This window comes from Cupressus sempervirens, chromosome 11, assembly GCF_028749045.1.
Source record: "Cupressus sempervirens isolate cs-2001-9-10 chromosome 11, ASM2874904v1, whole genome shotgun sequence".
NCBI classification, from domain to species: domain Eukaryota; kingdom Viridiplantae; phylum Streptophyta; class Pinopsida; order Cupressales; family Cupressaceae; genus Cupressus; species Cupressus sempervirens.
The window spans coordinates 614,484,173-614,556,261 of record NC_143128.1 but is presented as its reverse complement, the minus strand read 5'-3'; the positions used below and the strand labels follow the sequence as shown (position 1 = coordinate 614,556,261).

Genomic DNA, 72,089 nt, shown 5'->3' with positions numbered 1-72,089 from the left:
CTCCCCCTCCTTATCTATTTGTATTCTTTGACATTTCTCTCCCCTCTCTCCCCCTCCTTCTATTTGTATTCTTTGACATTTCTCTCCCCTCTCTCCCCCTCCTTATCTATATCTTACCCTTCAACATTTCTCTCCCCCCCTTATCCTTATCTATATGTACCTTACCCTTCTACATTTCTCTCCTCTTCCTTATACTTACACCCCTCTCTGCCATTTCTCTTTCCCCCACCCCACCTTTTCTACTCTCTTCCTCCCCTTTCCCTTTATTTCCCCTTCCCTATCGTCATTGTCCATCTCTATCTCCATCACCCTTCTCTCCCTCATCCTCTTCCATATCATTTATCACTTCCCCCTCCCCCTCCCCCTCCCCCTCCCATGTATTTCCCCATTTATCATTTCCCCTACCCATCTCTTTCCCCTACTCATCTCTCTCCCCATGTATTTCCCCATTTATCATTTATCATTTGAACCTGCCCTCCCCCTTCCCATCTCATTTCTCTCCCATGTCCGAGTCTCTCTCTCCCATTTTTGTCAACATTCTCCCTAATTTTCTCACCCTCCCTAATTTTCACACCCAAGGTGGGAAGTAAGGTGGTAAGTAAGATGGGATTGATATAATTTAACTTAAGAAACATCCTTCCCTTTCAATTTCTTTTGGAAGAAAAAAATTAAAATACAAGAATGTTCCTAAAAAAATCTCTTAGGGTGCAGTCCCATGAGAGGGACTAGAAGATCCATTTTGAGTGAGTGATCCTATCAAACCAAAAACATTAATTGGAATCTTCTTCTCAAATGAAGCAGCAGCCCCCCTACTTTTTAGGGTGCAAAGCAGCAGCCCCTACTTTTTAGGGTGCAAATTTAAACGGGTAGAAAAGATGAGGGCTAGATAGAAATTGCCCGACCTTCTTGTGCCACTTGTCAATCATACCAATTTTCAATTTTTATCAATAAAATTTGTGAACATATTTATTTATTTAGTAAGTAAACTGAACTTGAACTTAAACTTTTTAAGGATAATTCCAATACAAAATTCATGGACCTCCCACTTTAAATTATTCCTAAAAAAAAATCTTTAGAGTACCCGCTCGGCTGAATATTTTTAAGAAGCCCCCGCTCATGGGGCCACACCCTTAGTTGCTTCACAAATTTAGCTAGCCCACCCCCATGTGGTCATAAACTAATTGCTCTGAAACTTTGTTGATCACCGGATAAAAACTCAGACACTCCTCCGACAAAAAGCAGAAATTAGAGGCTTATAAATTATATATAAATACAAGTATCAATCAAAAACACTTCTGATGAAGTGTGAGCCTTGCAAAATCCATACATATTCGACCTTAGTTACAACCCTAGTAGTGACGACTTTTTGCCTATACAAACAATTTTAAACATCATCGTTCGCCAAAACGCCTATTTATACAACTGTATCCTTGAGATAGAACGAGAGATGGACAAGATGCCAAGACAAACTCATCAATGTTAGTATATTGACAAGGGATGAAAGCCTGTGAAGTAGCTTCAACTTCCTGTTCAGTCGCACAATTCTGCTTTTCAAAACATTATCTTCACTTGTGCCGTCTGTATGATAAGCTATACCTGCCACATCAGTGCCTCTTCCTTCCTCCTTTTCAACCCTCAGCTTCTCAAACACCACCTGCACACAAACAAAGCATATAAATCCTCAAGGAAATATAAATACAAGTACATCAATTTCATAGTTGTATTCATGACGAATGATGCATACCTTGGTTGTTCTGGGCTCCAAGATGAGCAAGTTGGCAAGTGTGAAAAGAAGAGAAAAAAGGAGATTATAATCCACTGATCTCTGAATATCGGTGTCAGACTTGGAGGGATGTACGGCATGATGAGTGAGAAGACAGATTGACAAGCCAAAGGCCATGGTGTTGAAGTAAAGAGGGTACATTTTACTCTGGATCAAAGCAAACTGCTGCCTTGGAATTGTGGATGCCAGGACGTGCCCTGCCAACAGATTCACCCACACGGAGCTCCCAAATATTGTAGAAAACGCTAGCAAATGAAGTATCCTTGTTCCTACATTCATTGACTCCCGGGAGGGCAGCCGTTCGAACCTTGAGGGCAACCAACGCGACTGCTTAGAAGGACCATCGGTGAGATTTATAACAGCGTCTCTCAAGAGGTTTGCGGTTCGAGTCTCAACATCCTTGGCATTTTCAGGTAACAAAGAACCATTACTGGACTTGCGATAGGCTTCGTCCATGGCCTGCCTGAACTTTTCAATGGCGACTTCTCCGGCATGTCTCAAAGCCCGCTGGATTCGAAGGTTTCTTTCACGATTCTCAGCATCATCAAATTCCTTGCCGTTCTTTCCTCCGGATGTGAGATCCTTTGCAGAATCTTTGCCCTTTGTTGCATCATAAGTCTGCTTCGCGCCATTTTTAATTTTCTCGCCTACCCCTGCAACTCTGCGCTTCACAGAATCAAAAGCCTGTTCTGCACTCTCCTTAATTTTGTGCCCGGTGCCGGAAACTCTACCTTTGGTAGAGTCGTAGGCCTGACCAGTACTTTCTTTAAAGATCTCGCCGGTGTCGGAAACTTTCCCCTTTGCGGAATCGTAAGTTTGCTCTGTACCTTCTTTGATTTTCTCGCCCGTATCAGAAACTTTGCCTTTGGCGGAATCAAAAGTTTGCTCTGCACCTTCTTTGATTTTCTGCCCCGTGCCGGAAATTTTGCCTTTAGCAGAATCGTAAGCCTCCTCAGCACTTCCTTTGATTTTTTCGCCGGTGCCTTTGGCAGAATCATATGCATCATTCACTTTTTCCTTCACCGCCTGGGAGCTTCTGGTTAAACCTTGTTCCGCTTTCTCAAAGGCTGTGTCTCTGGTTAGCTTGGCCGACTCTAGATTTTCTCTGTATCTCTCTTGAGCTTCATCTTTTAAAGTATTCATTTTCTCCCGTTTCTCTGCAGCTGCTTCTCTCAATCTTTGACTGGCATCTTTTAGGCTTTCCCCTGCCTTGTTGATATGTTCTCCAAAAGTTCTCGCATTAGCGTCCTCCCTGGTAGATTCAGGGTTAGAATCTCCGTAAAGGCCATATAACGCTGTATTTTCCTCAATCATTAGACCTTGCCCTACTTTAGGAAGATGGAAAGAGGCTTCATGGTACCTGTCTTTCAAATGCTCTTTCGCACCGACCGCTGCATCTTTAACGGAATTCACCGCTTCAGAAATCTTATCCTTTCCAGCAGTGTACATTTCTTCAGATTTATTCTTAACATTCCCTTCCGCCGTCTCATCTGTACTTGTGTCTTTCTCACTCCCTGCCAAGAAGTGATGTCAAATTACAGGATATGATCCAAGTGTTCTCAAAGATATGAATTTCTTCAACGGCAATATACAATATTGATATGAAATTGTAAAATTTACGGAAAAATTTATACGAAATGCATAACCTAATTTCTTCAACAGCAAAATACAATATAGATATGAAATTATAAAATTTACAAAATGTTTATACGAAATGCATAACCTAACTGATCTTGAAGATATGAATTTCTTCAACAGAAAAATACAATATTGATATGAAGTTATAAAATTTATAAAATGTTTGTACTAAATGCATAACCTAACTGATCTTAAAGATATTAATTTCTTCAACAGAAAAATGCAATATTGATATGAAGCTATAAAATTTATAAAATGTTTGTACGAAATGCGTAGCATAACTGATCTTGAAGATATGAATTTCTTCAACAGAAAAATGCAATATTGATATGAAGTTATAAAATTTATAAAATATTTGTACGAAATGCATAACCTGACTCGTCTATATAAATCTCTTCAACAGAAAAATACAATATTGATATGAAATTATACAAATTCACAACAATCGAGAAGAAGAATTTTAACAGTAATTTTATTTTCAAGTTTTTCTGATATACTTATGGAATAAGATGATAATATACAAATTGTTCGTACAGTAAGAGAAGATTGAAAATACGAATAAAAACATCACAGTTTCTTACGAACACAAAATAATTGCAAGAACAAAAAGTTTAAAGGAAAAAAATTACAATGACAATTTATTCGTTTCTACAAAAAATTGAAAATAGCTTTTAATTTTCCTTAATCCTCAAATACTTCGGAAATTAGGGGACAACGAACAATTTGTTTCTACATTATATAAAAGACTTGAGAACCTTTCCAACACAAAATAACTGAAAAAAAATTCAAGCGAAAAATACGATAAAGATTCATTCATTTCAAAAACAAATTCAAGGCTTATTTCATTTCTTTTCTGAATCGTCAAATACTTCTGGAATTAGACGACGAGAAACAAATTGTGTGAACAGTACACAGAAGACTGAAAATAGAAATACATTCTTTCGAACACAATTATACGAAAAGATTAAGGAAATAAGAACAAAGACGATTCAAGGAGGGACATGACATACCGGGATGATGCAGCACAGAAGAAGCTTTGTCCTTCACCTTTCCCGCGGTAGATTTAACAGTATCCTTGGTCTTGTCAGCACCGCTTTTGATAACATGGACAACTTGCTCACCGGCATTCTCAACCTTGTGAGCGCCTCTTCCGACTACATTGGCAGCCTTTTCAGCAGCCTCCTCCACTTGAGAAGCCGCGTTGCGAATATTGTGTCCTGTCAGCTCGGCATAATCCGCAGCAGTGTGAATGGCGTCTTGAGTGCCCTTCTTTGCAGCGTCCAGAACTCCTTTTCTTTCATATTCCACAACAATAACTCTGTGCCCTTCACTCACTAAAACCTTCGGTTCCTCTGGCTTTACACTGCCCTGATGAACAGGCTCTGGCGACCACACTCCAGCAGTCACCAACGACAGCAGCACCAAACTCAAAGCCGCCGCATTCAGCATCTCAAATATTTGCGTTAACCTATTTGCTCAGAATATCAGTCTAAAGATTTCTTCTAATCTCAAACATTCTCATTGTTCAATGTTTTCTTCTTCTGGCTTCTGGATCTGTGTAATGACATGGTTGTTCGATCTAAAGCTTCCATATTTCTTCATTCTTCTGGTTACTGTTGCTCATGGTGCTGTGTTCTCTGAAACTCGACACGTTTGTTGACATTTGACAAGTGTCCATGGTTTCGTCCTTATCGAACAAGTGGAAAACCGGATAAACCACTACTTTTCCACGGCTTCCAAGATTGAGCTTATACGTGTTAGGGAGGGCGGCCATGTAATTATGGAAAATATTTTATGGCTCTTATTATATATATTAAAAAAAAAAAGGAAATATTAGGCCTAATTCATTTTTTTTGTGATGTTGCTATCAGGATTTAACTGTGTTCATTGACCCATGTTTCATGAGGGAGTGGCTTAAACATCACACACTAAGCTTAATTCCTAGACCAAAAGTGTTAAATAGTCAAAGTTGACTTATTTTTCCCAAGCTTAATCCTTCCCTTAGTGTGTTTCATGAGTAGTGATTCAACATAAATCCAAATAAATGGAACACTTAGCACTCATTGGATCTAGGTGACTTATCATTTTTTTATTACTAGCACTTGTACTCGGAGGTTCAAGTGTGAGGCCGATTTTTTATGCTACACTCTTCATTTTGATTTTTGATTTAAATTTATTGTCAATTTATAATGAATTGAAGCTTAAGTAAAAAAAAGAAAATTTCAAGATAAAGACATAAATGTTAGCATTCATATTTGTCTTTGTATTGTATCAGTAAATGATATGTGAACACAACAAGTTAGGAGAATAGTGATAACTTGAAATTTGTACCTATTCAAGTTGTTAATCCACGTCATAATTTATAGTCAATTTTGATTTTCCCACTTGAAAAAATCCCCATTCTTCCCATGCCATGCCAAGTTTGTATATTAACTATGGGAAATGTCCATTTTATGAGGAGGGAAGTCAATTCGGTGCTCTTTTTGTGATCTGGCACCCCTTTGCAGAAGATTGTGAAGGTTCTAAAATGTCAAAGTTTGATTTGGATTTAGAAAATGGTAAAAACTAACCATATTAAAAAAAAAACGTATGTTTGTTAATTGATATTTTTTACCATAAGAGTAGTGCTCTACTTGCAAAATGGAACTACAACTATGCAAAATAGTACAAGAAATAAAACAAGTTCTTTTTCTAGATTCAATCATGTGTTTCTTTTTCTAGATTTGATTGTGTGTGTTTTTTAATGTCACTATTTTTTATCACACTATGTCATAATCAACGTGGGCATGCATTTATTTAGTACAAAAATATATTAAAAAATAGTTGGTTACATAATATGTTCGAACGTCTGAACTAGGAAAAAGTAGTTACTAAGAAGCCAGGATTTAGATCCAAAATTTACAGTGTCTATGTTTTACATGAGAGAGGAGTACCTAATGACTGATTTCTTTACAAGAAATAAATTTATACACTAGTTTGGTTAGTCTATAAAGATTTTGTTCCATACAAGTTCCAACAAATTCTAGAATGTACGTCGGAGTACATGAGAACTTCCCATGTTGAAGTGTTTGTTGTATCTTATTTTACATTCAAGGATGCAATATTTATCTAGTGCCTGATATGCGATGTCAAGTCGTTGCATAACTATTTCAATTTCCTCTATCTCATTGTCCAATAGGCTTTGTGTAGAGGCATTTTCTTGTTTGAGTCCCCTTAATATTTCTTGGCGATTAGTACTAATATTTTTGGTGAGTTGTTTGATATGTTTTTCATGTGATCCCATACAATTTATGGTAGTAGAACCCATTGTGGAGGCCTCTTCTTGAAGTGAAATAGTGCTCAAATGGAAGTGATATTGCAAGGTACATATCTGTCTACCATGTTGGGTAACCTACATGCACCCATTGATATAGTTATATTGCATAATCAATACAATATTAATTGAAATTACTACTTCAATGTAAGGTACATAATCAGCAAGAATATATTTCTGAAAATGTAAAGAAGTTCATTATTTGGATAATGTTATTGGACAGAAATCAACAAATTGAAAACTTGTAGCATTTCTTTTCTACACTAAAATAATCTTTACTTCCCCAAGAGGGCATCTATTGAGTAGTAATTTACCTTTCTTGGCATGTAATCTTCAACAAGTTCATTTGTTATTAAACATATTATTGAATGTATATTGGCTTATCTGTAAAATGTTGGAATGTACTAAATGTCGAATGTGGCTAATCCAATTCTATGAACAAAGTCAATCGTTGAGGCAAAAAATTGATAATCCACAACAAGTGTAGAGGCTTACTCCACATTTATTAGAATAAAACTATATCATTGTGTACACCATCAGAAGAAAAGAATGAAACTTAATTTCGACATTGCTAATAATCATTTTGTCAAAATGGAGAACATATTCATAGTGAAATCTATAAAATAAAATCAAATTTTAAGCTTTCTTTTGTAAAAAATGAGAACTTGATGGCTATATTGGTGTCATTAACAGTGGTTGTGGGTCCCTTAGTGCATAGTTTTCATTGATTAAATCTAAAGCTACAATAATATTATTTTCTAATTTTTACCTTGTTTAATAAATAGAATGTATTTTCCAATCAGGTGTGTTCTGTCTCAAACATATGCATGTGGCTAAACTCAGCCTAAATAAAAATAACAAATTAATGGACCAACATACCTCAAGAAACCTGCCCCCTAAATTTGCTGCCTAATCAAGACAAATTGGAAAATATATTTGATATGATAAAAATGTCATTTGTATGATGGTATTAGATGAAAATCAACTCAACCTTTAAATAGAAATGGCAAATGAATGGACCAACATACCTTCTCAGAAAACCTACTGCCTAATTAGGACAAAATGATAAAAACATTTGATATGATAGAAATATCATTTTGTATGATGGTGTTAGCTGAAAATAAACTTAGCCTAAATAGAAATGACAAATGAATGGACCAACATACCTTCTTAGAAAATTTGTTGCCTAATCAAAACAAAACAATAAAAACAATTATTAATAGAGGAAAATGGTGGTAGCAAAGGTGATTTTGTGAATAATGTATACTGAACAAGAACATTGCAATTGATTGGTGTTGTGTGTTTAAGAGTTGAATCTTTCCAGTAAATATAATTTTCTTTGAAAGGAAGAGAACTCTAATTTTTATATTTAATTTGTCTTGCTATACATGCACTTGTGTTGTTTGCCACTATTTTAATTTACAAGTTGGTGGTAGAAATAGAACCAAAGCCACTTATAGATTTTGTGCCCTTCAGTACGAGGAACTTGAAATGTTATTGTAAATCTACAACAATCAGATTTGCTTCAGTTTTAGTTTAATCCTCAATATACAACTATTGGATTTTCTTTAAGTTTTAATTTAATCCTATATCTACAAAAATTAGATAGTGAAATAGAAAATAATTAGTAACAGGATTTGAGAGATTTAATTTAATGTTAGATATCAAGTCCAATGGAAGTTGGGCTGAGATCATTTTTATACTATTTGGCTTTTAGAAGGATTTAAATCTTAATAATTAGCTTGCATAAATGGAAGTTAGCTACAAGATGATTTTGATGATTTCATCTTGTTTATTTTGATGGATTTAGTTTGCTTTGAAAGGTCTATGCATAAAGACTTTGTATGTTAGATCAATAAGGGTCATCTTAGTTTTTTTGGGATAAATATGAACACTATTTAGGTGGATTACAATAGATGGAAATAATAAAAAATGATTGTGGAATCAAAAATGAAAAATACTCAAATTGTAAGCCATACATTTTTGCAATATTACAAATAACAAATAAATAACTCTAAACAACATAAGTTCTATTTTATTTGGAAATTTGTTCCATTACAAACCACAATGCCCTCACCTTTATTCGAGGGCTAAGTTGTAAGCATTGTACAAGATTTTTCTCTAAAAATAGAATAGCTATAATTTATTTGTGAAATAAAACAAAGTCAATGTAGAACCAACTATAGCAATTCTAGAAGATTGGTTGTAAATGACAACATATTGAAGAAGCCTATTTTCTCTCCAAATTGTGGAAGGCATTGCTAGAACTACTGTTTCAAATCATATGCAGCTATTATTGATGTTCATGTATCTCCCGCAATGCTGAAACATAGATGATCACTGACATGAACACATTGACAAAGCTAGCTTGTTGTGTAGCTTATTTTGAAATAATGTAGCATGCAACTAGTAGGAATTGTTGCAAAGATTCTCCATTTCCAAAATAATAGACCTTTATCATCTTGAAGCAACTACAGGATAACTATATTCTCATCCTCAATTACTAAGAATACTACCAAAATAGAGCAACCATATTCAACTGTAAAAGATCGATAATTCTTGTTTGTGACTATGGTTCAAAATGGGAACTCATCTATTCACACTTGAGTAAAACTCTTATCATGGATTTTAAAACCCAGTACAACAATTGGTCACCTACTCCAAAAAAGAACTTTGCATTGAACCATGTCATTGTAATACATAAAAATTTTCAGATCTATTGAAGATTGGAACTTTGGTTGCCACTAGCCTTGGAAATAGTGATAAATTTGTATAGAAACATTAGACGCCCACCTCCAATTGTTGGTTTTTTTTAGTACTAGGTAAGGCTCTCCATTTCTTCCTTTACAATTCCTATGAGCTTGGAATGTAGATCTAGTTGTACCTCGATATAAATCCTCCTAAGTCAGTTGTAGATGTATAAATGTGAAGGGAATCTTACAAGTAATCTTCCTAGAGAAGCTAATAATATAAACAATAGGGAATTTTGATTGCCTAATAAAGAGAAAGGTATTATAATCCACTTTTGCATAGAAAAAAAATAGGGAGTACATAATCCTTCAACATTAATGAGAAGCAAGCATGGGCTAGAGTGAGAAAGTGAAGAAAGGAAGGTATGGGATGACATAATTGTGTTCCATTCTATAGATACTAAATGAGATGAGCAGATCAAATGTAAATCTAGAAGCTTTCTAAATATGTGTTCTTGTAAATGCACTGTTAAAAGAGGTAGATGAATTTTGTATTTTTCATGTTCTCTTATTTGAAGCTCAACTATCAAAATGTTTATGTCATCCATTTTGTTGACTTAATTATATTTTGGAGAATTAACTGAAAATATCAATTAAGAACTAATTAGACACATAAATTACAAAAATATTTTTTGTTGCATAATAATGTACAATTGAATGCAAATAGAGACTTTGTACCCCACTTATACAATCCATATGCATAAACTTGCCTTGAAAATAAAAGCCTAGTTTTCAAAATTTGTGGAAAATTAGAAGAATAAGAATAGTATAAGCTCATCAATATTAACTAAAGAGCTAATATGTGAAAGATATTAGTAGATTCTCCTAACTACACAAAATATAAATGCTAACATGAAATAAACTAGATGGGAAAGGTAGAATAACAATATACAATTACTAAGTAATAATGGTGCAATGTTAGCTTATAGTCTTTGTTGAGAAGATGAGTGTAAATGCTCACTGAGTAAAGTAGGACTAAGTGCACTCTCCAACATCTATCATGGCATATAAATTTTTTGGATAAAAGAGTGTGCATAATTAAAGGGAAGTATATTAACTTTTAGAGAATGCGACTTTTAATTTATGTCATTTAGGGCCATAGAACTGTACATGTAACACAACAGGGTTGCTAGGAAAATATATACATTCAACTATATTTCTTCTGCTAGGTGATTCAAAATTACATTAGAAAAATTTGGGTTTTGATTATTTACATCAAAAGAGTGTTTAATGTAGACTATCGTAGCAACTAAAGGGTTATAGAGAAAGACTCGCAACAAAATAATTGATGGCACATGTAGACATTGTGGGCATCCATATAATTACTTGATTGTCAAAGGATACCTATTGAAAAAGGAAGAATTTGTAAGATATTATTGATTATGGCAGTAGTTCGAAAGGAACAAAATCATTTAATTGACTTGAAAACAAATTTATGAGAAGCATATTGATAATATTAATGAACTCTACTCAATAGATCTAGCATATTTACTAAAGAACAAAGGTTGTTGAGTTTATTGTCCATTGACACAACTTTTGTACAATTGCACAACTAACTTTCAAGAAAGAGACATGCTTTGAAGTCGCGCTTCTTTATTTATTCATAGTATTGTGTATGGATGGTTTTGCATTCTAACAAGCCTCTGAAAGATGAATACTAGTTGGAGATGAAGGTTATCTGAACTCTTAACTCTAGATAGGGTTGTGAATGTTAAACCTTGCCTTTGTTTCCTACCAGTGTCGATCATAGCTTTTTATAGGGTTAGTCCCTAAGATTTGTGTATTGTCATTTCCCATGCATTCTAATTGGTAGTTTCCTTCATCTATCTGGAGATATAGGTGTTATTGGTACCAATGTGGGTTCTGCAACATTTCATAGTGGCCCAACATATTTATCCATTTTTGCCACTACATATAATGGGAGATTAGGTGGCTTAACCTCGACACTATAAACAATGTGTACTACCTTACCTAGTGCTCCATTTACAATTCTTACCTGGGTGCATATATTCATTGTTAACATGATTTTTCAACCTTTACAAAGTAACACTTGTGTCTCTAGTTGTTCATCCTGTGGACTAGTATTAATTGTAGGCCTTGTTTTTGTTGCCAAGCTCAATGCCACTAGGAGGTTTAGTTGTTTTAGCATCTTTTTGTTGTGGAATTTGACCAAGTCATTAGTAGCAAATAAGTGTGTTGTACTTTCAAATTCCTCCCTTTTAGTTAATGAAATTTTCATATAGCCACATGTAATTAGGAGCTCCCAATCTATTTGTGTTGCAGTTGCATTCTGTATGTCTTTTATTGTCTTACAAAATTGCTTTTTTTGATCTGAATCTCCTTGCTAATGATACAACATTTTTAAGGTGAAAACTATCATAAAATTTTCCCATAATAATCATGCTCTTGCATGAGCAATGTAAATATGCCTATCCATTACAAGTGGTAATTATGCAAGGTCTCCAAACAAGACTATGGAGACACCACCAAGATATAGGTGACTCTTGTATGGAAATGCTTGACGCAACTTGTTATCGATCTTTAGTAACAACTTTGGGCCAATAAAACTCATCTCATCAATGAGGATGTATCTTATGCTCTTCAACTCCTCTTGAAAGATTGTCAATGCTTGGCCCTATAATGGTTGCATCTCCTTGATAGGAACACATAGTATAGAGTGTATTGTTGTTGCATGTATGTTGAATGTGGCTACTCTAGTTGGAGCAAGTGTGAGAAGTTGGATTGTTTGTTGTCGTGTGTTCCCATTTAGTACAAATCTTATATAAATAATCAAGTATGATTTCCCTATACCTGTTGTTCCTCTTTTGATCATGTATAATAGTATGATAGGGGTACATTTACTATGGCTAACAATTATGTCCAGAGCTTATATCTGCTGATTGGATAATGCATGTACATGGTTGTCACTACACAATAGCATGTCTATGGTCGATGAACCCTTTTTTGTAATCTCTATAAACTTTCTTTCTATTTGGTGAAGGTGGGGAGGCACTATGTTTTGGTCTCATCGATTATTGTTATCAAAATCATGCCTACCAAGCATGTCAATGTCATTGTAGTGATTATTTGATGTTGGTCCCATTTGTGATAGCATTTCCCATTCATTGATCTCAAGAGTGTCATTGTTGGTAGTATCGTTATCTTCTTCAGCTTCTACATCCACATTTGTCATTACCTCTAAAGCAAGATGTTAGATGTGCCAAATAGTGTAGTTCATTACATTCATTTCTTGCCAATTTCTTTCAATCTCATCCTTTACGAGGCCCACATCATGCTCAGTGTAGCAGAAATGTTTGTATAGGAGCAATTCTGTCCAACAAAATATTTTGAATTGGTCTGAGTCTTTCCTTGGAATGCTATAAAATTTGGGGTGTACACAAATGATAGCTTCAACTGGTATTTTTCTCCGTTGGCTTTGTTTGTGCTTTGTAGAGTAGGTAAATAACCTTGCAAAATCAAGCAGTGTCAATGTCTTTAACTTGGATGGTCATTTCATCTAGCTCTATATGTAGTTATTCTCTACTATTGTGGTATTTGTTGTCCTTGTTATTTTCTGGAGTACTTTTCTACCCATATTTAGGGAGGCAAAAGGGTGACTGCATTCTATAAGCAACAATTTCTATAGCATGTCGCATGTTTCTTGTGCTCCCACATCACACTCTACAATTATCTCTACCATGAATTTTCTATATGTGGTTAGTGATGGAGTATCTAAATGTTGGCTTGCTCACATCCTTGATAGCATATTTGTGCATGTTTTTGACATCCTCTCTTCTTTTGCGACATACTTGGTTATGTATTTGAGGACTAACTCTCTTGAAATAATAGGCTGGCAATCTATGATGGGCCTCTAGATTTGAAGCATTTGTTGGTTATAGATGTTTAATCTTTCATCATTTCTTACAGGTTTATACTTCTTATTTCTTGTGCTATCACATGTTAGTGTTGATGTAGGTTGCTCATTCCAAGGAACCTTATAATGATATTCCACTCTTTTTTCTTTCTTACGAAGACATGCTCCATCAGTGCACTTTGTATGCCTTTGGACATGATTCACAAGCTCTTCATAGCCTTTGGAAGGGTCCACACACAATATTTCCACTATGTCTAGCAAACATGGATTGTCATGTGGCGATCAAAATATTGTATTACTTTTTTGATTTGCCTTCTAGAGATTCCATGTTGATACAAATGTATCAAAGAATTTTCTTTCCCTATCCATCTCTGTGTTGTTATCCCAATTGAGTTTATCAACAACTGGTGCATTAGGAAGCCAAATAAACCTATGCACATGTCATGTACCTCTACTCTATCATTCAGTCCTATACTAGCAGTCCTTTATGTCTAGCAATTTTTGGATAACCTCTTCTCGAAAGATCCAAAACTATTGATGCAAGTAAAGTGATGTGGTGTGAGGATTATTGATAATATTTTCTAAGCATTGACTATTGTATAATGTGGTTGTTGGTGTTCCAGTAGCGAAGATTCATTTGAGATATGGCCATTTGTATCAGCTGCACTTAATGTGAAGAATAGGGAAGGTGGGCCCAACTGATGGATTAGGTCTTTCAACTATAAATGTCCTATATTCCAATATGGTCTAGTTCATCTAATTGAGGAGCCAAAGTGCATAAGCTCATTTGCAATTTGTGTATCTAGTACATCCTGTAGGTGTGTCCAAAGGTCTTCAATAGTAGTTGGTATATTCTCCTCTACATTCCAATTTTTAAAAATAGTTGCAATGCCTTGTGTATAGTGATGTAACATGAGATTATATATCAAGTATCAAAATCAAGGATGCCTTCCAAATCTTTGGTTGTGAAATCACAATAGGTGTACAACATACTCATGGAGTTCTACATGGCTCAATTGTGCCTCTATGAATTGGGCAACTCTAGTTAGAAAGAGCGTTAGAAATAACATATCAAGTAAACCTTCCATGTTGTATTCATTTATCGAGCATGATCCATATTAGGCCAACGTATTGTATCATCTTTGGGATCATCAAGATGTAAGGTGTGATGTATCGTCTCAAGGTTGCGATGTGCATTTGGCATTTTGTTGATGAATAATGATGTGTGGGTTTTATTAATTGTACTTTGGTCTTCATCTGCATCTATCTCATTTCCAAGAATGAGAAGATCATATTTAGTTTCAATGGTGGTCAACATGGCTAATACATCTATTCTTCGTTCTAGTAAGGCAAGTAAACATAGTGCATCTACAGTTACATAAGAGTAGTATGGATCATATTCTATCTTATATAGGAGTGCATCTTTGACATGGCTTCTACTCACAAAGTAGTCATAACATTTTGTTTGACTATGTTGTTTCCATACGATGAGCACATTAAACTCTATAATTCTACGTGGCAAGGCATTTACTACACTTCTAATGTCTTGTGTAAAGTTAATGGTATGTCCGTGGTATTTATATTGTCTTCCAAACACTTGTTCCTTTTATGATTAGGCTAATTCTAGCAATTAGAATTTCTTCAACCTGTGTTAATATGCCTAGAACAATGGGTTTCTCACCTAGGTCCATGTTGTTCAATGCAAAGAACTATTGCATGCCTGCTTGTTTGGAACATCTTCTACAAGTAGGTCACAAGGTAGATGTTTGGAGGGCCATACTTGAGTAAGTTTCATTGCATACCATGCATCTTCGTAAGATTGATAGTTCATTGATCCTTTTCCTAAACCTCCATGCTATAGATGTATGGTTTATATAGTCACTTTGAGTTGGTTAGAACATTGGTAGCACTTGTAAAGTAGCATGTGGTTGGGGAGGACTTGATGGAAAACTTGAATGGTTTTTCATGTTATCAATAACCTATGCACTAATTTCATGTTCTTTGCAACATACATGATAGCATTGCTTTCTTGTAGAGTCTTTGAGGCACTACATCTAGATTAGTTCTGGGTGGTTCTGAATGTGCTCTACTCTCTTTTCATGCCTATGAGCTAGTATCTCATCTTTGTGGAGAGCATAATATTGTTGATCCCTACTTCGTTGATCCTCTCTAGTGAGCTTTATTTGTTGATTATATGTTTCTCGTTCACATGTCCATTTGTTCCCTATTGTAAATAGTAATCTTGAATTATATCCCCAACTCTAATAATGATACTAAACATCATGAAGAGCATAGCACCAATAAATATTATAATCCTTCAATCTAAACCTAATGCTCAGCGTAATATTAATATAGGACAAAATATTGATACAAAAATTATACTTGTCCTAAATAAAATATTAGAAAAAGACTATAGCAATAGGAAAGATAATTTAGAATAAAGTAAGAAAGACAACTCAAACGAAATTAAAATCAATATGTTATGTATATGATATACTAAAATACACATGAAATTTTAAAGGCTTTCGGATTTTTGCATGTTAATCATGCCTAGTATTATACCTAATCATGCCTAATATTACCACTTTGATATAAGTGGTTCCCTAAAACTAGGGTTTAACCAACTTAGAAATATAGATTATTTTATAAATATTAAGATTAATAAATAAATATTTTCCTATATTATACTTGAACGTATGACAACTTTTTCAAAAAATACAACACTAGTATTTTGTAAGTTGTCCATATCAACTTGAAAGGTAAATGACAACTTTTAAAAAAAATTAGCGAACATTGAAATAGAAATTATGCATTGAAATGGAAGGGAAGCGAAACATTTATATTGTATTTAGTACATAAGGCATAACAATCCAATTGGAGATATCAAAATGGAGTTTGCTAAGATACAAAATTATAGTAATACATAGCTTTTGCCTATGTTTACAATTATAGTCTCTAAGTCCTATAATGTTAGGTCACCAAATTACAAGAAGGAAATGGAATAATTACATAGACATGTTGTCGTGGGAATAACAATGTTATGAATCCAATTATTGCATAGATTCTTTTGTCTCTGGGTGTAGAACGTCAAACCAATAAAGAAGCTCAAATATGCATCGTTTTAGCGTAGAGTTGCCTGTAGTAGGATTGACTATTGGATAAAATATGTGATCTATCTATGTCCATGTTGGCATTTACTCCATAGAAATTATTCTGATTCTCTCATCAAGTAGTAAGGATAGATAGACCCCCTATGGGGCCCTTCTTTGTATGATATGAACTGAACCCAAACTGCAATCTAAATAATTTTCCATGGTAGTGTAAGCATCATATACCCAAAGTACTCAGTTCGAGCACTCGCAGCATTTGTTCCAACCATATTTATCCATTCCTAACCAATATATAGGCATTCTCTAGTTCAAATGCTATGGATGTTGGTTGGAACCATATCTCACCCAAAGCATAATGTGTGCATATTAGATTACAGGTATTGTACCTAATCATTTTTTACATGTCTAGATCCATAAACATATGGTCCAAATTCCATTGTAATGGTGATTGGTATATGATTAAACCCCTTTCAGTCAATAGGCACTGTGCAGTCATGTGTGCACATATTTCTTCATTGTGAATTATGTACAGATCTACATGATCGAAGAAGTCATCTATCACAATTGTCCTGCACCTCAGCATATCTGGGCAATAGATTATTATAAGTTCAATTCTCTTTGAGATTTTGTACATCAGAAATATTTTATGTTTACCATTACTTTCACTGAGTATTGAAGTGCAAAATAATTTTAATAGTCAATCATTTATACATGCTTGGTAGGAAACTACGAGTACTATGTATCTAAAATTTTGTAGATATCGTTTCTCTTTTATGTCCTATTACTTTCTATAAGCACCGAGATAACAAATAGTTGCTATACTTATTCATTATTATTTTATAAACGCAATGTACTGTAACTTCCAAAGACTGTCATTTAGTCTAATTTCACCAGTAAAATAATAGTGACATATAATAAGGCATGGTAGAATAGTTACATAAAAAAAAACCATGATGACTAAGGAGGAATTGGATTTATGAGTACAATCGTTAACTGAGACTTTGTTTAAAGCATCGAGATACAATAAGCTCCAAAGATTATCCTTTAGTGTTATTTCCTCACAGCAATATCGGAGCCATATGAAATAAAACATTAAAAAATGAATTCAATTTATAAGTGTAGTTTATAAGGTATGATTTTCTCAAGATTTGAAGCAAAATGAACATGTTAACAAGACATTATTTATTCTGTACAATCATGGATATCGAAGATGGAATAGCCTATGTTTGGCTACTATATAGTTGTGGAAATAGAAGATGGAATAGAGTGTGTTTCAGTAATGTATAATTGTGGATATACAAAATAGGATGCATCATTCTTGAGTACTATACAACTGTCAATATATATTATTGGGTAGCTTACACCTCGTGATGGCTATTTGTACACATGTCACTAATAGCTTTCAGAAGTTTGTCACTCTCACCCACAAAATATACAAGTTTGATGTGATTGGCTATTAATTTAATTCAATCTATGTTATTATATGTGTCCTTGCAAATTAGATTGAACACATAGTATTTGTTCAAGGCATGTCTTATAATGCATTGAGAGAAGTGCTCATCCTATTGCAAAGACTCGATAGAGCATAGTTCTTTCACGGGGATACCAAGCAACTGAGTGGGAACCTCATCAAATGAAATGACACATAATGCATCAGTATGGTCTTGGATATTCATTTGAAGAAGGTATCTATAGTCAGAATGACTCAAATTGCACTTTGAACAGAGCCACTTACCATCTTCATCTTTGGTGAGCTTCTTGTTACACAAATGTTCCCTAGTTTTGGTTGGGCAAGATGGATAATAGAGGTCATCTTGCTTGATAGTTAGTATAGTGGCCTTTATGGTGCAGTAAAGAGGTTTAGTGATATTTTCCATCTTTTTTCAAATTTTTAAGATTGACATCCTTTCTATATGCATCCCTAAAGTTGCACTAGTGGTAGCAACTATTTCTAGGCCTGCTCCAATTTCACTATACCGACTTTAGATTACCCAAGCCTCTTTAATGTCTTAAGCCTCTTAAATGTCTAGGTCTATCATTAAATTTCTAGCAGCTAATGTTGACACAACTTTTCCATGATAGTAACCAACACGACCATTCTTTAGTGCAATGACAGTTTCTTGATCTTGCTAATACTATAGATAGATTTGGTTGCCCTCCTTGCCTACTAGTTGCCCCCAAAGAGTGAGATCTATAGTGGTGGCATACTTATCCAAGAGTCTTATAGCATGATGTTGATGATGACCCTACAAATGTAATAACTCCATTTATGTCAATATTTGCATTATCACTCATATCTGCAATGTGAGTGATATGTGTAAAAAGGAATTGGTGGCTTGGGATGGTATGGTCATCTTGACAGGGGCATACCTTTGATTCCTTTAATAAGATTATCTCTAGTCCACTATTTATCTTGTTATATATTTTATTGGTTTTCTTTACATCTCCACTTGAGATTGTTTACATCGTAGCCTTCTCTATATTTGAGAAGTGTAGGTCTACAACCTCATTGAAGCTTGTGACATGGGTTTCTAATCCCTCACTATCTATTATATCAAAGCTAGACACCTATACAAGGCCTCTTTGGTTTGTGTGTTGCCTCTTCTCTCCCTTACTTGTAACACACAATTTTATCATCCACCTAGTTTGTTATGGATTTAAGTTCCTTATGGGTGTAGGTATATTTCCTCTTTGAGCTACTATTGTTAGAGTTGATATACCAAAACATATCCTTTGACAACTTGTGGGGGAAATTGTTGTTTGGACCATTGGGCCTTGTACATCTTCTTTTAGAGACTTGGGATGGCCAATGAGTTCATGGTTGGTTTCTACAATCTCAATGTCCCTATCACCACCCACCTATATAGTTAGCATATATTAGAATATGTGTATTATAGGGTGTCATACTTCAAAGTGTACAGAGTGCACTATTTTTATAAGGAGGTCCATTTGCACTTATTGTGACCTAGTTGTTGATAATTTGTTATACTTCTTTAGTTGTAATATTGTGCCAATTTACAATTTGTGCTCTGATATATGCTCATTGTACTTTGTTGGCAATGAAGCCCTTTGCTTGTGTTCACCATCTAATATATCCAATTGAAATCATTTTGTCTTTTCTTAGCCAAGCCTAAAATTAGAGATTGCAATCACATGTACATTTGGGTTTAGGGTCAATTCTCCATTATGAATAAGCTTGATTGCATCCTTTGTTAGTAGTGAATCCATGCTATAAAAAATGTGACAATTCCTACAAAACCATTTTCCAAATGGAGTTGTAATGCATGAATAGCTTAAATTAGTGACAAAAGGCCTTACTTGACAAACTTAACATTAGAAGCATGAACATCCTGATTTAGAAACTAAAGGTCTCACTATACAACCTTAATATTAAAAGGTTTAGTTGTATTATCATGCGAGTCACATATTGTGTATGTACTATGTATATATGTAGAATAAGGTTTGTAAATATTAATATCCTTTCTAAGTAAGGGAATTTACTTGGATACTAGACCATATCTAACTTTCATATAAGAGAGGATGTTGTTGGTGTATTGATATAATGTATGCCCTACTGCTACTATAATATGAACTATATCATATATAGAAGTAATAATGAGAAGATAGTTATATTTTACTCCAATTCTAACAATATCATTAATATAACCATCCCTTTATACTCTCAGCTCATTTCTATTGTCCAACATGTCATCTACAATTACCTACCACATACATTATTTGTGATCCAAATCATCTACTTTTCTTTGTAACATTGGCAAAACCCAATATGAGCTAGTTTTAGAGATTGGAAAATCTTTTCTAATGCTGATAAAGATGAGAAATCTTTGAAATAGAAAAACCTATGTCTCTTAGTTTCTTAACATTGCATAGGTCTACCAAAGTTTAGGCCAAACAATTTTTCCAAACATTCTTCTTATCTTTTCCTAACCTACTTTGGTTTATGAACAAGAATTTTTTGTAGTGTTGTAGATTATTATATGCTTTCTTTAATCAAGGGCTGCAAAGGTGATTCTAATTTTTTTTATGTGTCTTTACTCTTTGATACTATAAAGCTTTTGAATCAACCTTGGTCTTGGAGTGACCTAAAAGACCTGTGGCTTCTCAATCACCCAAATCCTGCCAATGGCATTGCATTGTAGATTGAAGCCTTGACTCCACCTATAGATTTGTGTCCCTTGAGCTGATCGATTACCAAATTAATACTTTTCTTGGAAGGCCTTTATAAATGATACCAATTTCTCCACTCCTACAAATGGAATTGTGTTTTATCTTGAAGCCTTGACTCCACCTACAAATTTGTGTCCCTTGAGTTGCACCATGGGCTCATTGACTGCCTGTTTGAAAAACTTACTCTCAACCTCACTCTTTTCAAGTGTAAATGGTACATTCATTAGGGACTGTATAGACTTCTCCATTGAGAACCTATAGAATCCATTACTCTCGTCAATTATATCATACAAGAGATTGGCCTTATGGATATTCTTCTTTTCAATTTATTTTAGACCTCCCTAAGCAAGGAGATCCTCAAACACCAAACCACACATGTAGATTGTAAAGCAAGGAGGAGTATTTTACAATGAATTGTTTTCAACTTGGATCTTTTAGTCAAGCATGAGGTGAGTAGTGGCTTGGGCCTTACCAATAAGGTCATTTTTTGTTATAACAATCATCACACCACCTGACCCTACATTTTTCTTGGCTCCAACATAGATGGCTTCAAAGTTAGAAAAATCCATAGGCTTGGAGAAAAAATTGGATGACATGTCAGAAATTAGAATGGTATTGTTCCCCTTGGTCTTAGGGAAGTCCTTAAACTCCACACCACGAATCACCAATGGAATATCTTGGAAAGATAAAGACAAGACAACTTTGCAAAAAAAAAATTTTCTCATATATCTTGCAAAGATAATAACATATATAATACCCTTTCAAATTTCCTCATTACGTTAGGTTTGGGTGTTAGTAGCTAACCATTGTTACTCTCTATGCCTACCTTGAGTTCTTAAATATATTATTAGTCCAACCCAAAAAATAATAGTTTTATTTCTAATATTAAAAATTATATACCTTATAATTATTATTTAGGTTTTTGGATAGTTACCATGAATGACAGGGGATTTCTGATGCATATAAATGTCAAAATAGTAGTCTTTTTGAAAACAATTGATTAATTGTCTATTATCTTTGATGTTACACAAAATGTCATATCATTGTCATTTAGTGTATGCTGAGATCACTCAGACATTGTAGATAGTTTCCTGTGCCTACCGAGCATTCTAGAGTTTGCCAAGTTTAGAAGACACTATCTACCAAGTTTACTTGGTTAACAAAGAGAAGTTTGTAGAAGTTGAGTGTTAACCGAGCTCACTCAATTAATGAAGGAAATTTTAATTGTGCTCACTTGATTACCAAAGGAACTTTGTGAATATGCACTATTAACCAAATTCACTTGGTTAACATAAGAAAATTATTTTTGAGTTAGTGTCTACTAAGCAGGGTCAACTAACAAAGGATTTTCTTGATTTGGCATATTGAGTTCAATTAATTTGTTTGTTGGTTCTAGCCGACTGAAGATATGAATATTAAGTATTCTAAGTTGTATTCAAGCTGACTAGAAATTGTGTAAGATATAAATATAAGGTTAAGTTGAGGATTGAAGATGTGGAAAATAATAGAAGATTTGAAGATGCTTAGAGGAAGAGAGTTAGAAGGATAAGCAGAATATCCTTGTTGAGCTGCAAAGATACATTCGATCAGGAAGGATCAAGCATACAAGCCAAAATTGAGATCTGTAATCAGCAATTTAGTTGCATTAAAAATTAGGTCATCTCATTATTACTTTCTAGCCATTGTAATATTGATCTCAATCTCTTAATAGAGTTGGCTTAATGACTATTTGTAAATCCTCTAACAAGGTGGCATTTATAGATTGAATTGTCCAAATACCTCTAACAAGGCTACTCCTAATAGGGTGATCAAATCCTCTAATAGCATCACACCTAACAATGTGTTTTGTAACCTTTAACAGGGTTGGCTCCTAACAAGGCTCACTTTAAAAGAGTAAAAATTGAATTCACTTTGTTTTTTGAGTTAGTGTCTACTGTGCAGGGTTGGCTAATGAAGGATTTTCTTGTTTTGGCATATTGGATTTAGTTAATTTGTATATTGGTTCTAGCCAATTGAGGAGATGAATATTAAGTATTCTAAGTTGTATTTAAGCTAACTTGACATTGTGGAAGATATAAACATAAGGTCAAGTTGAGGATTGAAGATGTGGAATTAAAAAAAGATTTGAATATGCTTCAAGGAAGAAAATTAGAAGGATAATTAGAACATCCGTATTTAGTTGTAAAGATACATTCAATTAGGAAGGATCATGTATACAAGCTAGAATTGAGATCTATAATCAGAAATTCAATTGCATCAAAAATTAGGTCATCTCATTGTTACTTTCTAACCATTGTAGTAGTGGTCTAAATCTCTTAATAGAGTTCACTTAATAGCTATTTGTAAATCCTCTAACAAGGTGACATTGTTATATTAAATTTTCTAAACACCTCTAACAAGGCTACTCCTAATAGGGTGATCAAGTCCTCTAATAGGGTCACACCTAGCAATGTGTTTTTAACCTTAAACAATGTTGGCTCCTAACAGGGCTCTCTTTAGAAGAGTGAAAATCAGTAACTAGTTGCAATTGGTAGTTTTTCCCAAATTGGATTTCCATGTTAAATCTTGGTGTCAATTGCGTGTTATTTCTTGTATGTGTTTGAAACTAAGTTGAATAAGGCTAATCATAGATAATATCTTAAGAGTTTTATGTTAAGCAGTTGTCAAGTTATTTTAGTGTTTTCTAAGTTATAGCATTTGCTAGTGTAAACTGAGTGTATGCGTGTTTGTTGAGTTACAACATAGTAAATTTTAATTAGAGTTTTGATTTTTATTAACATCTAAGGGATCTAAGATTTATTTTTGTAGTAACTGATTCAACCCTCCCCTCTTAGTTACTCCTCTTATATTTCCAACAATTGGTATCCAAGCATTTGGTGCTTGTAGAAAATATTTCAAGGACCTAAGCTAAAGATTAGGATGTCTTATAGAAGAGAGATTCCCAAGTTGAACAAACACAACTTTGCAGCATGGAAAGACCTTATGAAGTTGCATCTGGAAACCATTGGGGATTCAGGTTCAAAATAATTAAACACTACTGATAAAGCTCCTACTGGTACAATGACTGCAGAAGAAATTTTTTGAAATGAAAAATCATAATATCATGATGATTGACATAGTATCAGCTCTTAACTATGTTGAATTTGATGAAGTCAAAGAATGTGTTGTTGCTCATGATATGTGGACCAAACTAAAGGATATCTATGGAGGTGATTCTAATGTAAAAAGAGCCAAGGCAAAAATTTTAAGAGGCCAGTTTGATAAGATGAAAATGAGAGAGGATGAAAGCATTGCAAAATATGTTGAGAGAATCAAAGCCAGTGTCAGTGCTATCAAATCCTTTTGAGGAGAAATTGAAGATGTAACAATGGTAAGAAAGGTACTCAGAACCCTTCTTCCTATCTATGCAATCAGAGTGTCTATTATTCAAGAGATGAGATGTGATCCAAATAACAAGATAAATTTGGATGCTCTAGTTGGAAGGTTGACAACATTTGAGCTAGATAACTATGATCATTATATACCTAGTTATAGCAATCTTGAGTTTGCATTTGAAGCCAAGATATCACTCAAGAAGAAAGCTAAAAGTCTAAAAGAAAAAAATTTGAAAGTGAAGAGGAAGATAGTTTTGACAGTGATCTTGAAGCCATTGAAACATTACTTGCAAGAAGGTATCCCAAAGGCAAAGGAAAATATAAAGGTAAAATTCCTTTTATCTGTTTCTCTTGTGATGAAGTTGGACACATTGTTGCAAGATGTCCAAACAAGGAAGACAAAGAGGAAAATAAGCACAAAAAGTAAAAAGGAAAGAAGGATTTCAAGAATTTGAAGGACTACAAGGACAAAGGTAAAAAATCTTGTTTTACAACTAAATATTCAAATAGTAGCAAAGATGATGAAATGGTATATATTGTTATAAAAGATGAATCTGATGATGAAGGAGATAAAATGGCACTTATCTCTCATGTTAGCAAGAATGATACATGGATTATTGATAGCGGCTACTCACATCATATGACTAGTGATAAAATAAAGTTGGAAAACATGGAACATTATGATGGTGGTAGTGTGAGATTTGGAAACAATGAACCTTGTTGCATAAAGGGAACATGTTGTATCTCACTAACCAATGAACATAGATGTGATAATGCTTATTGGGTTGAAGAACTAAAGCATATTCTACTAAGTGTGGCACAATTAATAATATTGGATGAAAGGTAGAATTCATGAATGGGAAGGCCAAACTATTCGATGGAAAAGGAAATTTGGGTGGGTCTAGAAAACAAATAAAAGGTAATCTATTCTATCTAGATCTTAGTGAAAGTTCATGTTTTATTGCTCAAGTATAAGAAAGATGGTTGTGGCATAAAAAGTTATGTCATGTAAAATTTGATAATCTAATCAAGATAACCAAGAAGAAAGAGTAAGAGGTATTCCTAGCTTGAGGAAACCTGATGTGGGCCTATACAAAAATTGTCAAATTGGTAACATGAGAAAGACAAGTTTCAAAAGCAAAGACTATCGTTTAGAAGAATTATTGGAGCTAGTTCATACAGACTTCTGTGGACCTATTGGAATAGAAAGTTATAATGGAGATAAGTAATTAATTCTTTTTGTTGATGATTATTCTAGAATGATGACTATAATGTATCTAAAGGAACAGTTTGAAGTATTTCAAAAATTTAAGTGGTGTATGGAAAGAATAGAGAAAGAAATTGGAAAGAAGCTAAAAAGTTAAGATTAGATAGAGGTGGTGAATTCATTTCCAATGAATTCTACATTGAAAATAGAATTAAGAGACAAGTATCAACTCCTAGTACACCTTAGCAGAATGGTATAGCAGAAAGAAGGAAAAGATCCATCATGGACTGTGCAAGAACCTTGATGATAGAGAAGAATGTTGCAATCAAATAATGGAAGGAAGCAATCAATACTACAATGCATACCTTGAACAGAGTACAGTTGAAGAAAGACTCAAATCAAACTCCTAATGAACTATGGTATGGCTACAAACCTAATGTAAGTTACTTGAAAGTATTTGGTAGAAAATGTTATATCTTGAAGGAATATAGGAAAGGTAAATTTGATATCAAAGTTGATGAAGGCATATTCCTAGAATACTCCTACAGAAAAGTAAAGCATACAAATTTTTGAATTTATCCACTCATAAAATTATAGAAACTACACATGCAAGAATTGATGAGTTTGCAGAAATGAACCAGAGGATTGCAAAATATTTGTTTATTATGATCCTGATACATTGTCAAATCTATTTGGAAGTCAAGAGACCTCACCTCCCAAGCCCCAAAAATCTCCAAATGCTAACAAATTACAACCAGTGCAACTCGAGTCATAGTTTGAAGGACTTGAGTCACAGTCAAAAGCTATTGTGTTGTTCCCAGAGAAAATCAAGTTTGATGGACCCAAGACACAGATAGTGGGATCCAAACTTGATAGAGAAGATCATGAAGAGGTTAGAGGAAAAAATTCTAAATCCAAAGTACCCATGTTAGCAAGATATGTCAGAAGGCACCATGCACCTGATCAGATCATTGGAGACAAGTTAGATGGAACAATGACAAGAAACAAATTAAAAGGTACATGTTTGCTTGCTAAATTTGAACTTAGATTAGTGAAAGATGCTCTAGATAATGAAAGTTGGATTGAAGCTATGAATGAAGAAATTGAACAGATAGAAAGGTATAAGACTTAAACTCTTGTTCCTAGACCCAAGTATACAAATGTAATTGGCACAAAATGGGTTTTCAAAGATAAGCTAAATGAAGATGGAGAAGTCTCCAAAAATGAAGCAAGGTTAGTTTGTAAAGGTTATTCTCAAGAAGAAGGTATTGATTATGGTGATACTTTTTCTCCTGTTTCAAGATTAGAAGGTGTTAGAACTTTACTAGCATATGTAGTACATAAAGGATTTAAAGTTTATCAAATGGATGTAAAATTTGCATTCTTGAATAGAATTCTTGAAGAGAAAATTTACATAGAACAGCCTAAAGGTTTTGTGGATCCTAGCAAAAAGGATATGGTCTATAAATTACACAAAGCATTGTATGGTCTCAAGAAAGTTCCCATAGCTTGGTATGATAGGCTTCATAACTACTTGATAAAAATTGGTTTTCGAAAAAAAAATGATAACAGTAGTCTATATATCAAAGAAGAACCAAAAAAAAAGATTGTATTGGGATAAATCTTTGTGGATGAAACTTTATTTACAATAAATTATGACTTATGCAAGGCATTTTTAGAAGATATGAGTAAAGAATTTGAGATGTCCATGTTTGGTTAGATTGAGATTCAGTAGAAGAAAGATGGTATCTACATTACTTAATCGAAATATATCAAAAAGATACTAAAGAAGTTTGGAATGGAAGATTCAAGACCAGTTGGAACACCTATGTCTACTAGACATAAACTTTCCAAAAATGATGATTCTAATGAGGTAGATCAAACCACATATAGATCAATGATTTGAAAATTGTAATATGTAGTGCACACAAGGCCTAATATTGCATTAGCAATTGGTATGGTGGCAAGATTCTTAGCAAATTCCAAAGAAAATCATATGATGGCAATCAAGAGAACCATGAGGTATCTGAAAGGTATTGAAGAATATGGATTATGGTACAAAAAAGGAGGCAATTTGGATTTGAAAGCATTCATAGATGTTGATTGGTTAGGAGGTGTTGATGATAGAAAGAGCACCAGTGGTGGAACATTCTTTTTTGGTAAAATACTAGTGTGTTGGATAAGAAAGACGCATAATTGTATTTCTCAATCCATAGCAGGGGCATAATATGTGGCAGCAATAGTTAATTGTTCAAATATTGTTTGGTTCAAGTAACTGTTGGTAGGTATGAAGATAGAAATCTAGGATCCAGTGGTTATATTCTTGAATAACACTAGTTAGTGCAATTAATATATCAAATAATCCTATGATGCATATCAAAACCAAGCACATTGCTATAAAATATCATTTTTTAACAGAATCAGTACAAGATAAAGAGTTAAGATCAGAATATGCGAATACTAAAGAATAAATTGTAGATATATTCACTAAGCCATTGCCTAAGGATGCATTTTTGTATCTAAGAGGTAAGTTAGGGGTCATTCCCCTATTTGAAGCTCAATAAAATGAAGTTTAGTGATGTATCAACCAAGGCATTTTGAAGATCAGTCAATTGATCTAGTATTGGAAAGGGCACATTGCATATGAATCGGTACATGATGTACAATGATATTCACTGAATATTGTCTTTGGCATGAGATGTCAAAGAGGGACAAGTTTGATTTCATATCTCATTGAAATTTTATAAAGATGGAGAGTATATATTTCTAGAGATGTTAAAGAGGGAGAACTTGGTCTAATATCAAAGAAGAAAAGTATTCTATTAGAAGATGTTGAAGACAGAGTTTTGTTGATAGAGGGAGAAACTGAAGGCAAAGGGAGTTCACATTGATAGAGGGAGTTCTCATGGATGAGAATCTAAATAAAACTAAGGATATATTCCTTACTTTATTCTTGCTCTAAATTTTTTATTTTATTATGACATGTTGTGTTTCCATCATTGCTAAAGAGGGAAATTGTTGGAAACAATTGATTAATTATGTATTGTCTTTGATGTTACACAAAATGTCATGTCATTGCTAGTCAGTGTATGCTAAGCTCACTCAAGATTTGAAGATAGTAATTTCCTATGTCTGTCGAGCATTCTAGAGTTTTTAAAATTTAGAAGATAGTTTCCACTGAGTTCACTCAAGTGATAAAAATAATTTTGTAGAAGTTGAGTGTTAACTAAGCTCACTCGGGTTAATAAAGGAAATGTTGGATTGAACTAATGTTAACTGAGCTCACTCAATTGCCAAAGGAACTTTGTGAATATACAATGTTAACTGAATTCACTTGGTTAACATAAGAAATTCATTTCTAAGTTAGTGTCTACTGAGCAAGGTTAGCTAACAAAGGATTTTTATGTTTTGGCATATTGAATTTAATTAATTATTTTGTTAGTTCTAGAAAACTAAGGAGATGAATATTAAGTATTCTAAGTTGTATTCAAGCTGACTTGACATTGTGTAAGATATAAATATAAGGTCAAGTTGAGGATTGAAGATGTGGAATATAACAAAAGATGTGAAGATTCTTAGAGGAAGTGAATTAGAAGGACAAGTAGAATATCCTTGTTAAGTTGCAAAGATACATTTGATCAGGAACGATCAAGTATACAAGCTAGAATTGAGATTTGTAATCAGCAATTTACTTGCATTAGAAATTAGGTCATCTCACTGTTACTTTCTAACCATTATAGCAATGATCTAAATCTCTTAATAGAGTTGGCTTAATAGCTATTTGTAAATCCTTGAACAAGGTGGCATTTTTAGATTGAATTTTCTAAAGAGCTCTAACAAGACCACTCCTAATAGGGTGATCAAATCCTCTAATAGGGTCACACCTAACAGTGTGTTTTTTAACCTTTAACAGGGTTGGCTCCTAACAAGGCTCATTTAAAAAGAGTGAAAATCAGTAACTAGTTGCAATTGGTGGTTTTTCCCAAATTGGGTTTCCACATTAAATCTTGGTGTCAATTGTATTCATGTTATTTCTTTTATGTGTTTTCAACCAAGTTAAATAAGGATAATCATAGATAATATCTTAATATTTTCATGTTAAGTAGTTGTTGAGTTATTTCAGTGTTTTTTGAGTTACAACATTTGCTAGCCAAGTGCATGTGTGTTTGTCGAGTTCCAACAGAATATAGTTTAATCAGAGTTTTGATTTGTATTGACATCTAAGAGATCTAGGAATTATTTTTGTAGTAACTTATTCACCCCTCCCCTCTTAGTTACTCCTCTTATATTTCCAATATTTTTAATCTGACATGTATTACATAATCTATATTATTTTATTAGTTGTTTGCATTGAATTTTCAAAACTACATGAATAGTTATTGCTACTATAAATGGCATGATCAATAACTATGAAAAAATCTTATAGTCATGGTATCTACTATAAAATTTCTATATGAATGAAAAACTATTAAGACCTATAAAGAGATTTAATAGACCTTATTAGTTTTTTATTAAGTGACAAAACATCATCTGAATAGTTTTTAAGAGGTCTATAAGATCTAGGATTTCAATAACCAATCTTATTTCTTAGTTTGGAATTAGTTATTTGTGTGCTATTACACGTTGAGAAAATAAAAGGAAATGTATTTATCTCATCTCTACTAAAGGGAGTGCATACACACCTCACAGTTTCATGGTTGTAAGATATTAAATTGATTGCTCATTGTGTGTGTGTTGGAATTGAAACTGATAACTTTTCTTATATTACAAAAATCTATATTGCCTACTACAAATATTTAGATTAGCTCACTTTCTATAAGTTATATATTACAACTATTAGATAATTGTCTTAAAATCACCATGTGATTAGATGACCATCATGTACCATGTACTTTTTCTACCTAAGTTCAGTTATTTTATTATCGACTTATATTAAGCAACATACCCCTACTATTTAACTAAATTTGCAATATATTATTACCCTGATATAACTCAAATCATTAGTAGTTTAGTAGGATTGGTCTATTATATTGTTTTGTAAATTATTTTTTTTGAGATGGTGCAGGTTTGTGGTTCACAACCTTGAAATTATACCCCTTGAACAAGCTACATTGATGTTATGTGTTGGAGTTATAACCTATAGTCCAATGAGATAGTCTATGATGATAGAGTCTGGCAAGAGATATGGATTAATAGGGTTTTAGGGTATAGGCCACATTGGTGTGAAGATGGCCAAGGCCCTTGAGCATCACTTGACTCTTGTATGTTCCTCTGATAACAAGATCAACTTGTCAATCTTTACGTAGACACAAAAAATCCCAAAGAGGAAATTGGTCATATTTGTAATCTCTCTTCAGGGGAAGACCATTTTTAGTTAGTCTTGCTCAACTTAGGATTTAAAAACTCAAACCTAATTGCAAGATCTCATCTAACTAAAATTTTGTGGAAAAATTGAGGTTGGTTTCTAACCCTACCATTTGTGTTCATTGGCCTAAGGGTTATTGAGTTCAAAGTTGGGTAATATTAAATGTTTGTGTTGAATTTGCAAAACTACATCAATAGATATTCTTATTATAAATGTCTTGATCAATATCTATGAAAAATTGTCATAGTGATGGTATCCATTAATAAAAATTCTATATAAATGGACAACTATTAAGACCTATAAAGAAATTGAATAGACCTTATTAGTTTTTTATTAAGCGATAAAACATCACTTGGATAGATATTAAGAGGTATGTGAGATCCATGATTTCAACAATTAATCTTATTTGTTAGTCTAAAATTACCTATTTCTGTGTTACTATATGTTGGGAAAATAAAAGGAAATTTATTTATCTCATCTTTACTAAAGGGAGTGCATACAAACCTCACAGTTTCTTTCACCATGGTTAGATATTAAATTGGCTACTCATTGTGTGTGTTTGTGTCTTAGAATTGAAACTAATAACTTTTCTTATATTACAAAATCTATATTGCCTAATACAAATATTTAGAATGGCTAAATTTCTATAAGTATGTTGCAACTATTAGATAACTATCTCAAAATCACCATGTAATCAGATGATCATCCTATAACATGTACTTTTTTCTTCCTAAGTTTAGTTTTTTTTATTACTTACGAACCATTTAGTTGAGGCTAATGTGGCATTTCATATTTTTAAACTAGTCCTTGCTTCTAGTATTGACAACCTCTGGCTGGAGGGAGATTCATTAAATATTATTAATTGTTTAACAGGTCAATCTTTGCCATCATTGACTATAGCAAATGTCGTGGAGGAGATAAAATCTAAACTAGGTAAATTTTAAAAGATCCATATAAGCCACGCATATAGGGAGGCCAACTCAGCCACGGATTGGTTTGCAAATGAAACAGTAATAAAAAAATATGATGATGATGTGGCTTGACAGCGAAAGATTTTTTAAGGGTTATGAAAGAATTAATACTACTGGAACAAATCCAGGGAAGTACAAAGACAATCCAAATATAATTATGGAAAGATTTGTAAGAATACACATCGGACAAGGAATAAATGAGAATCACACGAAGTTATTATTTTTCCATCATATCAAGTACACGTGGCATGTTTTTTGGATCAATTTACCTTCTACCATTTTTTCTGCCATATGTAAAACCTTTTTTGGGTTTCGAAAATAGAAGGAAGTTGAACTTCATAAGAGAATAGGAAATAGGTTTAGTTTTTGCGAACCAGAGGAAATAATGGTCGATGAAAGAAGCAGGAAGGAGCCAATGGGGGAGGTAGATAACTAGAGAAACAACCTGAAGGTATGGCATAAATTGAAGAAGGGTGACATTACTAAATTCATGGAAAAACTCCATGGTTTCGATAATGAGGTCACCGATACAATGGTGAAATTGTGGAAGGATGGTCGAGTTAAAATTGATGGGGTTACACACTAGGTTGATGTGGACTTGATTGCCCAGGTTGCAGAGCTCTCCTTGGAGGGAATAAATTTCTTCAAAGACAAGAAAATGTCAGCCAATGCAATCAAGGACTTTGTGAAGGATGAGAATGAAAAGAGGAAACTATGAAGACTGAGACATATTATGAAATGGAGTCCATTAAAAAGCTTTGGAGGTATGTCTTAAGAGTTATTATCAAATATATATCCCTAGATACTAGATTCGATAGGGTCAGGACTCATCATTTTGTGCTTTTAAATCACTTTAGGCATGGGATAAAGATTTCTTTTCCTTTTTATCTTTTCACATCCATGAGCAAGAGCATTGAGGGTTTTAAAAAGAAACCCAATGCTAATCCTACTCTTCATGAGGGGTTGCTCCTTCTGGTATATGAGTAATTAAAGGCTCAGACTAGGGGAAAATCCCTTGGTGAAGCTAGAAATGCTTCAGAGGAAACTGAAAGATTAGACTGTAAGGATTTTTAGAGCATTAATTTAGAAGATGAGGAAAATTCCCCCTCTAAAGGTAAAAAACCTAAGGAAGGGGAGAAATTTTTGCCCTCTACCAACATTGCTCCCAGAAGAAAAATCCCTAGGGGTTTAACCCCTAATCTCCCCAAGATTGAGGATAAAAATGAGGAGGAGCACAACATTGAAGAAGAGGATATAGAATCTTAGGAAGAGTTGAAGGAGGATGACAGTGAGAAGGTTGAGGAGGATATGGCAGTTACTCTAGGGAACCCCAAGAAAATGAAGGCTAAGGAGGCTTCGCTTCTGGAAGAAACAAAAGACTAGACTCCTTTGATCTCAGGCCCTATCCTTACCTTTCCTTTGCTACAAGTGAAGATATTTTCTCTGGTAGAAGACAATGGGGAGGTGGTTTTGAAAGACAGGAAGGGATCGTGGAGAAATTTTAAATCTAAAATGATGAAGATTAGGATAGTTAGAGAGACTATGAACCCCCAGGTGATGGAGGAAAAAGATGGTAAAGTCCATTTTGACAAACTTCTTGACTTGATTCTATTGCAATCTCTGACAATGTGAGAGAATATGGGCTCAACCTACTCAAAAATGCTAAAAATAGCATGATAGATAATTTTTGATCTATCAAATGGCTATTTCATGAGATAGAAGAACTCTAGGAGAAAGCAAGCCAGAAGGATAGCCACATGAGAAGCAGTGACTAGGGACACCATGTTGACCAGGAGGATCACATCTCAACGATTGAAAAAAGAGTTTTAAGGATGGAGAATTCTAATCAGAATCTGGCTAACTAGGTGATTGCAACTTTGAATACTCTGAATGAAAACATCAATAGTTTGGGAGATTCTCTGAAGGCAGCTGGTTCTGGTGGGGAAAAAGAAGATAAAGATAGTATGGACTATGGGAAAACCAAGGAAGAAAAGAAAGAGACTAGGGGACCGACAAATGATCAAATCCAGGATCAAGTGGGTGCAAACAACCAAAAGGCCAATGAAGCTACAGAGACTCTACAGGTTCTAGCTAGGGAGAACTAATAGTTCTAGTTTACATTTTTTGTTTTGCCGTTATCTAATGTTACTAGTTTTTACATCCTAGCTACGAGCCTGTCATTTGGTTTTGGCTTTTTTTAAGTAGATGCATACTAGCTAGACTAGACTTTTTATTTATATTTCTGTTATTATGTAAAACCTTTGGGTTTCGAGATCCCTATAAAACCTGTTTTACTTAATAAAAAACAAACCCCTACTATTTAACTAAATTTGCAGTATGATGTTGCCCTAATATAACCTAGATCATCAACAATTTAGTAGGACTAGTCTGTTATATTGTTGTGTAAAACCAAAAACTTCTAAGATGGTGCAAGTTTGTAGTCCATATCCTTGAAATTCCAACCCCCTGAACAAGTTGCATCATTGTTACGTATTAGAGTTGTTGATGTTTTTACACTACTAAGTAAAAAAATACTTAATACCAAGATGATGTAGATCACAATACCTAAGGATTAGCTACTTCCTATAAACAACTATATGCTCTTCATATTTGGACCCAACTTCAACAAAATCATGAAAGATTTTCTACTCTTTTGGCTCTACAAAACCAAGGCAGGTGCACCTGAGGGATAAAAGATTCACAACCTAATACTACATTCATATTTCATTCATTCCATAACATTTTATAATAATATACATCCCTTATATCAGATTGGTCATAATTCTTCTTAGATCTGTAGATAATTTTGGGCAATAACAACTAACTAAGACTTAGAGGTTAAATGTAAACAAGTGTTGACTGGCTTTGACATTCTTTAAACATTAAAAGTAAAATATATATTGATTTTTAGATATTTTATTGACACCTATCTAAGATCCTTCATGTGCTAACTGAAATAATTGATCAGTACCTCATCAATTAGGATTCAGAGTCTATCCAATTTCTTGACCTAATTGACTACATTACAAGCAATATAATTAGCAATTCTCTCTACAACTCATTCTTACATAAATCCTTCCTAATTCCTAAAGATCCTATCACATTCATTGAAGCATTTAGTCAATTCATTGAATCAAAAACAATAACAAATTGACATACAACTTATCCTAGTTGCATTAAACCAAACAGGCTTTGCTCATACAACCTCAAAATAACTAGCCATGGAAAATGGAGACAAGATTTAGAGAGAAAAGATAATGGGGATAGTTCATCTTTGCATTAATCTTCTTTGAAAATTATACAACATTGAACAATACTCAAAACAACTCAAAATAAGACATCATGATCATGGACAATTAATGTATTCTCAGAATTTGTAGAGAAAATACATCAAAGAGTTGATATCAAGGAAGACTAGACCAAAAAAATCTTAGCAAAACTAAAATATGCAATGAATCAGACCTTTTCTATAGCCTTGGAATCTCACTTATATAGTGTGAGATGCAACAAGCTTTAGGCATAGAGAAACTAACGGTTGTCCTTAAGACATAAAGATATTTACATCATTACTATCACAAAAAGACAAAATTTGGTGCAATAGAATGGTTTACATCCTGAATATTCTTCTGTGGGGACCACTTCTACTTCACCTTTTGTGTTAAGAGGTTCATGATTGGTTTTAAAGTTTTTGGCATTCCTTAGATGGTGTGACCAATGAATTTGCATGTGATGGACCTAATTTAGATGTTTGTAGAGTTACCTCAACTTGACAGTGTCCATCCACATCATCATGTACAGTTAAAACAACAATTACATCTATTTTTTTCTATGGCCATGTCATCAGTTTGGACCATTGTGTTTGTTACTGTAGTTAAGTGCTCTTCTTTGTCTTCTTCTGCATGAACAAATGTATCAGTTGTTTGTATCTCATCTTGGCCTATTTTCTCATCATTAGTTTCCTCAACTACTAACTGCTTTGAATGTACAAAATCCTCCATCCATTTATTGAAAATTGTATCATCTGGCCAATCAAAATTTAGAACCTCTCATTGTTTCTTAATCACAAAATCTCCTAGCTTATCAATTTTAGAACAATCTTATCTGATGGAGTTATAAAATAGTTTCTACCTTAACAACTTCCTCAGTTGTCATTTCCCATAGAAAATCCCTTTTTCATTTATAACTCCATTTATTCTATGACATAACAGATCATCTAATTCTTTGCCCCATTCTTCCTTTTCTTTCAATTTATCTATCTTTTTAAATGCATGGGGAAAGAGTTCAAAATTCTTAGCAAGATATTTTGAGAAACAAATTATTATTTTCTTTTGAACTGCAACTCTTTTTTCATCAAAATAAAATAAGTCACTAGCCACATCAAAAGTGTTTTCTATATATGGGCAAGATGAACTAATAACTAAAATCATCAAAAGGATAATATCTTCATTCCTATTGCCCCACTTACTCATGATGGGTTTTAAAGCATTTTCACCACCTTTTATTTTTTACCACATGTCAATTATTCTCACCAATTGCTTATAAAATGTTGGCCAATTAATCTGATCTACTAAATATAAGATTGTTTTCCCAATTTTATCTTCATACAAATGATTCAGCTCAACATGTAAGGTCTAGAGTTTATTCTTTTCTTCCTCAAATTCTTTAGCATTATAGAATTTTGGCCTTTGTGGAGTGTTAGGTAACTCTACCAAGGGAGTTGACTTGAATGGTTCAATTGGGGGTGAGGATAGGTAATTTGGGGCTGACTTGACTCTCCCACTTTTCTCTTTCCTAGTTTCTTGTGCATATGGGCTACCTAAGTTTCCAGCTAATGTATCTTGTTCCCTCTCTCCTCATACGCTTTCAATATTTCTTCAAACTTGGTGTTTAGCTCTAGGAATTTACCTTTATCTTTTTCAGTAGCTACCACCCCAAAGTCCATCATCTCCCTAGTCATTTTAGATACTTTTTCACTGTCTACCTCATTTGCTCTATAAATAATGAGACTATTTGTATGCTTAGCACTTGAAATTTCATGTAACCTAGTTTTGTCTCTCTTTTCAATAGACCATATCACTAATTCTTGGTGATCATTGTTGTATTTTAATCCTCTATGTTCCTATAGTATTTCTTCCTTAGTTTTAAATTGAGTATCTTTTTCCTTCCTAATAGAATCAAAGATCATAGCATTGGCTATGTCCCATTTAGGCAAGATTAAGACTCATGAGTCTTTCAATAATTGCCTCTCCCCTTCAAGGGTTAATTGTGCAAATTCCTCCATGAAGTTAGCTTTAACCTCTTCTTCAATTTTAGAGTCCAACTTATTAGGTTTCTCTACTTTTATTAATTTGCACTTACTTTCAAATTTACCTATATTTCTTCTCCATAAGAACTGGGAAAAGGCCCTAGTTTTTACAAAATTTTCATCATCAGTGAAATTTTGGGAAGCCTGTGCAATCACAGGGTCTATTTCCTTACCTCTATAATATGCAATAGTAAGATCAATAGATGGCACATGAGACTCTTCAAGTGCTCCTCCTTCAATGTCACCAGTTGTGAACACAATGTCCCCTTCCCCTCTAATTTGCCTCAACTATTCTCTCCGAGATGCTTCATCATTTATTTTGAGTGGAGTCTAGGTGGGTGAATATTCTTATGCATGAGAAGATGATCCTTACTCTAGTCTCTGCTTCTTAGGAGCATGTGTGTCAGGAGGTCTTTTAGATCCTCGCCTCTTGTATTGGAGGAACATACTATATATTTTGGGCCACTATAGACCTAGCCTTTTTCTGCAATATATATTGCCCTAGGGTCACAATCATTTTATTGGAGAGCCTCTTCTCCAACTCAATAGCCTTGTCAAGGTATACTTTTTTTATGATCTCTTTCTTCTCATTTAGTATTTGCATTATCCTATCAAATTTTTCCATTAGCATATCTATTTTCATTCCCCAATATTTTTTACCTACTAAGGGATCGTATTTTGGCTCAAAATCATTTATAAAATCTAAGACTTTACTTTAAACTACCCATTTTTCTTTTCTAAGCTCTTGTTCTTGTAATAAGAACCTATTTTTGATTATGTCCTCATGAAAATATATAGTTTGCATCTAAACCTTAGTCTCACTCCTTTGTTAGAGGAGGTCATAAAATCCTTCTGAATCAACAAAACGGGCATGGGATTGGGCCATCTGATATCTATCTAAGAATTTTCCCAAGTTCCTCCATCCCTTTTTTACAAAAAAAAAATTGTGAATAATAGTAATCATTGGAAAGGAAGTACCTTTGGATTTATGAAGTAAATCTCTCCCTAAACTGGTCTAATTTTCCATGACCATACAACATTCCCTACCTTCAAGGGCACTTGGTATGGCAACACATGGGGCTTTCCCAAAAAAACCATAGACTCTAAAAATAGTGGAAATAACATATGGAATAATATCGCCCTAGTTGTGACTTACCAACAATCCTTTGGCATGATCTTCAAGTCTAATTAGTTGTAATAGAGATTGTAGTATGCTAGGGCTATCCCCTACCAACAACATTCTGAGCCTAGAGGTAAATTATATGTCAAACCTGACAAAATTGGCATTAGTTACCTCCCATTTCATGTCTGCACTCCATAATTGAAAGGGATTTTTTCTCCATCTCTTTCTAATTCTAGTTTCATCTCCTTAGAGAAAAAGGTAGCTCCTTTGTATAAACAGATATACATCAACATTGAATACCAGCATAAGGGCTTGTTAACTTTAGCCTTTGCTATTCTAATCAAACCATTATGAATTTGTTTAGCCAAGAAAGTAGCAAAATCAAGGATTGAACTCATTCCATATTAAAGATTTTAAGCAATAATAAGAACAATAGAACCTAGGAGGTGATCTTTTTCATCCATATAAAAAATCTTACAAAGAGAATAAGGCATGTGCCCTAGGGTTAAAATATTTCTTCAACAAGGGCTCGGGGGTATTTTGTGTAACTAAGTGCAATGATCCAATTTTTAAAAAATGTTGTTGTAATTGCCCTCCCCTTAAATACACCCTTTGCACATCATATTTGGCTTGCCGGTCTTCCATGTCAATTTCTCATGTACAACATTATTGGGGTTCAGCTTGAAAACCTCTCTAATTAGTTTAGGGGAAACCCTTAAAAGTTTATCCCCTACATGGTTCTTTATAACCCTAGTGATTGGATCATACTTCTTGGCCATGTCTACCAGTAGATCATCATTGAAGAAGACTCCAAGGACAATCAATTTACCTATGTCAAATTCCTAGACATTTGTTATTGGAGTATCCAATTTCCTTTCTGCAAACTATTTCTTAAAAAGTTCTAAGCCTCCCATAGACACCTCTACATCCCTCAACTAGTTCACTTTGTCATAGAAACCCTCACTAACCAGTAACCTAGGGATTTTTGGAATCAATTCTCTACCCCTAGCTAATCCACTCGTTGATAGCAACATTTGCTTCAAAAAATCATTGTGAACTACCCTTTTTAAGTAATCTACTTTTCCTAAGAAATCCTTGCGTGGAGGAATTTTTGTGGTTTACCCAAGTGCAATTATAACTTCTTAACTTTTAGATGTTCAGATGAATTACCCTCTTTTTTTTGCTTCATCTTCTTTGTAAATCACTTTGCAAATTGCTAAAAACTTTGAAAACTCTTGCCCTTAGCTCTGGAAATACTTGCACTGTGATAATTCTATGAACTTGTGGTTTAATAATGGAGAAATAGGAAATTTACTACAACATTTAGATTGCACAAAGTGGCATTGATCATAATTAATGCTCTAATAGTCAAATTTTGTGTCGTACATGAAGTTTGAATTTCAACCATTGGTCATGGAGAATCAAATGGCTTGCTTTAAAATAAAAAAAAGTAGAACTAATATTTTTTGGACATTTCCATGGTTCAATAGGTCACATTCCCTCATTTCATAATGTTGGAGCATTTTCATGAAGTGGTGAAGCATTGATTGTCAATCTTCCAAAGATCAGCGGTTGTGAAAAATCCTTCTTAGTTTGCAATTCTAGCTTCAAAATTATGAGTCCACCACTACACTCACTATCCAACTTGGCACACACATGGAATGTCTTGCCAATCATTTTGTTCTATATCACCATGCTCTTCTACTGTGGCATGACTAGGCAACCTTCTAAATAACTAGCCCCACTTGTCCACATGGCAAGTAGACGCTTTACCACATTAGTTAAAAATCTATCATTTTCATATTGTGGTGAAGCACTTACTATTGATCTTTAAAATATCAATGGTGTCATACATCATACCTTTTTACAACCCAGTTAGCAGAGTCAACCAATGAAATGCATTGCCTTTTCCAACATGTTTTGACAATTGCAAATTACTGATCATACTATCATCTTTTTTTGATCGAGGTGTATGACCTCATCCTTGCACAAGTAGCATGGAGGCACTTTTCCACTTCAACTAAACTTTGAGCATGTTCATATTGCGGGCAAGTGTTGTCCATTGATCTTCCCAAGATCAATGATGCATATATCTTGTGCCTTTTGAACTACTTGAACATCTTGTATGACATCACTGAAAACACATGTCACTATGGCACTTTACTACATTAGGTAAACTTTTCACATCTTCATGAAGCGATGATACACCCACCATAGATCTTCGCAAGATCAACAACTCAATAATATAACACCAAAAGATGACCCCACTACTCAATTCAACCAATGAAATTGCTTGAAGACTTTCACATGCTTTGACAATTCTGAGAACGTTCTGACACCTCCACTTTTTACAGTGCACCAAAGGCTATCATCACCAAATGCTATGTGGTAGATAGGTACAATTCTGCATTTGCTAAAGGTCAAGCAAATTCTCAATGTATGCATGTGCTCACCATCAATCTTTCCAAGATCAACAATTGATGAGAGTAAGCCACAGTGGTTAAAACATGTCGTAGAGTATAAAGGAAATAAAAAAGGTGAAAAGCATAGTTAAGGCAAGGTTTATAATGAATGCTTTTTGAATTTTGGAAAAAGTTACTTAAAATAAATATGAGAAAAGGGTAAAAATAAAACCTTAGGGTCACAATCTTTCCATGAGATTTTTATAAAACTTATTTTCCAATTTTTTTTATAAAGCTAGGGCACATAACAAGAGTTTGATGAAAATTTAATAATCCTACATAGGGTTTTGAAACATTTTTCAATTTCAAACACATGGGACTAATGATTTTTTCACTAAAGAGTGTAGCAAGATAACCTAGTGAAAAACTAGGCCAACATGAGTTACAACCTATAGTCTAATGAGGCAATAATAATTGAGGTTGGTTTCTAACCCTAACATTTGTGTCCATTATCTTGAAGGGTTACTAAGCCAAACTTAACTCCAACAGCTGGCTCTTCTTACAGTTTGAATGAGAGATAGAAGATATATAGATAAAGAGATGAAGATGGGAGAATAGATAAGAAAAGAGTGGAAGACAAAGATGTCGATTGAGACTAGTTATAGATGAATAAAGAGGTGGAGATATACATAGTGATTAGATATTTGTTTAGAAATAGAAGAAAATACATGATCAAGTGTTGGTGCACTTTATCTTCCATTAATCATTTTTTTCTAATTAGAAATTCTAGAAAAAGCTTTATTCTGACTATGGTGGTTCATATATGATGAGGTGCATTCATCAAACTTGATCAGTTTGTGAATCACTTGATGATCAAACCAATAACATCCATTTCCACAAATAGAGGTCTTAGGAAGGCATGTAGATGAATCTAGAAATTACATAAATAATTCTAGTAAATAGGACTCACTTGGCAAACACAAATAGAAAAAAACCTTTATCTTTCTAAAATTTTATATCCCTCTATAGAACATTCTAATTATCTTATCAGCAGTCAATGAGTTGAGATTAATTTACACATCTCAACAATAATAAGGAAGGAACTAGTAACAAAATTATAACATTTTGCATTGTTGAAGCTATAAATTTTTTTTCCATTTTAAATTTCCTTATTTGGAGGTAGAGACAAATCTTCTAATGGTCATCAATGTAATGACAAACATGAAAGAATTCAAAATATAAGGAAATAGCAAGGAGTCATCATTTCCTAGAGGAAAAAAGGGTTGTTTTATATCTAGTCGATAAAGAGTTGTTGTTGTATCTTCTAGGGATCTGTAGAATGGAAATTCATGTTATTAGTCATAGGGACAACTATAAAACCAAGGCATCTTCCATTTGGCATATTTCAGTGTTCATAGTTTTCATTTCTTAGTCAGGTGTATGAGATGACAATGAATAAATTCCAAAAAGGAAAACCAATATGACTGAAATACACATGAAAGAAGTCCAAATCTAAGGAAAGAGCAAGGATTCATCATTTCCTGGTGGAATAATCGACTACATTATATCTGGCTTGTGAAGACTTGTCTTTTTATTGTCTTTGTATCTTCTGGGAACCTACAAAATGGAAATGCATGGTATTAGTCAAAGGGATAAACCAATGAAGTCTCTCTACCCTATCTATTAAAAACAACTACCATTAATAGACATTACCATAAAGAGTAAACATCCTTGCATCTTTGTTTACCAATAAAATGTAAAATTGTCCAACAATTCTTTATCCATCAACATAACATATTAATGTGAAGAAGTGTTATACTAACACTATACCAACATCTTATTTACCTACTATTTGATTATTTTTCATATTATTGGTTGTAAATCTTGGGTAACCTCATCTATCACCATTGCATAACTATTAGAGATGATGTTGAATCATTTACTATTATCACCAAATGTTTTTGATCCATCCTACTTAAATAGATTAGTTTTTTATCAATATTCTACTAATAAACAAGGTTGGATGTTACTGTTACCCTATAAGATTTTAGAGCTTGTACTTAACAATTAAGGAAGATGATAGTAAACTTTCATTTCAGCATGAACCTATATGCTCAAGCATGTCTTACATTATGTTGTGGTTTCATAACGCACGCCCCATTTCACTTAGAAATGGGGAACCCCTACTTTATTTATTGGCTTTTTAGATCCCTTAGTTTGGGATCTGAGTCTTTTCAAGATTTTTGGTCATGATTGGCTCCTAACTTGGAAACTCATTTGTTGAAAATCAAAGAGAGAAGCCTATTTTGCAAAAAGAAAGGCACACTAGTGCACCTCGTCAGGTGTCCTAGTGCACCAAAATCCAAAGAAAAGGCATCACCCTTGGTGATGCGTAGCTACATAGCTACATAGCACCAAGGGTGCATGGAGCTATATAAACTGAAGGGGTCCCCCTCTTTCCTCACTTTGTTTTTTTTCATTTTCCAGATCTACAGCGCTGCACCTATTAATGTGTGCATCTTCGTTCTTCTCCTCACAATCTGCCAAGACCTACACACGATAAAAAAAAAACACATTAATAACACTCTAATAGGTGTGGATCATCACACCTACTTGAGTTTGCTAATGCACACATTTTTAGTTCAATGCAAACCTTTAAAAAAAACACAAACTTTTAATTATCAATGAACAATAGCACACCTGTCTAGGTGCCCTGATGCACACATATCATTAAAAGGATTTCATATTTTGTGCTTAAGTAAATGAAGTGCACATTAGTGCATCTCATTAGGTGTGTTGATGGGCCTTTTTTTGCATTCTAGAGGTGTAAAATTAGGATTTTGGAGGTTTTTTCAACAATTAGGTTTTTAAGGTTTTTATCATGTCACCTTTAGGTTTTGATTTACTCATTTTTTCTTTAGTTCTAAACTAATGGACATGGTTTTTGTGTAGATTCAATGGCTTCCTCATCATCCTCCCTTGCCAAGAAGATGGTTCCAAAGCCTATTGTGTTCAAGTTCCAAGGTGTTCTAACCAAATCAAGATTCAAAGATGATCATTTAAAAATTTGAGGTACTAAACTAGGTCATAGGAATTTGGGAGCATTCTTAACACTATGCAACAAACTGACAAAAAGGTCTTCGATGATTTCTACATTGATTTGATTAGCATTGGTTAATGTAGTGTCACATCCAATTTCAGTGCAGTCCTCAAAGTTAATCATGACACTAACAGAGAAATATGTTCCCAAGGAAAGGGTCATTAAGAGAATAACTGGAGAGATCATCCTAGATCTCTGACCCAAAAATATAGAAAAGGTATTCCACCTTCCAAGGGTGGATCAATTAAGTTGAGAGATGGTATAGGGAACATGTGGAGGAAGCTTTTGAGATCATCCAATCTTTCTACCTTATTGAGAAGACTCACCTAGGGTAGAAATCCAAAAAAGTGGATATGACACAGGGCTACATGAAGGAGGATATTGGGTATTCAATTATACTTTTAAGTAGTGTCATGGGTTTGTTTGCTTTGAGACATTTGAACATTTGGATGGTGCATTTTATCAATACCATCAAGATAGTTAAGATGCCACTTGATTGGGCCTCCATTCTTAGTGAGAACTTAGGAGAGCAATTGGTGGCAGTTAGGAATAACCACAGATTTTACATGACTTCATATATGGTATACCTATTGGCTATAGAGAAATGGATTACCTAGGGTTGTATAAAAGGGGCAGTATGCAGGATGTGAATGCATGGCCATACATAGTATATCCTCAACTAGTAAAGAAGAAGCTTTTAGAGAAAAGCAAGGAGTAAAGGATAGTGAATGATGATTTCATATTCACAATAATTCATAGAAGGGGATTTGTGAAAAGAATGTCACAACAGGTAGCTACTAAGATATCAAAAGTTAGGGCTTATTCCATCCAATTTTGCACATTCACATCTTTGAGGGTATTGGGTACAACTATAAAGCCGAAGAAGCTCCATAGGTATCCCAATGACAAAATCATTTTACTATAGATTACTCAGTAACTCTTGTCAGCATATGATAGAGTTAGAAAATAGCACAAAATATGTTGGATATGGCCTATTGTAATAGGATCATTCAGGGTGGATCAAAGATAAGACATTCTATCTTTTGAGTGTGAATGAGATCAGTATCCCTTGGAAGAGTATAATTCTTTGTGGCCCTAATTTGATAACATCAGGAGAGTGCAATACATAGTAGGTAAAACATTCTAACATGAGGATGCAGTTGAAGACCACTAGATGAATGCAATAGAGTACTATGATATCCGCATAAGGGATTATTGTAGCATGACTCTATATCTAAAAAAAAGGGCTTTAAAGATAAAGATCCTATTGAAAATTGTGAAATAAGATTTGGAGGAGCTTCTTGATCCATTGTTCAATAGGGACAAGATTGGCGACAGGCCTATCATGAACGCTAAGGTTGATAAATAAGAAAATGTAGATATCAATCACAGGGTGACACACATCATCAAATTGATGTAGGATTGGATCAAGAAACCATTAAAACATGATCCAATTCCTCAAATAGTAGTCTTTCATGCATAGGCCTACCTAGCTAAAGGTTGAGGAGCAAAGGTCACGGTGCCTGCATTTATAGCCTAATCACCAGTAAGACCAAAAATGGTGCACCACCTTGATAGACCAGTTGGGTATTACCAGGCTCAAAAAGGTAAAGGTAAAGGAAAAAGGAAGATGAATCCTCCTCAACAAGCTGAGCCAAAAGAGGGAGAAATTTAGGCAACTCCATAGCAAGGAGAAGAAAATGTACAAGGGCCAAAGAATGTAGAAGCCACATAAGCTCAAGGTAATCCCCAAGTGCAACTAGCTGAACAAGGCCAAGGGGAAATAGAAACTAAAGTACAAGAGGTTTCCCCTCCTCAAAAACTAGAGAAAGCCTCCCCCTTTTCTCCTAAAAGAAGAAAGATCAAGACTCCAATAAAAAGGAGGCAAGAGGTTATTAGAAAAGTGATATGTTTCCCATCAGTTCATGAACCAATCACCGAAGAAGCAGAAGAAGATGTTGATGAGGATGAAGAGGAAAATCTACCTTTGAACCAAAGGATTCAACTCACTAGAGCCACAAAGTCAAAGAGGAGGAGAAGCTCCATAGTCATACTGCCAGCTATCCCTGATGAACCCATTCAGACTACAACCTCAGAAGATGATATGCAATAGTGGATAGATGAGCAGGATGTAGAGTGCACTTATGTCTTTCAGATGTTAGATTTTGATTTCATGCCTATGGTACTGAATTGGTCAAGGATAAGATAAGAGATACTCCAAAAAATCAACCTCAACAAGAGGATTGGAGTCAGCAGCCGCTCAAACCACAAGAACCTGAGGTAACTCCATCATCCCCAGTACAAATCACATCTTGTGTAGACAAGGGATTAGCTACCTCTCTTTGTTTAGGTACAAAAGTGAAATAGGTCCAAATGAGGCAAGAGGAGGAGCCACAACAAACACCTACTAAGGAAGTGTTAGAAGAAGTGAAAATAAGTAAATAGCCTCAGCAAACTTCTCAAGACACTGAGGTAAGGACTGTGGACTCTATGAATACAAAGACTATTGGTATAGATCTCATGCAAATGGAGAGGACTCTAGAAAGGTGAGATAAGGGAAAGGGCATTGTAGAATAGACTCCTTGATCCTCTAAAAGTAAATCTCCATTAGAGCATATCCCAAGATGGTTGTGAAAAGAAGTAATAAGAAATAAGAAACAACAGTTCACTACAGACAAGGAGGATAGAATGGAATTGATTGAAGTCCTAAGGAAGCTAGGTTCACCTCTAAAGGATGCACAAGCATTAGCCTTTTTTATGAGTGATCAAAAATTAGGACCTTTTTGCTCACATAGTTATCCCTTCTCTATATTCAAATATTGAAGAATTGACTCCATATGATTATCAAATCTAGGAAGTTATGCTTGGGATGCCAACCTTGGATACTGCTAACTAATGGTTACAACAGGGATAAATGAGGTATTCAAAAGTCCAAAATAGGATGGGGTGGAATTAATAACACTTTGACAACAAAATGAGATCCTAAAGGGATATTTGAGCGAAGTTGTTGGTCCACTAGATCCCACAAACCCTGAAGATACTTTGAACATAGTGATCGAGAGAAGAGATAGGGGTATAGGCCAATTGGCCCCATTTTTGAGAGCTTGTCAGCAATGGTGAGAAATTTTTGAGGAAAATGGTGTACAAATCATTTAGGGAAATCTGAAGTTGTTACATGTTATGTAGGATAACACAAATAAGCTAGTCATAATTTTGAATCAAGATTTTGGTCTGATGGATGAAGTACATACACTGGGGAAACATTTGAAGGGATTATAGGAAATTAAAGGCCAAAGGTATCAGATGTTGATGGATGTATCTATGGTTGAGGAGTTAGATAAAATAGATGATTTTATTGAAAAGATTTTAGATAGTAATAAAGTAATGAAAACATTACATGTAGAGATTCTTAAGTTCAAGGATCAAACCCAAGAGTGAATTTTGGAAGTAGAGAGATATTATAGTGATGTGTGTCTAGACATTTCTAAGGATGATTCTAGGGAGAAGTTAATACCAATAGAGGTGGTAGTGGAGTGATTCTATAAAACTTTTGAGGAGGCTACTGATGATGATGATATCAGGTAGGCTTTCAAGATAGAAGAGGCATTGGTAGAGTTAGATGCAAAACTCAGAGATTTTGTGGAGACCCGTATCGAGGTGGTCAACTATAGGAAAAAGGTGAAATACAAATATGATGCCTTATATTTTCTAGATGCAACTCAAGTCACCCAAGTCATTGAGAAATTCAAGGGAAAATACCCAGATATAGCTATGGTATAAAGGGAAACAAAACCCAGAAACTGGAATTTTGATTTTGAAACTTTGTGAAATTTTGCATTATTTGCCTCTGAGGTGCATCGTTGCGCTAGGTGCATTAGTGTGCTACTACACTGCTACACAAGTGCACTTTTTGGAACATTATTTGGGAAGATTTTGAAAAATTCAAAGGTGTGCTGACAATTAACTACCAATTCAAAATTTAGAGCTTTCCATGCATCAAAAATGCATTCTAACAATAGTTTAACTCTAACAGACACCTAGTGAAGATAGAGCTCCTATTTTTGGTACTTCCAGACACTCCTACATCAACTAAAGTCTCTCTCTTTCTTATTTTCTCATGTTTTCTTTGTTTTATTACATGTAAAGGCTCATGCATCCAATTAATAATATAAATATGGATGGAATCCTACTCAGCACCTGTTAGAGAGTTAGTTTGTACATAAATAGATTTATTTTATTAGTTTAGAAGCATATGTTTGCATAAAGAGATCTCTCACTCTCAACAAAAATTGAGGAGATAATTTCCTATAAATTCAATAATGTAATATGTATCCAAGGCTATCATTATTTTGATGCAATAACATATGTTGTTGGTTCTCGCATTTGGAGTGTAGTGATTCTTGCCTAAGTGTGTTATATTTTGTGAATATATATTCATGAAGTGTAATTGAGCCAATTGTTTTATTTTGTTTTTCTAGTTGTGAAATCTTTTAATTCTGGTGTTTGCTATGAGTCTACAAATTTTCTTGACGTAGTTAGTTTGAGAAGAGATCACCATATTGTTCCTGCATAACATTTTGTTAATGAGTGCACTTTTCATGGCCATTCGATTTGATGAAAAGTGAAACATTTTACAATTACTGAATTCCCATCGATGATTACATCAGTGGAATTAAGGAAGTGCTACTCCTATTTTCATTGGTTATCCATTGATCTTTTCAAAAGCTTAACTTGTAGACATGATATTTCCATGATTTATGTCCATTAGGATTTTACTTTTCATGTTATTTGCTTAAACTTCTTATTACTCTATCTTTGTGATTTTCTTCACTTACCCCTTGGTTAAATTAGGAATTCATATAGTTGCATTTTTAGATTGCATTCATCATAAAACAAAAAAAATACAAAAATATATTTCTTTTTGTGTGTTTACTCTTTTGAAGTAGCAAACCAATTCTGCATCTTATCTAATGTTATCAGAACTAGCAAAGGCCTCCTCATGGACACTCACATTTATCTTTAACTGAGTAGATTCTAGTAGGTCGCAAGATCACCTGAAGCCTTGGAGTTGATCCCCAAGATTAACTTTTCAAGAGAGGAGTTCAAAAGGATTCCTGTTGTTAAGCATTGTACAAAATGACAGCTTAATAGAAGTGGCACTAGAAGGAGGGCCTCTTGACTTTCAGAATAGAAGAAAAATTTGCAAATTTCAAAATTCTACACTTTTTTATAAGTTCAAAAAATTTCCTAAGTTTTCAAGATTTTGAGGTGTGCTACTGCACTAGGTGCATTGGTATGCTAAATTTTGAGGTGCACCTTATTTTGTGAGAAAGTGTACTTTTATAGAGGTGCACTTTTTTTAGAGTTAATGCAAACTAGAGGATCCTGATTAAAGAATCTCCATTTCAATGAGCTTTAAGATCTTCACCAAGTGCACACGAGTTCCTCGAGCTTAGCCATTTTGCCAAGCCCCATAGTGACAAAGGAATATCTCAAATTCTACCACTTCCATTCAATATTTCATCATCTTCTTCAATTCCACCTCCACAACAACCACCCCTCATTCCACCAAATCCTTGAATGACCATTTTTGCAAATTTTGTAGACTCACCATTGAACTTGGTAGGCATACTCAATGATCTTCCTAAGAATCTTGAGAAGTTTTGCCCAAGATTTATATATGGAGAGACACAAACTATTGAAATCACATCAAAGTATTCAAAGAAATTTGCAACTGAAAGTAGATTACTAACAAGAATGTGGTTCTTCATTTATTCCCCTACTCTTTAGGGGAGGTTTCCTTTAATTGGTATGTTAATTTTCCACCTGGATGTATTGGAGACTGGGATACTTTTGAGAAATTGTTCTTGGAACAATTTAAAACCTTCATCAACCCAGTAGTGATACATCAACAATTCATATCAATCAAAAGGGACCCAGTTGAGATGGTTTTGTGCTTTAACCATCACTTTCATATGGCATATTGCAAGATAGAAACGTCATGCACTATACTAGTTGAAGCCCCTGTCCAAATTTATCTGAATTCTATGGACCATCTTACTGTTATCTTTCTAAGAAGACTTCTTGCAAAAAATATTGTGACATTGAATAAAGTCTTTATAGAAGCGATTACCTTTACCAAACAAGCCAATCCTAATGGAGGAGGATTGATGCTTCTAGCTCAAACTATCACAACGATGCCAACATACCTTGTTGGAGCACCTACAATGCCTAGCCAATTCATACCTATGAATTTAGTTCCATTATAGTAGGCACCTACTCTGCAAGACCCCTCTCTAACATATCCAGGGTATGAACCTCCAAAAGTTGCTTTCTTTGAGCAATAGGTAGCAGTTTCCACTGAGGCAAACAAAAACTTTGCCTCTAAGTTTGGTCAAATAAAAAAAGACCATATCACAAATGAATAATGAGTTGACTCATGTAAGGTTGTCACAAGGAAAAAATAACAACTTTCAAAGAAACAAAACTAGTCCTTACGAGAACAATTATGGTCAAAATTATAACAGGAATTTTAGTGGAAAAAATAATACTAGGAACAACAATATAGGAAATAATAATGGAGGAAACAACTTCAATCCTCCTAATCATAACAATGGCTTTCAAAGATAGAACCGAAAGTGCAACACTCATCCAAATAATGGAAGCATTCTTGTAGACAACAACAACAAAAATAATGTTTAGTATATAGATGTTAATCAGTATGATGATGGTCAAAATGCAGCTAACAATGATGGTTCATACTACAATGAAACCAAGAGATGAACCAGAATTCACAAGTGAATGATAGTGCCCCTCCTGTGCAATTTAATACTATGTTACTAGAATCTTATGATTCTACATAAAACATACAGGTGGAATAATCACCTAATGAAGAATTATATTTTCCATTTAGTCAGGAACTAGACATTCAACATGAAGAAATGTTTTCTTTTTGCAATGATAATCAAAACACATATAATCTATGAAGTAGAAAAGAACCTATGATAGACAACATTCCTCTAGCACCACAACCAACTCCTCATGATCTCTGAGCAAGTAACAATCCAACACCAATTAGGCCATTGTATGGAGGACAACAAAATTAGAACCACGGGAATGTGCCAATAATATTGAAAAATCCTACTTGGTAAATTGAAAAATATAGTGTGGTAGAAGATTTGAAACAAACAAAGGCCAACATGTCCATGTTTGACATGTTACAAAATTTCCCACATCAATGAGAGGCATTCATGAAGACTTTGGATCATATAAAGGCACCCCATAACATGAATGTCGTTCCTCAAAAGATAATATCTCAACAAGTTAATGCTTTAGAGGAAATGCCAACTATGTTTAAAGATAAGGTTGAGGTGCCCCCATTTCTACTGAGCATAAGGATATATGGGAAGAATCTTCACAATTGCCTGATTGATTCAAGAGCCTCTTGTAATGTTATGCCACTATCGATAGCACAAAGGTTGGAAGTCACTCCGCAACCCTCTAATTAGATAGTGATATAGTTGGATAAAACAAAGGTGAAAGTCATTGGTATGTTGAAAGATGTTCAGATAAAGTTGACAGTTGACCCCCAGATTCAAGATGTCATTGGCATTCTTACAATTGGATTTGGGCTCCTACAAAGTGATGGCATTTGATACAACTTTGAACAAAATATTAGATGATCGAGATGAAAAATCCAAGACTCAAATCCCAAGGGATGAAATAGTGACATAGTTCATAGATAACATGGTAGCTAACTTACAATGTTTAGGAGAAGAAGCTAACCCTAATATCCTACTTCTACTAGGATTTTGCTGATTACATAAAGTTAACCATTTAGAGTTTGAATGCTCAATATGCCAAGAAGCAGTCGCTAAGATATCAACATAGATGATGGGAGTCAAGTGGTAACATCCCAAAAGACCAACCTATAGAAAATCAAAGTCCCATAAACATATCTAAATCTATGGAAAAAGTTGAAGAAGAAATTAAAGGTCTAAATTTGTCATATAGTGATACCTCTTTAGATGGTGAAGGTTTGTCTTCCCCTCCATTAGGAATGATCAAAGTCCAAAGAAGGAGATGATATGTGAAAGTTCAAGGATGGACTTCAATAGTCATCCATCCTAAACCCAAAGTGGATGAAATTAAAGAATTGATAGGGTAAATTCATGTCAAACAAGAAAAACATACACTTCCTCTATCAAGGAGTAACAATGAAAAATCATCAAGTCCACCTTGTGAGATATTATAGTGGGTCCCCAAGAAACAATCTTTTAGACCCAGTTGAAAGAAAAGAAAAGGAAAAATAAGCATAAGATTAGGAATCCCAAGGAAGATCCTAATTGGACACTTCACCTCAATGGTTCTAAGTGCAAATTAGGAGCTGGTGCAGGTATTGAGTTGATCAACCCAAAAGGTAAGTCTTTCCATGCATCAAATTGATTACAATTCAGGTGTACTAATAATGTTGTAGAGTATAAAGCATTGATCCAGGGGCTTCTTTTCATGTTGGAAAAAGGAATCACAACTCTCATAATTGAGGGAGATTCTTAGTTGGTAATATGACAAGTGAAATCATTATACTCCTACAATAATAAGAGGTTTCTTTCTTATTGGAAAAGAGTATGGGATTTAATGGATGATTTTGAAGCTTTGAATATAAAGTCAATTCCAAGAAGGAAAAACATGGTAGCAGATGCTCTCACTATTTTAGCTAGTGCATTACAACCAGTCAAAAGAACAAAATTGAAAATATTTTCAGTTGAATTGGTTGCTACCCCATCTATCCTGAACAATATCACAAACTTCCAAGTCTTTCAGGATGATCAACATATACTCAAATTTATTATATGCAATGGTCACTTTAAAGGGCAAGCAATTGATAACACTCAAGATCACAAGCCTGAGGATGATTAACTTGAAGATGAAGATGGGATCCTAAATTTAAAAACCAACACTATTCCTAAGGGAATGGTTGAGTTGGAACACATTTTTGATCATGATGAATCAACACTTAATATAAAAATGGCTCAAGAAAAGGGGATTGAGGAATGTGACTCATACAACTTAGGTATTGATGAAGACCCTAGAATGGTAAGGATTAGAAAAGCATGCAATACACAGGAAAGGGAAGACATGCTTTATTTTACTTGTAGAGTATAAGGATGTTATTTCTTGGAGCTATGAAGAGCTAAACACATACAATCTTAAGATTATTATGCATGAACATTCCATTGAAACCAAATGCCAAACCCTTCTAGAAAAGGAAAAGACTTAGAAAAGACCTATTAATCCTATCATTAAACCATTGATAATGAAAGAAGTTAAAAATTTACTTGATGCCAAGATCATTTTCCCATTCGCCATTCTATGTGGATGAATAATTTGTTTTCTATATGGAAAAAGATGGAGAGAATCATCTTGGCATGGATTTTTGTAACTTGAACCTTGCATCTCAAAAGGACAACTACCTTTTGCCTGAGTTAGATGAGGTTTTTCAAATTGTGAATGGTTCAAAGATGATGTCTTTCTTGGATGGATATTGGGGATATAATCGGGTAATTGTTGATGAAGAAGATAGGCTAAAGACAACCTTTACAACTAAATTGTGAACTTTTGCTTACAAAAGAATGCCTTTTGGGTTGATTAATGTAGGGGCTACATTTCAACTAGCCATGGACAAAGATTTTAAGGGATTAATAAACAAATGTATAGTAATATACATGGATGACTTAACTATCTTTTCAAAGGATCGAAGCACTTATATTGCTGATTTAAGACAAGTATTTAATAGATGTTGCAAATATAGCATATCACTTAATCGCAATAAATTTTCATTTGGGGTTACTAAAGGAAAGCTTCTAGGCCATAAGAATCTCTCAATATGGAATCTCCATTGATCCTGATAGGATCAAAGCTATTTTGAAGTTATCACCTCTTCACAGTTGAAAAGAACTAAGTCTTTCTTTGGGAAGATAAATTTTCTACCAAAATTTATAAGTGGGTTTGCAAAGATGGTTTGTCCCCTTAATGATTTACTCAAAAAGGGGGCTAAAATAGAATGGATTCCAAAAATTAAGAAATCATTTGAGGATATCAAAGTGGCCATTTCCATGTCCCTAGCATTGATGAGTCCTCAGTATGGGGTGCCTTTTGAAAATACACTCTTTTGCTTTAGAACACTTGTGTAATGGGATTCTAACATAGAAGAAGGAGAAGGAAGATGAAAGACCTATTGCCTTTATGAATTGCACTCTAAAAAATGTCAAGTTGAATTATTCCAACCTCACTAAATAATCTTTTTCTTTAATTAAAGTGGTAAAGAAATTCCTCTGTTATATACTAAGAAGCAAGGTATATGTGATTGTACCTAATCCAAAGGTCAAGACATTGTTGATAAAAAATGAACTTGGTGAAAGATGAGGAAAATGGATGGCAATACTGCAAGAATTTTATCTAGAGATTCAACCCATGAGGTTAGTTAGAGGCCAAGGATTATCAAAGATGATAGTGGATAACCAAATTGAGGATGAAAATAAATTTATGTTTGATAGTGAAATAAGTATGGAAGACCATGAGAAGATTGTAGTATCTCAAGTTGACATTGATAAGGGAGTAATAACAAGTGTTTGGTACTAGGATATTGTTTACTATCTTTTACAAAATTAGTACCCAGTTGGATGAATAGTTCACAGTGTAGGGGACTCAAAATGAAGTGTGAATCCTACATGTTACATGATAGAAAATTATACAAAAGGAACTATGAAGGGATTTACCTAAAAAATTTAGGAAACAAGGAAGTAAAAGAAGTTTTGGAACAATTTTATGATAAGTATGGTACAGGGCATGGTTCAGTAGAAGCAACTACTCATATGATTTTAAGATTGGGTTATTTTTGGCCCACAATATTCAAATATACTTTTGAGCACCTACATACTTGCCATATTTGTCAAACTAGTGGTAACAAAGAAAGACATCCAGTAATGCCATTACAACTAATGCTTGAGATATGCCTTTTCACAAAGTCGGGGTTGGATTTTATTGGTCTAGTGAATCTACCATCATCAAATGGACACACTTATATTCTCACAACTATTGATTATTGTGTGCATTGGATAGAAGTAGAGACATTCAAAAACTACATAGCTAAGGTGGTTACAGACTTCTTGGAAGAACACATTGTTACTATATTTGGGATGTCATTCTCCCTAGTGTGCAATAATGAATCAACTTTTGCATTAGTATTCCTAACTCAATCGGCATTGGAAAATGAGGTTATTATCAAGCTTTCTTCAAATTATTATCCACAAGGAAATAGTGGATGTCTATTAAAGGAGAACCCTAAAGATTGGCATACACAACTCAAATATGCTCTATGGACAGATCAAGTAAGGATCAAGAATGCTTTGGGGACGTCTCCATATCTACTTGGTCTATAGAAAAGAACTAGTATTCCCACTTAATCTCAGGATTCTAGTTTTAAGATTCATGAGTCGATAAGTTGAAGATGTTGATAGAGGACAAATTAGATTGATGAATCTTTTAGAGATGGATGAAAAGAAAACAATGGCTTTGGAGGACATGGCAAAACATCAAGCTATTATCAAAAGATGGTTTGAGAAAAGGGCTACAATAAAGTCCTTCAAAATATCTGACCTTGTTCTACTTTGGGACAAGTTGAAAGAAAAGTTGGGCAACCACACTAAGTTTCAATGCTTGTGGATTGGTCCCTATTAGATCATAAAAATTCTAGGAGAAAACACTTTTAAGCTAAGTTCCTTACAAGGGGAATTGGTTTCATTGCTAGTCAATGGGTAGTTTCTAAAGCATTACTTTAAAACCCAAGAAGAAAAAAAACATCTTTATTTCTCCAAGTGTGTTTATTTTTAGTTGTGTGTTTTCTTTCAATCATGTGTTTGTTTTCAAAGTTGCATCAATCTAGGGGGTAGGTGTACTCAAAATTTTATCTTCACATATTTTACTAACTACTCTTTTGATTCTAATTTTCAAGAAGAGGTATTTCTTTGTCAAAACATTTTGATGATTTTGTGTCTTATACCAATTGAGAAATGGATGTTACTTGTACTAATAGGGGACTTTCAGTATTGAATTCAAGATTGTAGATAAAAAAGTTCTCAACCATTTTTAAAATTTAAAGATTGATTATCTCAGGTGTTTTTGAACCAAATTTGAAGGTAACAAGGGATAGTCCAAACCCTACTAGTTTAAATAGAAGGATCTTCTCGAAGGAATTGCTAAGATCAATGTTTGGTGTGAGAATTTCTAAAAAGTTCTTAAATGAGAAATGCAAGGGATGTTAAGAAAAGATCAAATTCAAGAAAAGACACCAATGTCTTGGCCACACAATCTAAGCATGGTAAGGATATAGAAAGAAAACAAGAATATAAAAAAGAAAGAAAGAAAGGTGTTAAGAATGAAGATTCTACGAAATTTGAGGAAGATGATCCAATTATAGGGATATGCATTCTAAATAAGCTATCCAATATCAAAACTATTGCTTAATCGAAGAATCAAATGGCAACATTGTAAGCTACAAAAAGAAAGTATTCAAATGTTACCTGGGACTTCAAAATGAAAGTGACAACCTACCAAGAGCCCTTAGAATTGATTCTCTCATCTAGTCAGACAAAGGATTGATAAACAACTTTCATGAAGATTCCTGACAGGTGGAAGATTCTTTCCAATTTGTTGGAAATTTTTGATAGACTACATTCTGAAATGTCAAAGGAAATCAATATATTGAACATACACTAAACCTAGAGATTTGGGATCCTGAGGTTTTGACTACAAAGTGATTCAAAATATTCTTGGAATGTTTAGGATTTAGTTGGTGTTGGACACATGTTAGAGATATGTTTGTTGATGAAGAAATTCCTTTGTCATTTCTTCCTTTTTTCGGGGCTTTTTTTTGTGGTTTCACAACACACACCCCATTTCACTTAGAAATGGGGACCCCTACTTTATTTGTTGGCTTATCAGATACTTGAGTCTGGGATCTGAGTCTTTTAGGATTTTTGGTCAAGATTGGGTCCCAACTCAGAAACCCAATTGTCAAAAATTAGAGGGAGAAAACTTTTTTTGCAAAAAGAAAGGTGCACCAACACACCTCATTAGGTGTGCTGGTACACCAAAACCCAAAGAAAAGGCATTACCCTTGGTGATGCATAACTACATAGCTACATAGCACCAAAGGTGTGTGGGGCTATATAACCTAGGGGTCTCCCTCTCTCCTCACTTTGTCTTTTTTCATTTTCCAAATCCCCAATGCCACACCTATTGAGGTGCACATCTCCATTCTTCTCCCCAAAATCTACCAAGACCTGCACACAATTTAAAAAGCACATTAATAATGCTCTAACAGATGCACATTAGTGGACCTACCCAAGTGTAGCGATGCACACAGTTTTACTTCAATGCAAAACATTAAACAAACACTCACACTTTTAATGATCAATGCATAGTAGCACACCTATCTAGGTGTGTTGATGCACACATATAATTAATTGAATTTCCTATTTTGTGCTTATGTACATGAAGTATGCATCAATGCACATCATGAGGTGTGATGATGCACTTTTTTTTTTTGCATTCTAGAGGTATATAAATTAAGATTTTTGAGGTTTTTCAAACAATTAGGTTTTTAGGGTTTTTGTAATGTCACCTTTAGGCTTTGATTAAATCATTTTTTATTTAGTTCCAAATGAATGGAAATGGTTTTTGTGTAGATTCAATGTCTTCCTCATCATCCTCCCTTGCCAAGAAGATGGTTCTAAAGCTTGTCATTTTCAGGTTCCAAGTTGTTCTAACCAAATGAAGATTCTAGGATGATCATTTAGAGATCCAAGATATTGAACTAGGCCACACAAATTTAAGAGCATTCTTGACACTGTGCAACAAATTGACAATAAGGTCTCCAATGATTTTTGCATTGATCTAATTAGGATTGGCCAATGCAGAGTCATATCCAATTTTAGTGTAGTCCTCAGAGTTAATCATGACACTAGAAAAGAAATATGTTCTTAAGGAAATGGTCATTAAGAGCATAACTAGAGAGTTTTTCCTAGATCTCTGACCCAACAATATAGAAAAGGTATTCCACCTCCCAAGGGTAGATCAACTTATCAAATTGACCTATCACCAAGCTGAAAGATGGTATAGGGAACACGTGGAGGAAGCTTCTAAGATCATCTAGTCTTCATACCTTATTGAGAAGACTCCCCTAAGATAGAAAGACAAAAAAGTGGATGTGACATGAGGATGCATGGAGGATATTGGGTATTCAATTATAGTTTTAAGTAGAGTCATGGGCTTGCCTACTTTGGGTCATTTGAACATATGGATGGTGCATTTTTTTGAGACCATTAAGATGATGAAGATGCCACTTGATTGGGCCTCCATTCTTAGCAAGAACTGAAGATAGCAGTTGGTGGAAATTAAGAATAACTGCAAATTTTATATGACTTCATATTTGGTATACCTGCTAGCTGCTAGAGCGATAGATTATCCAAAGCTATATAAAAGGGGTAGTATGCATGATGCCAATACATGGCCATACATAGTATATCCTTAGCTAGTAAAGAAGAAGCTTCCAAAGCAAAGAAAGCAGTACAAGATAGTGAATGATGCTTTCATATTCACAATAATTTATGTCATAGAAAGTGATGCTTTCATATTCACAATAATCTATGTCAAAAGAGGTAGCTGGAAAGATATTAGAAGTTGGGGCTTATTACATCTAATTTCACACATTCAAATATTTAAGGGTAGTGGGTACAACTATCAACCCTAAGAAGCTCCCTAGGTATCCTAGTGACAGACTCATTTTATTGGAGATTTCTCAGCAACTCTTGTCCACATATGACATAGTTAGAAAATAGCACAAAATATGTTGGATATGGCCTATCGCAATACAACCATTCATGGTGGATCAAAGACAAGACATTCTATCTTTCAAGTGTGAATAGGATCAGTATCTCTTTGAAGAGTATAATTCTATGTGGCCCTATTTTGATAACATCGAGAGAGTGCAATACTTAGCAGGTAAAACATTCCAGCATGAGGATGCAATTGAAGATCACTGGATAAATGCAAAAAATGAATATGATGTCTACATAAGGGATTATTGTAGGATGATTGTATATCTAGAAGAAAGGGCTTTAAATATAAAGATCCCATTGAAATTGTGCAACAAGATTTGGAGGAGCTACTCAATCCATTGTTCAACAAGGACAGGATTAGCGATAGGCCTATCATGAATGCTAGGGTTGACAAAGAAGAAAATGCAGATATCAATCATAGGGTGAGACAAATAATCAAATTAAAGTAGGATTAGATCAAGAAACCTTTCAAACTTAATCCAATTCCTCAAACAGTAGTCTTCCATGCACAGGCTTGACTAGCTAAAGGTCGACAAGCAAAGGTCACAGTGCCTACATTTACAGCCCAGTCATCAATAAGACTAGAAAAGTGCACCAACTTGCTAGACCAATTGAGTATTACTAGGCTTAGAAAGGTAAAGGTAAAGGTAAAAGGAAGAGGAATTCTCCTCAACAAGCTAAGCCAAAAGAGGGAGAAATTTAGGCACCTCCACAGCAAGGAGAAGAAAATGTACAAGGTTTGGAGAATGTAGAATCCACACAAGCTCAAGGTGATCCCCAAGTGCCACCAACTAAACAAGGCCATGGGGAAATAGAAACTAAAGTAAAAGAGGTTTTCCCTCCTTGATAAGTACAGAAAGCCTCCCCCACTACACCTAAAAGAAGACAGATCAATACTCCAGTAAAAAGGAGGCAAAAGGTTATTAGGAAAGTGATCCCTTTCCCATAAATTCCTGAACCAATCCCTAAAGAGGCAAAAGAAGAGGGTGATGAGGATGAAAAGGACAATATACCTTTGAACTAGAGGAATCGACTTGCTAGAGCCATAGAGTGGGAGAGGAGGAGAAGCTCCATGATCACACCACCATCTATCCCTAATGAACCCATTCAGACTACAACCTTAGAAGATGAAATAAATTGATGGATAGATGAGCAAGATGTGAAGGGCACTGATGTCTTTCAGATGCCAAATTTTGATTTCTTTCTTGTGGGTACCAAGTTGATTGGGGATAAGATAAGAGATACTCCAACAAATCAACCTCAACAGGAAGATCGGAGTCAAAAACCAGCCAAACTACAAGAACCTGAGGTAATGATATCATCCCTAGTACAAATCATGTCTTGTGTAGACAAGTAATTGGCTACCCATCTTCCTCTAGGTACAGAAGTGGAACAAGTCCAAATGAGGCAAGAGGAAGCGCCGCAACAAACACCTACTGAGGAAGTGTTAGAAGAAGGGTAGACAAGTGAATAGCCTCAAAAAAATTCTCAAGACACTAAGGTAAGGAATGTGGACTCTATGGATACAAAGACTTCTGGTACATATCTTGTGCAAAAGGAGAGGACTCCAGAAAGGAGAGATAACGAAAAAGGCATCATAGAACAAACTCCTTCGTCCTCTAAAAGAAAATCTCCATTAGAGAATATCCCAAGGTGGCTGAGAAAAGAAGTAATAAGAAATAAGAAACAATAATTCACTATAGAGGAGGAAGATAGAATGGAATTGATTGAAGTCCTAAAGAGCATGATTCACCTCCAAAGGATGCACGAACATTAGCCTTTGTTATGAGTGATCACAATCAAGAATTTTTTGCTCACATAGCTATCCCTCCTTCACATTCAAATGTTAAAGAATTGACTACATGTGATTATCAAATCTAGGAAGTTATGCTTGGGAAGCCAACCTCAGATACTACTAAACTAATGGTTACAACAGGGATAAAGGAGGTTTTCAGAATCCTAGAACAGGATGGGGCAGAATTAATAAAACTTTGGTGAGAAAATGAGATCCTAAAGGGATATCTGAGTAAATTTGTTGGTCTCCTAGATCCCACAAACCCCAAAGATACTTTTACTGCAGTGATCAAGAGAAGACATAGGGGTATAGGCCAATTGGACCTATTTTTGAGAGCTTGTCAGCAATGGTGAGAAACTTTTGAGGAAAAGGGTGTACAGATCATTTAGGGAAATTTGAAGGTATTATACATTATGTAGGATAACATGGATAAGCTAGTCACAATTTTGAATCAAGATTTTAGTCTGATGGATGAAGTACATACTTGGGGGAAAGATTTGAAGGCATTACATGAAATTAAAGGCCAAAGGTATCGGATGTTGATGGAAGCATATAGGCTGAGTAGTTAGAAAAAATAGATGATTGGATTGAAAATATTACAAATGGTAATAAAGTAATGGAAACATTACATGTAGAGATTCTTAAGCTCAAGGATCAAACCCAAGAGAAAATTTTGGAAGCAGAGAGACATTATAGTGATGCATGCCTAGACATTTTTGAGGATGATTCTAGAGAGAAGTTAATACCAATAGAGGTAGTAGTGGAGTTATTTTGGAAAAATTTTGAGGAGGCTACTAATGATGATGATATCAAGTAGGCTTTCAGGATGGAAGAGGCACTAGTATAGATAGATGCAAAACTTAGAGATTTTGTGGAGACCCGTATTGAGATGGGAAACTATAAGTAGAAGTTGTAAGACAAATATGATGTCTTGGATTTTTCAAGTATGACTTAAGTCACCAAGATCATTGAGAAATTCAAGGTCAAATACCTAGATATAGCTTTGGTATAAAGGGAAACAAAACCCAGAAGCCAGAATTTTAATTTTGACACTAGGTGAAATTTTGCAATTTTTGCCTTCAAGGTGCATTGTTGCACCAAGTGCACTAGTGTGTAGGTGCACTTTTTGCAAAAAAAATTTGAAACATTTTGAAGGATTTAGAGGTGCATTGACAATTAACTACCAGTTCCAAATTTAGAGCTTACCATGCATCGAGCGTGCATTCTGACAATGGTTTAACTCCAACAGACAACTAGTGAAGATAGAGCTCCTATTTTTGGCACTTCCAGACACTCCTACATCAACTGAAGTCTCTCTCTTTCATATTTTCTCATGTTTTCATTTTTTTATTACATGTAGGGACTCATGCATCCAATTAATGATCTAAATATGAATGAATTCCTACTCAACACCTGTTAGAGAGTTAGTTTGTACATAAATATATTTATTTATTAGTTTAGAAGCATATGTTTTCATAAAGAGATCTCTCACTCTCAACAAAAATTAAGGAGATGATTTCCTATAAATTCAAGAATGTAATATGTATTCAAGTCCACCATCATTTTGATGCAATAATATATGTTTTTGGTGCTCACATTTGGAGTGTAGTGATTCTTGTCTAAGTGTGTTATATTTTGTGAATGCATATTCACGAAGTGCAATTGAGCCAATTGATTTTTTGCATTTCTCTATTTTTGTGATCTTTTAATTCTGGTGTTTGCTACGAGTCTACAAATTCTACTGATGTACTTAATTTGAGAAGAGATCACCATATTGTTGTTGCATAGCTTTTAATCTCACATGAGTGCACTTTCCATGGTCTTGCAATTTGATGAAAAGTGAAACATTTTACAGTTATTGAATTCCCATTGATGATTGCATTAGTGGAATTAAGGAAGCGCTACTCCTATTTTCATTGGTTATGCATCGATATTTTTGAGAGCTTAACTTGCAGATGCATTATTTTCATGGTTTATGTCTGTTAGGATTTTACTTTTTATGTTATTTTCTTAAACTTCTTGTTACCCTATCTTCGTTATTTTCTTTAATGACCCCTTGGTGGAATTAGGAATTCATATAGTTACATTGTTAGATTGCATTCATCATAAAATAGAAAATTACAAAAATATGTTTCTTTTTGGGTGTTTACTCTTTTGAAGTAGCAAACTAATTCTACATCTTATTTGAAGTTATCAAAACCAGCAAAGGCCTCCTCGTGAACACTCACATTTATCTTCAACTGAGTAGATTCTAGTAGATTGCAAGATCACCTAGAATCTTTTAGTTGATCCCCAAGATTAAATTTTCAAGAGAGGATTTTAAAAGGATTCCTACCATTAAGCATCATGCAAAATGACAACTCAACACATTACAATTGGCAAATATGAGAGTTCAATTTATAATATGGCCTAAATTTAATCATTTCAACAAATTCAAGTGGACCTGTCCATAGGTAGGAAGAAAAAGCAATATTCAAAGAAATAATAGAGGAGAAAATTATTAATCATAAGTTATAGATATTAATGATTAATTTTTTAAGACTCTTAATTGGATGTTGATCTGCAGATGCCCCTATAATCAATTGAATACACAATATTGGTTTACTATCTTCATTGTAAAAGTAACTATGAAATAGAGTTATCTATAGCAAGTCCAAAGAAAATCATAGAAATGGAAGATGTCATGTAACCATGAAACTCCTTAGCATTTAAAAACACAATTTTAGATGATAGGATGTTTGTTGTTGTATCTTGTGAATTTCAATTTTTTTGTTACTCATTTATTATGATGACAAGTAAATGTCTCTTTTGTATATGTCAAGTTTCAAGGGAGTTCCAACTTGTTGTACTTTTAAAAACTTATCCCATTGAATTTTTTTTTTAATAGCAGTATTGATGCCTTATACTTGTAAGCATTTCTTTACTATCCAAAAAGTCAAGATAGTATGAAGGCAATTTGATATACTATCAATTTAGTTTCTATAGTTAGAATTCTTTTATTTGACAAGTGGAAGTTATTTGTTCAAGAAACATAAATATTATTTTCTTAATGCACAACATAAATATTAGTTTTATAACTACCCTTGTGAATCAAGGATGCACCATAGGTGTAATCAAACACAGTAGATTACATTTGACAGATTCTACAACTTCATAGGTCACTTCTAAATTTAAGGGGTAAATACTAATAGGTGAGAATGTTCTCTCTAATCCTCACACACTTCAACTACTTATTCATATCCAAAAATTAATAAATTAAATCACATAAAGTGAATTCCTAAATTTTTATGAGAAAAGAAATGATTTGCTGAATAACATCACACAAAGTGACAAATATCAAACACACCATGTTATATTTGTAGCAAACAAAGGATTATTTAGATATTATGAGTACAATAACGCTAAAGTGCAACAAAGCATAGTTATTATCCAAGAACAAGACCAAGCCCAATAGAGCTTTTCTTTGATTTCTTAGAGGCTTCAAATAGAAGTTATGACTAGGTATAGTATCTTAAAGCCATTATGTATTTTTTAACTTTTGCATCTCAATAAAATGAGAAAAAGAATATAGATGCATTGATATAGTTTATTATTAGAATGATTTTGATTTAGGTATAGAGCTTCCTAAATCATCAACTTCTACATGTGAAGAGTTGGAAATTTTAGGTTTAGATTACAACTTGGTTTTCAATGAGGAAGTTAAATTAGCATAGGATTGATACTAGTAAGCCAAGTTTTTTTTCTTTTTTTATTGAAGTATCCATCCATCTTTCAACATTTCAGTTGAAACTTTAGGAACATAATTTCTACAATGACTTGCCAATATTCTTCTATCATGAGACATTGGGTATGGTCTAAGTTTTTGATTAGGTGAAATAGGTTTTTAATAGGGGTGCCTAAAACCCACCAGTTAGCAACATAAATGTAGGGTATGGTTTAAGTTGTAGTTACATGTTCAGTCACATTTTAACTTTAATGCATAGTTCCCCTACTATCCCTTGCTCAACTCTAGGATTGCTCAAGTGAAAATCAATTTTTAGTTAGCTAGTTTAGATGATGCTAACAACATTCTATTCCTATTGTCTCACACTTTGTTTTCCATTTTGCATCCACACACATAATGCCAAGGAAAAATGAATTAAGTATTAGTTATGACTTCTTAATTCAAGTGAAATATTAAAAACCCCTTGAAACATGGTCATGGTATTTATATCACTTCTTAATTCAAGTGAAATATTAAAAACCCCTTGAAACATGGTCATGATATTTATCAGAGGAAGGGCTAAGTTCAATATATCATGCACATGTAGTAGCAATGTAATTTTCTCTTCATACATACAAATTGAGATATGAATTCCCAATCCTGAAACTTGCTCCACCTACTCCAAAACTTGATAAATTTAAACAACAAAAATCTACTAATTTATGACACATTGAAAAATTGCCACCTAAACTACAAACCAAGCACGTCATTTTTTGCATTATCCACATCATCAAATTCCCTACTCCCCATGTTATCAAGCATGAAAATGAGTAAAGAACCAAAAAAGGGCTTTCCAAGAAGAGGAAAGGCCAGTCTAATGGAAAGCTTCTTGTTTAAATAATTCTAAACCCTTGAAAGATGAATCAAGAAGATAGACTAGAATAATGTTCTATCTTAGTGGATAGCCAACGAGATTTTTATATAGGTTATGATGATAAAAGAAATAATATGCTACAAATTTGTAACAAACCTGTATGCATCACAAAAAGGAAAATGAGAGATGAGAAAGAATGAAAAATGAAAATGAAACCATAAAATACCTTCATTATTAAGAAAGCATCAAACACATGATGTGGTATGAAGCAAGAAAAATCCATACAAATATGGAGCATAAGGTAGTCAGTCAATGCACATAGTAAATTCTAGCCTTCCACAAAATGGAAGACCAATAACAAGTCATAGATCAACTCTATCAATAGTCAGCCACAAGAGTAGAGGCCATAATAGGTCTATGGTGAATGTACATGGAGGAAGCAACAAGGTGTGACAAATACATTACAGCATCCATATCCCTAAGTGAGCATTATCCTAAAGTAGAGGATGCCTGACCAGCACCTGAGAAAGGGATTCCAACTTGGATAGGACAATTATTGATCAAGAATCCCATAGTAAATAGCTTAATCAGCTAAAAATAAAGTAAATAATTTAATTGTTGGTACATTTATGCAAAGAGGTGGAAAGAGTTACAGATATATATAATCATAGTAGTAATTCTTACTTCTTTCTTATGAATAGGATATAAATAATCTAATTATCCTTTCTCTATTTTCCCTTTAGTAATTAGTAGCCACTTTTGAAAGCTAAAGAATGAACATATTTCTATAATTGTTTTATAAGAATAGAATGTTCACATGTATACAATGGGAAATTTGATTACTTTAGTGTATAAACATAAATTAGAAAATTGATAGCCAATTAATGATCTTCTTATATCTAATTCTTTTCTATGAATTAATCTAATTTTAGTCTCTTTGTGGTTCCAATAGTGGTCAAGTTAGGGGAATATTTGGAGTACCTAGAGATAGTGCTAAGCTACTTGTTCTTTGTTCTTTGTAAAGCTCTTATGTCCTCTTTATGTTAAACTTTAGTATATGTGATGATACCCCAAGTTCATTGCATTACCATGAATGCTAATCATATTCTTTTGGGGGGGTATCCTAAGCATTGGAGAGCATGTGTCAGTATTGACATGTTGCATTCATGACTATGTTTGTTATTCATGACTACATAGTATGGTTTTTGTAAAGACTAGCAGAGTAGCTAATAGACATCGTGGTCATATGGATAGAGGTTTAATGTTCAAGTAAAGTGTGGTTAAGGACATGTTTTACACTATGTCCTAATGATGAGGTTAAGTTCATGTAACATAATTGAAATAAATATGGAAGATATACTTAATTTACAGAGAGCAATACAAAGATAGAGTACTTGAAAAGCAATTGTTGATTTTTATATTGTATCTCCTAAAAAAGATATAATCAGAGTATGTGAAGTTATATAGTATTAGAGGATAGTCTGATGATGATGTCAATGAGTGCACAAATTCTAGGATCACATGTGTGAAAAGTTGCAAAGACTGTGAGCTAACAATATTATGATTGTGAAATAATTAGTTATCTTATTTTGGCCCTATTATAATTAATTGTGAAAGCCTCAAGCCCAACTCAAGGAATTTTTTTGAGGACTTGGTATAATGGAAAGTATTTTCCTTGGTTGTAAAGTGTGATTATGATGTGAATCAAGTACAAAGTGTGTGAAAAAGAGTAGAGTGTTTGGTAAATGTGAGTAAATGATCCAAGGGATTATTGAATGTGAAGTTTTTGATCTAGTATCAAGATTAGAAGGAGCATAAGTCTGGTTGATAAGATAGAGGAAGAGGAAGGAGAAGTACCATTTTATTATATTATTAGAAAGGATTAATACAAAGATCATTTGGACATTGAGTTTTTTGGTCTTGCCCCTAAAGATGTTTAGATAGTGAGTTCATCTACCTTCTACAAATCCTAAAAAGGTTAGAATATCCTAACAAGGATTCAAAAGTCTTCTTACAAGGACTAGAAACATCTCATAAAATTTGGAAAGCTTTAAAATCTATTTTTGAAGGAGATAATCATACAAAAAGGATAAGATTATAGAATTGGATATGTTCATTTCAAGATGCTAAAATGACGGAAGATGAATATGTAAGAAGCTGTGTTGGTAGAATATATAAAATTATTGCAAGAATTAAATCATATGGTGGATCCAAGGAAGAAGATGAGATTGTATAGAATATCTTGAAAACTTTGATACCACCATTCAAGCAAGTAGCATAGATAATTGAGCTTTTGATACCTTGTATTGAGAAATTTAGAAAGGAATCTTTGCTTGGAGGATTGGAATATGCAATAGAAGCTAGTTTGAGATAGATTGGAGAATTGACAAGAGTATAGAAAAAATTTAGTACCTTAAATGTTTTTCCATGTTTATCTAGAAGTGCAAGCACCCATGGAGATTTTTTTAGCAGTAGTAGAATGAGATCAGAAGAAGACAAAAAGATTGAAGAAGATATAGCCCTACTTGTAAGAAGAAAAGCAAATGGTAAGAGAATCTTTACATTTTGGACTTGTAATGAGTTTGGTCACTATGCATCTAAGTGTCCTAAAAGAGAGAAAAAGTATAAAGGAATTTTAAATTTAGAAGACCTAGAAACTATTTGTGTGCAAATGGAGATGAGGAATCTGAGGAAGGAGTTTAGAGTGAAAGTGATGATGAGCTAGGATTTGTAGTTATAAAAGAAGATGACCTTGATAAAGAAATTAGAGAAGAGTAGGATCTAGTTTCCCAAGTAGAAAAGAAATATGATTGGATAGTAGAAAATGAATGTTCAATGCATATGACTGGTGATATGAAAATTTTTGTTAAATTTAGGAATCATGATGGAGGTATTGATAGAGTTGGAAATATTGCATCATATCACATCATAGGAATAGGATCTATTATTCTTAATGGAAAGACTAACACTGATGATGTTTACTTTGTTGATGGTTTAAAAGCATAAGTTAATAAGTTTTGGATAGTTGGTGGATAAAGGAAATTAGTTGGAATTCATAGAGAAGACTTGTATCATCAAAGATAAGGATGGTAAGCTGATTGGAATTGATACAAGATCTAGAGGTAATGTATTTCAATTGAATCATACTAAGATGACATGTTTGGTTGAAAAAGTGGATAATAGTTGATTATGGCATAGAAGGTTTTTTCATATAAACTTTGATAAAATAGTGAAGGTTAGTGGCACATTTGTAGTTAGATATTTTTCTAAGATAATGAAGCCTACTAATGTTATTTGGAAAGAATGTATCATGGCTAAGCAAAAGAAGGTATCATTTCCCTATACGAAGTTCATTACTATAGAGAAGCTATAGATTGTTCATATAAATCTAAGTGGCCCTACTAGGACAAGATGATTCTATGGAGAAAAGTATTTTATGGTTTTTGTTGATGATTTCACTAGAATAATGTGGGTAGAATTTCTTAAAGAGAAACTTGAAGCATTTGATAAGTTCAAGATATTTAAGAATAGAGTTGAGAATAAATGTGGTGTTAAGCTATATGTTTGAGATCAGATAGAGGAAGAGAGTTTACTTATAGAGAGTTTAACATGTTTTGTGAAGAGAATAGAATTAAGAGACAGTTATCATCACCTAAGACCCCTAGGAAAAATGGGATAGCTAAAAGGAGAAATAGATCAATATCAAAGGAAAAAAGAGAAATTATGGTTGAGGATGATGTATCCAAGACATTTGTGAGAGAAGCAATCAATAAAATAGTGTACACCATGAATAGAGTATAGATCAGAAAAGGTATGAATAAGACTCCTTGTGAATTATGGTTTGGTCATACACCTTTAGTAAAGTATTTCATAATTTTTAGAAGAAAGTGTTATATAAAGAGGGATGATGATGTTGGTAAGTTTGATCCAATAAGTGATGAAGGTATGTTTCTTGGTTATTCATTGAAAAGAAAAGCTTACAGATGTTTTAATCATAAAACTAAGATGATTGTTGAGTGTACAAATGTAAAAGTTGATGAAAAGTTTGGAATTAAGGAAAAGATGATGTACACATTTTTGAACAAAGAGGAGAATAGAGATTTGAACCAAGAGAAGAAATAAGAATTGAGTTATCAACTTTTACTCCTAATAAGAACCTAACAAAGATTCACCCTCTGGAGTAGATAATTGGAAGAAAAGACAAAGGACAGATGATAAGAAATAGAGTTAATGAGGAATTATGTTTAATTTCTCAAGTTGAACATAAGAGTGTAGATGGGGCATGCAAAGATGATCATTTGATTCAATTAATGAAGAAATAACTAGACTATATTGTCAAGAATGACACATGGGAATTGGCTCCTAGGCAAAAAGACAAGAATGTTATAGGAGCTAAATGGGTATTCAGAAACAAGATGAATGAAAAAGGTGAAGTTGTGGAAAATAAAGCTAGACTTGTATGCAAAGGCTATTCACATCAAGAAGGAATAGATTATACAAAAACATATGAACTTGTAGCCAAAATGTAAGTAGTGAGAATATTTTTTGCTTATGCAAAAAATAAGGAGTTCAAGGTGTATTAGATGGATGTCAAATCAACTTTTTTAAATGGAGAACTTGAAGAAGAGGTTTACATTGAGAAGATCAAAGGATTTCCTTTGAAAGAAGATAAGGATGTGGTATGTATATTGAAGAAAGCTCTATATGGTCTAAAGCAAGAACCTAGACCCTAGTGAGCAAAGTTGGACAAGTATTTGGCAAAGATTGGATTTGCTAAAGGTACAACAGATAGTAACTTATACTTGAAAGAAATTGAGAGTGGTTTGTTGATAATAGTGATTTTTTTTATGACATAATTTTTGGAGGCAATTATGAAGCAAGTGATAAATTTGATGAAGAAATGAAGAATGAGTTCGAGATGAGCATGATTGGTGAGATGAATTTCTTTCTAGGTTTGTAGATTGTGCAAAAAATGATGGAATTTTCATATTACAAGATAAGTATTTAAAACATTTGTTGAAAATATTTGACTTGGAAAATTGTAAGCCTATTGGTACACCAATGATAATTGGTCATAAGTTATCTAGCAAGGATGAGACACCTATAGTTGAGTAGAAAAGTACAAATCCATGATTGGAAGTTTGCAATATCTGACTCACACTAGACCAAATATAACAAATACAGTTGGAATTGTAGCTAGATTTCAAGTTGATCCTAAGGAGTATCATTATGTAGTAGTAAAGATTATATTCAAATATTTGAAGGGAACATCTTATTATGGGATATGGTATGACAGATGAAGTGATTTCACTCTATGGGATTATACTAATGTGGATTGGGCATGCAATATGGATGACTGAAAAAGAAATAGTAGTGGAGCATTTTTCTTAGGAGGAAGATTGGTTTCTTGGCTAAGAAAGAAATAATATTGTATTCCAAAAAGTACAACTGAAACAGAGTATGTAGCAACAACAAATAATTGTAATCAAGTTAGGTGTATGAAGCAAATGTTGAACGACATTGGGATAGAATTTTTAGAACTTTTTATCATATATTGTGATAACACAAGTAGAGTAAGTGTGTCTAAGAATCTTATATTACACTCTAAGACTAGGCATACATTTATTAGGTATCATGCTTTGAGAGAGAAGGTTGTAGAGAAAGAGACCAAACTAGAGTATGTTAGCACTAAAGATTAGATTGTACAAATATCTTTACAAATCCCTTGCCTAAAGATACATTTGAGTACTTGAGAGGCATGCTTGGGTTTATGCCCTTGCCTACTTTAGAGTAGATGATGCAAAGATTACATCAATCTAGTGGGATAGAGAACTATTTTTTGACTAGACCAAATATTGATGCTTCTTATATGGAAGTATCTATGATGAGAAGAATTAATAAGGACTCTTGATAATTGGTCTTGAATAGTTTCTTGGATACTTGAGTTGGTTGAAGACTTGGAGCAGATGATTGACATAATGAGGCCTTTGTCACTGATGTCAATGAGGGAGATAATGCATGAAAAATATCTCCTAAACATGGGTGAAAGAAGTGTGACTATTGGAATATTCAAATATGGAAAGAATACTTATGAGAGGGGGGGGGTTGAATTAGAAGTATCAAACTTTTAACGAATAAAATTTTATTTGAAAGTAAATTGCATGCATGTAAATAATCAAGTAAACATGAAACTAAGACATGCATCAACAACACATAACACTAAAATTTGTTAACCCAAAAACCCTCTAGAAATAAGAAGGTAAAACTGGGGTGGGGATGATACCCACAAAAATCACTACAGTAATATTGTTCAACCACTTCTGATGATCTACCCTATTAAAGACATGCCCTGTTAAAGGCTTTACACTATGTCAATAGTGACCTAGTTAAAGGATTTATAAACACTTAACATGAAGTGTCACCCTGTTAAAGGATTTAATCACCTTTTGATAAGGATCTACAAATATCTATTAAGCCAACCTATCTACATAGGATTTCCTTTCTAATACAATGGTAAGAGAGTATTAGATATTATAAACATGATAGTATGCAATCCTTGATTGCTGAATACAGGCACTTGTTCTGGCTCTTTCTCTGATTTCAATCCTCTGAGATCTGATTTCTATTCGTCTACTTTTCTTTGTTTTGATCAACTGAATATTGAATTGCTACTCTTACTCTCTATGTCTCCTTTCACTAAATTCCACTATGTTTTCCACTTAACACTATTCTCCTTCTCTCATCCTTATTATAGTGAGACTTTCGTCTTCCTTAAAAAGATTTTGAAGACTTAGGGTTAGATATGGATCTACGATCCACATTGAATCTCAATTTCCCACTCAATACTTGCCTTTTGTTGATTGGTTGCACGCCTTTCCAATTTTCTAATTTTCTGCATGCAAATTACATAGGAAATGTAAAAGATTCATTCTTATCTCTAGATCTTTCAAGATTTACCTTGTGTTGGCTACAAAAATGGTTTACATCATAGTTTGTACAATTACAAACTCTTATGCTGATATTCTGAGTTACTCAGCTCATGAAGCATTACTGGTGCTCGGCACATGCTATTTCCTGGATAGCTCGGCACTTGAACAAAACTGTATCACTTAGCACCATATATTACTCGACACTTGATATTACTCGGCACTTGATATTACTCGGCAATTGATATCACTCGGAACTTGATATTACTTGGCACTTGATATCACTCGGCACTTGATATCACTCGGCACTTGATATTATTGGATTGCTCGACACATGACTGTGACTCAGCTCCTACTCTTTGCTTGGTATGTATAGTGGAAAATGGTT

The 72,089-nt window shown here is 33.9% G+C and overlaps 1 protein-coding gene and 1 pseudogene across 2 annotated transcripts; both read right to left on the bottom strand.

Annotated features, from left to right (window-relative positions):
* Positions 1–1,234: 1,234 nt before the first annotated feature.
* On the bottom strand, positions 1,235–5,142 carry LOC149531194 (uncharacterized). 2 transcript variants are annotated; one of them, XM_089809145.1, is made up of 4 exons: positions 4,432–5,142; positions 3,144–3,297; positions 1,745–3,035; positions 1,235–1,654 (listed from the first exon to the last, which is right to left on the bottom strand). In XM_089809145.1, exons 1-4 carry the CDS (start codon positions 4,868–4,870, stop codon positions 1,415–1,417), a joined length of 2,124 nt encoding a protein of 707 aa, XP_089665271.1. In that variant the 5' UTR covers positions 4,871–5,142; the 3' UTR covers positions 1,235–1,414. The 2 variants fall into 2 exon arrangements, with proteins under 2 accessions (XP_089665271.1, XP_089665270.1); XM_089809144.1 differs by having other exon boundaries at positions 1,745–3,297; positions 4,432–4,956.
* Positions 5,143–20,685: 15,543 nt separating this feature from the next.
* LOC149531193 (phosphoserine aminotransferase 1, chloroplastic-like) lies at positions 20,686–45,582 on the bottom strand (annotated as a pseudogene).
* Positions 45,583–72,089: the final 26,507 nt, after the last annotated feature.

Coding starts and splice junctions, on each gene's coding strand:
- LOC149531194 (XM_089809144.1), bottom strand. CDS start 4,870: ATGCTGAATGCGGCGGCTTTGAGTTTGGTGCTGCTGTCGTTGGTGACT. Junction 3,298..4,431: donor TTCTGTGCTGCATCATCCCG/GTATGTCATGTC, acceptor ACTTCTTGGCAG/GGAGTGAGAAAGACACAAGT. Junction 1,655..1,744: donor TGGAGCCCAGAACAACCAAG/GTATGCATCATT, acceptor GTTTGTGTGCAG/GTGGTGTTTGAGAAGCTGAG.